Source organism: Rattus norvegicus, chromosome 4 (genome assembly GCF_021556685.1).
Source record: "Rattus norvegicus strain SHRSP/BbbUtx chromosome 4, alternate assembly SHRSP_T2T, whole genome shotgun sequence".
Lineage (NCBI taxonomy): Eukaryota > Metazoa > Chordata > Mammalia > Rodentia > Muridae > Rattus > Rattus norvegicus.
This window is the reverse complement of record NC_141537.1, coordinates 157,472,186-157,543,490: the sequence shown is the minus strand read 5'-3', so window position 1 is coordinate 157,543,490 and position 71,305 is coordinate 157,472,186. Positions and strand designations below refer to the sequence as shown.

Sequence of the window (71,305 nt, the reverse complement as noted above, 5' to 3'; positions counted from 1 at the left end):
GGTTTCTCCATCAATGTTAATTGAGAGTTTTGCTGGATACAGTAACCTGGGCTGGCATTTGTGTTCTCTTAGGGTCTGTATGACATCAGTCCAGGATCTTCTGGCCTTCATAGTTTCTGGCGAGAAGTCTGGTGTGATTCTGATAGGTCTCCCTTTATATGTTACTTGACCTTTTTCCCTTACTGCTTTTAATATTCTTTCTTTATTTTGTGCATTTGGTGTTTTGACAATTATGTGACGGGAGGTGTTTCTTTTCTGGTCCAATCTATTTGGAGTTCTGTAGGCTTCTTGTATGTCTATGGGTATCTCTTTTTTTAGGTTAGGGAAGTTTTCTTCTATGATTTTGTTGAAGATATTTACTGGTCCTTTGAGCTGGGAGTCTTCACTCTCTTCTATACCTATTATCCTTAGGTTTGATCTTCTCATTGAGTCCTGGATTTCCTGTATGTTTTGGACCAGTAGCTTTTTCCGCTTTACATTATCTTTGACAGTTGAGTCAATGATTTCTATGGAATCTTCTGCTCCTGAGATTCTCTCTTCCATCTCTTGTATTCTGTTGGTGAAGCTTGTATCTACAGCTCCTTGTCTCTTCTTTTGGTTTTCTATATCCAGGGTTGTTTCCATGTGTTCTTTCTTGATTGCTTCTATTTCCATTTTTAATTCCTTCAACTGTTTGATTGTGTTTTCCTGGAATTCTTTCAGGGATTTTTGTGTCTCCTCTCTATGGGCTTCTACTTGTTTACTTATGTTTTCCTGGAATTCTTTCAGGGATTTTTGCGATTCTTTCAGGCATTTTTGCGATTCCTCTCTGTAGGCTTCTACTTGTTCTCTAAGGGAGTTCTTCATGTCTTTCTTGAAGTCCTCCAGCATCATGATCAAAAATGATTTTGAAACTAGATCTTGCTTTTCTGGTGTGTTTGGATATTCCATGTTTGTTTTGATGGGAGAATTGGGCTCCGATGGTGCCATGTAGTCTTGGTTTCTGTTGCTTGGGTTCCTGCGCTTGCCTCTCGCCATCAGATTATCTCTAGTGTTACTTTGTTCTGCTATTTCTGACAGTGGCTAGACTGTCCTATAAGCCTGTGTGTCAGGAGTGCTGTAGACCTGTTTTCCTCTCTTTCAGTCAGTTATGGGGACAGAGTGTTCTGCTTTCGGGCGTGTAGTTTTTCCTCTGTACAGGTCTTCAGTTGTTCCTGTGGGCCTGTGTCTTGAGTTCACCAGGCAGCTTTCTTGCAGCAGAAAAGTTGGTCTTACCTGTGGTCCCGAGGCTCGAGTTCGCTCGTGGGGTGCTGCCCACGGGCTCTCTGCAGCGGCAGCAACCAGGAAGACCTGTGCCGCCCCTTCCGGGAGCTTCAGTGCACCAGGGTTCCAGATGGCCTTTGGTGTTTTCCTCTGGCGTCCGAGGTGTATGTACAGAGAGCAGTCTCTTCTGGTTTCCCAGGCTTGTCTGCCTCTCTGAAGGTTCAGCTCTCCCTCCCACGGGATTTGGGTGCAGAGACGTTTTAATACATTTTAATTAAAATATAATTACTTCTCTTTCCTCCGTTTCCTTCTTCTAGTTCTTCCAAAGACCCCCTTTTTTTTTTTTAAGATTTATTTATTTATTTTATGTACAGCATTCTGCCTGCATATGTGACTGCAGGCCAGAAGAGGGCATCAGATCTTATTACAGATGGCTGTGAGCCACCGTGTGGTTGCTGGGAATTGAACTCATGACCTCTGGAAGAGCAGTCAGTGCTCTTAACCACTGAGCCATCTCTCCAGTCCCCAAAGACCCTTTCATCTAGCTTTCTCCATGTCCCCCACTCAAATTGCTGGCCTCTTTTTCTTTTTTTTCTTTTTTTCGGAGCTGGGGACCAAACCCAGGGCCTTGAGCTTGCTAGGCAAGTGCTCTACCACTGAGCTAAATCCTCAACCCTGGCCTCTTTTTCTTTAATTGTAATTGTTACATAGATTTGCATAGATACACTACAACCTGCGGGTTCTATATTTATGTTTGTATGTAGATGACTTCAAGGATGATCACTTTGATTGCGATAGCTTCTTAATGGGCTCATATTGGGGAGAGGTTAATTCTTCCTCTCCCAGAAGTTATTTATTGCCTGTAGTTCTTTGCTTAGGGGTGGGACTATGTGTGACTCCCCCCCCCCCCAAACCCGTTAGCATATTGAGATCACCACTGTTTAGATCTTGTTTACGTGACCATTTCTATGATAGAGTGTTTCATGCCAGACTTCCTGGTATTCCAGATGTTATGGTTTTCACAGTCCCCTCTTTTTTATACAGTTATAGATGTAGGAGCTGTGATGTAGAGGTGTCCATTGTGGCTGGGCCCCTCACCACTTGCTTATCTTTGCACTGTGTTTTGTCATGATTTTCTGTGATGGTCTATAGTGAGAATTTTGGAATTTTGGTTTCTTAAAAACAACAACAACAACAACAACAACAACAACAACAACAACAAGACAGAAAAATTATAAGAACGTATTTTCATTTTAACCCCCGGTGTGGGATTTGGGGCTGCTTCAGATTGTCCACAGCAGCTGACTGTGATTTGCTTTGGGCTCTAGCAGGGGTGTAATTTTTGCCAGCTGCAGATATTTGGAATTGTGAGAACTTTTCAGAGGGTACATGAAGAGAGGCACGGTTGGTTGTTGGTTGTTAGTTGTTGGGGGGTTGTTTGTTGTTTGTTGGTTATTTGGGGGGTTGTTTGTTGGGGGGTTGGTTGTTGGTTGTTGGGGGGTTGGTTGTTGGTTGTTGGTTGTTATGGGGTTGATTGTTGGTTGTTGTGGGGTTGGTTGTTGGTTATTGGGGGTTGGTTGTTGGTTGTTGTGGGGTTTGTTGTTGGTTGTTGATTGTTGGTTGTTGTGGGGTTTGTTGTTGGTTGTTGGTTGTTGGTTGTTGGGGGGTTGGTTGCAGTTTGTTAGTAGTTGTGCTCAAAGAAGAAACAAGAAGAAGGGAAGTTAGATTTCAGAGGTCCCTTTCCTTTCCTCTTTCCCCTCTCTCCCTTTTTTTCTATCTATATTAGGAGGTTGAAGGAGTGGAAGAGAGGTGGAGAAGGGTGGAGGAAAGAAGAACCCCCAAAGTCACAAACCCTAGCTCCGATGGTCTCCATTTGCTGTAAACTAAAGTTTAGTTGATTTATGCGGAGACCACTTATCTGCGGGCATAAGGGTATGATTTAGAATGCAGTCGGGAATTATGCTGACCTTGCCAAATGGTAGTAAATTTTCTAAGATCCTACCAGCCCTGGGAAGTTAGATTTCTAGTACTAGGTATAATTTCCCTCCTGTTGAGTGGACTTTAACTCTAATTAGACAGCTGGTGGTTACCACCAACATATGAGGGGCATTTACTGTACTGGATTTCTTGCTATGTTGGTCATTGTAATTTATAGGTATCACAGTTGGGTAGGATTATCAATTGCTTCCCTTCCCTGGCACCTTGTATAGTATTTCTGTACTATAGAAGCCATACTGCAGGAATGAGGCTTTCAGGCTAATCTAGCTCATGTAGTCTGAGCCCTGTATCCTAAGTCTGCTGTGTCTTCAGCAATAGGAGCTTACCTTTGACCTCTGAGAGGCAACGAAGGGAAACAGCCGTAGTCGATAATGTTTTGAGAGTCACTTGGACTGCCCTGACCAACCATTTTAGAGACATCTTGTGCTTTCCACTGGGGCTTTTGTTAGTCTGCCATTCTTGTGTGAAGAATGGTGAGTTCAAGTGGCATAACTGTTTATATATATATATACATATATATATATAAATTTTTATATATAAAATATATAAATATATATTTATATATATAGTGATCTATCTATCTCTCTATCCATAACTTTCATATATATAATGTGATCAATCTATCTATAACATGCATACTTATATATACATATATATAATGTGAGCTATCTATCTATAACACACACACACACGGTCTATCTATCTATCCATCCATCTATCTATGTGTGTGCATTATGTATAATTTTAGGTACATATTAAATAACAACATTATGTGAAGGATTATCAAAAACCCTTGTCCCTCCCCCTACTGTCTCCTTCTGTGCTGACCTCTTTCCTCTCCACTCAGTTGAAACTTCTGTCCCATTTTTCCATTTCTTACATCATATCACCCGTATCTTGCTATTCCAGTTCCAAGCAGCCCCTCCCCACCACATGGTCCTCTTATGGTTGCCTGGATTCTGCTGTCCGCCATGTGTATGCTCACTCCTGAGGATTTGGAGCTAGGGACCACAGATGAAAGAGAAACGCAGCATTTGTCTTTCTGAGTCTGGGTTACCTTGCTCAATATGGTCTTTTCTAGGCCTGTTCATTTACCTTCAGCTTTCTGCTTCCGCTTCTTTACCGTTGAATGGCTCATGCACCACATTGTCATTAACCACTCTTCCGTCCGAGGACATTTCGGTTGTCTCCACTTCCTAGCTGTTGTGAACAGAGCAGCAGTGGACATGCCAGAGCAAGGATCTGTGGGGTAGGGGCGTTGAGTCATTTGGGCGTGTGCCAAGGAGTGGTGTCGCTAGGTGGTCTGGTTGTTGGTTTGTTTGTTTATTTGTAGATGTATACTGGTTGTGTAAACCTGGTTGGCCTGGACCTCACTATGTAGACCAGGCTGGCTCTGGCCCACCTGCCTCTGCCTCCCCACCACACTTTTTAAAAGGTACTTACAGGATTCTTCACTTAAATCCTCACTCCAACCTTATGAGGAAGTATCTTGTTTTACAGATGCATACGTTAAACCAGATATGTGGGACGTAAAACCATGCTAGGAAGTTTGGTAAGGTAGAGCAGGTCGAGACCTGGAGACTCGGTGGGCACACACCTGAGCTGTAGGTAACTCCCTGCTCCCTGCCAGACTCCTGACTTGGAACGTGAGCCACGCTTCTCACATAAAAGAGATGTGACCACAGTCATGTAGGCCCAGAACAGAGTTCTTCACGCTGAGGTACCTAGAGACTGGTAGGGCTTAGCCAGTAAGCTTCCCTTTCCAGACACTCCTCCCTGCAGAAGGTATTTAATCTCAGGTCCCCCCTGAGAAGTGGTAGAGTATGTTATGCATCCACCATGAACAACCAATAAACAGTTTAGAACCACGGACTAGGGGTTGGGGATTTAGCTCAGTGGTAGAGTGGCAAGCGCAAGGCCCTGGGTTCGGTCCCCAGCTCCAAAAAAAAAAAAAAAAAAAAAAAAAAGAACCACGGACTATCTCTTTCATCAAGCCCTGGTGCGGAGCCATGAGGAAGGTTTTCACCTACAGAGCTGAAGCTTAATTCTCCCACAGACGACCTCTCTGCTCTCCCAAGGACAACCTCCACCAAGCCTGCCTCCACCTAGCTAAGGATATGCCGCTAGGACAAGCCAGAGCTCCCCACCCCCCAACTCCCCAGGCCCAGGGTTAGATGCTGTCCCCAGTCTCTGCCCCCGACAATGTTTTCGGTTCTTCCATGACTCCGGTGCCTGGACGTCCAAGAGTCTGACAACCCCACGGCCGGGCCTCATTGCAGGCCCGGGGACCCCCACACCAGCTCAAACTTTCCCACATCTCATACAGCTGCTTTCCCACCCGCAGAGCAGTGTCCCAGTGGCATCATGGGATAAGCGCAGTCAAACTCCCCAAGTTCCAACTCCCCAACTTGGAGCAGACACAGACAGAGGCAGGTGTACATGAGTGCCTTTGTATAAATTAGTAGTCATTATTGTTGATGTTGTTAAAGTGTTTTTGCTCACTCTTGTTTTTAGACAGGGTCTTTATATGTAGCCCGGGGGGTGCTGGGAGTTTGAGATCTTCCTTCCTTTCCCTCTTGAGCACAGAGATTACAGTCATGCATCTCGGAGTTGACTCACATTAGAAATTAATACATTCAGGAAAAAAAGCCCTGAATTTTGTAATGATAAAAATAGTTTAATATTGAAGAATAAAACAAACAAAATAACAACCGTACAGAAACTGACCAAAATCTTGTATATTTCCTTCAAACTTAAAGTTGTTTCTTGAAAAAAATAAAAATAAAAATAAAATTTCCTCTTATCATTTAATTCTACAAGTAGATGTTTTCTTCAGTTTTGGGGTTTATATTCTGGGCCTTCAGACGACAAACAAACACTTCTACTGCTGAGCGACATCCCCGGGCACATAAATAAACTTCTTAGTAGTTGCATATTATTTAGTTTCATAGATTACTGTTTAACCAATGGTATTAAATGTTGGGTGTTTGACTTATTTCTGACTTAGCTTAATCAATCACCCAGCTCATATTTAATGAGCAAACAGCCACGCTTCTCACCTTCTTTCCACCTCTCTCTTTGGAAAGGTTCCCTGGGCTTTAGGAGGCAAGGGTGACATAGATGTCCCCGTGACTGGGTATTCTGTCACTTACTCAGCCTCAGCATTTGAAGAGTTAGGAGCCTCTGCATGGATCTCTGTCTCTTGCAACGAGAAGCTTCTCTGACTAGGGTTGAAACAGCTCAGGTTGTAAACATAAATATTGGGGCTGGAGAGATGGCTCAGAGGTTAAGAGCGCTGACTGCTCTTCCAGAGGTCCTGAGTTCAATTCCCAGCAACCACATGGGGGCTCACAACCACCTGTAATGAGATCTGGTGCTCTCTTCTGGCCTGCAGGCATGCATGCAGGGAGAACGTTGTAAATAATAAATAGTCTTTTTAAAAAATTAAAAAAACATAAATATTTAGAAGGCAGTTTGACAGCACTACTATTTAGCAAATCATTATCATCAGATTCTCCCCTAGGACCTATACATTCCCCAGCCTTGGGTTTTGATAATGTTTTAGGTACCAGACCTCAATATCCTCCTGGAGGAAGTCCTCAGGTCCAGTCAAGAAAGCAGTTACCCCTTCCAACAGTTTTGCCATTCGTGCACGGTTGTATAGCGTGTTCCTCAGGTTTGTAACTTTTCCTCCAAATGGAAACATTTCTTCCAAGAGATACCAGAGGACCGAGGGAGCCTCAGGAGGTAAGCAGAAGGTCACATGCACTAAATAACGCAAGCTTGGAAGATTCTTTAGGGCCCATGTCAACAGTGAAGAAAGAGAGTAGAGAGTTGCTGTGGTGGAGACTCTGACCACCCAGACTAAGGTCAGAAAGAGACCTCCGGATTGGGTAGGTAGAGAGTTCCAGGGCTGTAGTTTTAGGAGTCTCACTTACGTTGGGGTAGCTTTTCTGATGACGCCACCGCCTTTGAATCATCCCTACTCCTTGTAAGGGACCCCTTTCCCACGTTCCTGTTAGTAACCCCAATAAACAAACCCTTGTTGGTTCACCATATTGGATTTCAGTGCCAGTAGTTACTTTAGTTTTCCACAGGCTCTCTTTCTGGGGTGAGCCAATGTGTATGTGTGTCGTGACTCCCCAGGAAAATCTGTCACATACTATGAACCTGTTAGCATATCTTGCCTGCTAGTTCAGCATGCAGGGTTCAGTGCTGGGTAAAACCAATGATCAATTTCCCTCAGCAGTCTGCAGAGAGCCTTCCAGCACTGTGCAAACTCGCCAGCAGGGGGAGCCTGCTTGCCAGCAGGGGGTGCCTGCTCGGCTCAAGATCATTTTCTTGGTATCTTGGCTAACTGTGTGGTGTCTTCTTTACTAATAGAGTCTTATCCCTTTAGTTATGGTAAGCATCCAAGAGCAGTGGTAACAACATATTGTCTTAGGTGTCTCTGAAGCCCTACTGACCCATAACTCATAGGAAAGCAACTCATGCCTGCCATCCAAATTTCCATTTAAGAACTCAAGTCTTCTGAAGGCAACATTGCTCACCCGCACAGGGCACATCTGTTCAAACTCCTTTAAAAGAATGTTTTTAATTAGCTTACCAACTACTGGGGTTTTATAAGCCTCAATATGCATCCTGAGTTTTTGTCTCTTCCTCCCAGCCCTCCTTTCTCTATCCGGTCTCACGTTTAGCTCTCCTCACCTGCCTTGTTGGTTACTTCAAGTTCCACTTCAGAAATCTTGCTTCCAAGCCATTGTCCGAAGTAGTGTTGGGCTGCAGAGAGGGGAGTGTGTTGGAAATAAGGATCCTGCGTGAGTAGGTTGGGTGACCAGCCTTCGGTGGGAGTGGAAGCAGAGTGGACTCTCCCCAGTGCGGCTTCTGGGCCCATTCCAAGGGCTTTGCATGGTTGAGTGTCTACATCACAGAACAGACTTCAAGTTTCCTGATGTAGATAGAAGCTGTCCAGCAGGTGGGAGCAGTGTTGGGAACGGGAGTGGTCCTGCGACCCCTTGACCCTTCGCTACGACTGTGTTAGCAGATTCTGCTCTGGTTTCGCCTTCAAACACATCCTTTCTGAGCTCCACTTCTGCTCTGCCATTATGCATGTGTCTAGCTTACCATCTCGAAGTGGATTTTAATTTTGATATTTACCGATGCCTGTCAAACTGATAACATTGAATGTACTTTAGAGGTTAAGTACGCATTTGGTCGCTGCAACTTTCACTTTTACTAATTTAGCATGTGTGGGAACGAGGCAAGAAGGAGTACAAAGGTGACGGGCATGATAGAGCTTAGCTGAATGCCAGCACTGGAGAAGCTGAGGCAGGAGGATTGCAGATTCAAAAGAGTGCTTGGGCTACATTGTGAGCCTGTCTCAAAAAATAAAATAAAATAAGATAAAATAATAAAATAAAATAGTACTCTACTTGAGTTCAGTTGTTTGCACGTTATTCTATTTATTTTATTCTCTTTTTTTCCTTGCTCCCTTCCACAGTAATTGATTTTTGAACAATTTATTGGTTACTGCCCTCATTACCATTAAACACACCAGGGTGTATTTCCTAAGAACAATTTTTTTTGTAATAATAATATGAGTATCAAAATCAGGAGCTGTAAAATGAACTCAATATTATTATTATTATTATCTAATCTCCACTGTCATGCACAATTTCACTGTTTGTTCCAATAAACATTCCTCACGACTGCTTCCCAGGCCCCAGCTAAAGGAGCCAAGTAAGAGACAGGTTGCAATTAGTTACCTTGTTTGACCTTTGAACTTTGAGAACATTGGTCATTATAGAATGTCCCACTTTTTTTTCTTAATGTGACAGTTGTAAAGATTTGTTTTCTAGTAAGATGATCAACTATTAAAAGATAAATGATTCTCTATATACTGAAACAGTGATTCTACGATTGTCCAGACCTCAAAGGCTGAGGAAACACCTCGAAATGTAAAGGAAATACTTTCTCACCACAAGTCAGAGACGCACACTCCTTGGTCAGGGTGTGGCTTCTGTCACAGAAATTTGTAGCACATGGGAGGGCAGAGAAATTGCTTTTGAAGGGCATAGAATATTGTTAAGAATAAATGGATGTCTCCTTATGGGGCCTTTTTTGTGGTTTTGATTTGCCCACATCATTTTAGAAGATTTTTTTCATGTGTATAAGTGTTTTGCCTGTATTATGTAGGTGCTGTGTTTGCACCTGGTGCCCAAGGAGGCCAGAAGAGGGCGCTGTGGACCCTAGAACCAGAGTTACAGGCAGTTGTAAGGCATGGATGTGGGTGTTAGAAATCAAAACCCGGTCCTCTGTAAGAGCAGCAGGTACTCCTAACCACTTTACCACTTCTCTAACCTGACTGCTCCCTCCTTTCCTTTTTTAACTTTCAAAAACATGATAGTCTGTGTTTGTTTTGTGTCTTCTTTAAGGTAAGATCTCAGTATGTAGCTGGCCTGGAACTCAAATAAATCTGCCTGACTCTGCCTCCTGAGTGCTGGGATTAAATGTATGGGCAACCAACCATCATTAGGAGACCCCAAGAGCAGGGAAGGAGGCTTCCTTTCTGCCCTGGATTAGGCACAAACCACACTCAAACACCCGTTTTCACAGAGAAATCCTTTATTACGCCAGGAAGCAAAGTTAAAGTGGCTGCTTTCTGACTCAGACAGGAAAACAGCAGCAAATGACCTTCCAGCTGAAAGAAGAGAAAGGGGGAAGGGCAGTGTTAGGATGGGCTAGGACGCAGTGGTATATTTTGATTGGACATGTTAATTAAGTCAACCAAAGGGGGCTTTCTCCCCCATCTTTATTAAATTGGGTATTTCTTATTTACATTTCAAATGTTATTCCCTTTCCCAATTTCCAGGCCAACATCCACCAACCCCTCCCCTTCTATGTAGGTCCTCCCCTCCCCACCCTCCCCCCATTATCACCCTCCCCCCAAGAATCCCATTCACTGGGGGTTCAGTCTTGGCAGGACCAAGGGCTTCCCCAAAAGGGGCTTTTGATTGCTGGACTTCTGTACTTTGAGAACTGGGCCTTGGTGGTCAGTCTCAGGAGGAGGAATTCGCCAAATAATAGAACTTGCTGGCTAGTTCAGGAATATAATCTAACAAGTTAGGGTTTTGTTGTTTTGGGTTTTTTGTTTTGTTGTGTTTTTTGCAAGGAAGAGAGAATGGGGGAGAAGGGCAAGGCTTACTAGATAGAGCTGTGCTGGCCAGAGTCTCCTCAACCATGCCTGGCCTAGATCTTGTACTTTAAGTCAAACTGAAATGTCCATCCAGATCCTAATGTATCTTTGGTTAACTCTAAATACATCACTTTCTTGCTATGGAAGTAGATCTTAGGGTTTTTAACAAACTTCAGTTACCCTGCACTTACCACAACACCCTTTACCAAGCTCAAGGGTTGCGGACTGTTTACAACATGCTGGAACCGTTGTCTAATCGCGTCAGACAATTGTGTGAGAACAATTTTTGACCTTGCTGACTTAGTTTGGGTTCTGTTGCTGTGATAAAACACCCTATGTAAACCAACCTAGGAGAGAAAGGTTTAACCGAGAAGGTAAAATAAACACGATTCCTGGTTCCAGTCCATCACTGCAGTGAAGTCAGGGCAGCGGGAGCTAGAAGCAGCCAGCGAAGTCAGGGCAACAGGAGCTAGAAGCAGCCTGTCACGCCCAGAGTCAAGATAAAAGACAAAATGCATGTGCACATGTGTGTGCTTGGCTCACTCTCCACACTTGCACAGTCTCTCGATTAGAGAGTGGGGTCACCCATGGGGCAGATCATCCCTTTCTGTCTATTAAGGCAGTTGCACAGACATGCTCACAGGTCAACCCGATCTAGACTGTCCTCCATGGAGACCACCTTCCCAGGGGATTCTGAACTGCATCAGACTGACCAAACTTTACATCTTTGTCTAAAATACAATTTATATCTGTTTCTAGGGGTCTTTACTGGGTTCGTTCTCTTTGCCAGTTAAAGAATTAAAAGCCAGGGGTGGGGTGGGGGGACCTCAACCGTATAGGTAGAAACAACAGATGAAAAGCATTTATTTTTAAAAATGAATTTATTTTCATCTTCTGTGTATTAGTGTTTTGCCTGAACATAGCATGTGTAAGGGTGTGGGACCCCTGGAACTGGAGTTACAGACAGAGGTGAGGTGCCCTGTGGTTGGGGGGAATTGAACCTGGCTCCTCTGGAGGGGCAGCCAGTGCCTTTAACCACTGAGCCAACTGCCCCCAACCCCCACCCCTGAATACTTTTATTTAAGGTAAAGAAGCACACAACACTGGGTTGGAGGATGGCCCAGAGATTAAGAATGCTTGCACTGGGCAATGGTGACACACACTTTTAATCCCAGCTCTTAAGAGGCAGAGGCAGGTGGATCTCTGAGTCTGAGGCTGACCGGGTCTACAGAACTAGTTCCAGGATGGCTAGGGCTACACAGACAAACACTGTTTACAGGGGAAAAAGAGAAAGAAAAGAATGAGAAGTTATCTCTGAGGACGAAATGATTGGTTCTGAGACTGAGACTTGGAGAAGTTGAGCCCCCAGCCTGGTTCAGGGTGTGGGGGTGGAGGGGGCTGGTGGAGTGAGGGGTGGGGGTGAGGAGTGGGGTGAGGTAGTGGTGGGGGAAGAGTTCCTTTTTCCAGTCTTTCTTTCTGCAGACAATGACATGAGCCAATTCAAGCCAAACTGAAGTATAATTCCGGACTGACCAGTTCAAACCAGGAAAGCTGATAAGACCACAACTTTGGGGGATCAGGTTGAGGTCAGGCCTTGAGTTTATCCAGCTAGTCTTTCCTGGTTAGCTGGCAGGGGCCCCTCCTGTCAGGGAGTTTGTTTGCCCCCTCCCCCCCGTCAAGGCCTGATATAACGTCTTGTTTTTCCTGTCTTTCTCATTAGATGTTTCTCCATTGCTTTATTTCATTTTTAAAGTCCTGAAAACACCGTTTATTGGGTCAACTACCCAGTAGCATTTTAAATGACTACTCAGGAAATTGCATTGTAGGATTCGGTTATCATCCCCAAATATAAATCATATTCATAATGTAATGAAACATATCAGGATTATCTCTAAATTCCAAGATGTCCTTGAACAAAAACTGCACTTTAAAATGTTTAGTACACATACATACTAATGCATACATGCGGCACACATTAAAATCCAGGTGTATAATACTCTGTAACCTTAAAAGTAGACTTATTACTTAGACTACTTTCGAGACATAAGATGAGAGGGACAGGTCACATAAGACCCTTACAAGCACAACCATAGCAGGTAATCAAACCAAATAACATGTGACAGGACACTGGCAGAGCAACGGGTGAAGGTTCTGGAATCCTCTACCAGACATTTGCAAGTAAGTGTATAAGGGAGTTTAGACAAGGCCGAGGAGGCTTGCCTCTTGGGCACCCTTTTTGTTTGTTTATTGCTTTTAGCTGAGAGTTGCCATACAGGTCGTGTGGTGGTGTGGTGGTGTGGTGGTGTGGTGGTGTGGTGGTGTGGTGGTGTGGTGGTGTGGTGGTGTGGTGGTATGGTGGTGTGGTGGTGTGGTGGTGTGGTGGTGTGGTGGTGTGGTGGTGTGGGAGTGGGTGTGGGGTTCTGTGGCTCTTGAACTGGAGGAGAGAGGACTCTAGTTGCAGAGAGGAGAGAGAAATTGCGTGGGGGTGGAGGAGGAGGGGGAGGGGGAGAGAGGGAGGGGGAGAGAGGGAGGGGGAGGGGGGAGGTTGAGGAAGGCTAACGGTGTCACCGAAAGCATTTTGCAGGTTAAATGAGGTAGCTTGGGACTTTGGGACTTGACCATGTTTTAAATTGAACACTTTTAAAACGCAACCGTGTCTGGATAGGCTTGGGTCATAACCTGACTCCAAGAGGTGGAGCTGTGAAGCAGGGTTGCGGCTCTTTAGATTAAGACATACTGAGCCAGCGGGGATTTCTGCATAGGCCGGGATTGGACTCAGATCAGCTGTGAGGGGGGTGGGGAAGGGGGGAGGCTGAGAAGGTGGCTCTTTGCTTTTCTTCCTTAGGGCCAGGAGGGGACACTTCGAGTGGAGGCGTGGTCCATTTCCTCTTTGGGAAACAGTGCTAGAGTGCGGTGTAGGAGGTTGGGTGGGGATAGGGTTGGGGGTAGGGGTGGTGAGCTGGCAAGGGGGCTGCGAGGGGCTAGGGGTGCTGTGCGGACAAGGAGGGGAGGGCGGGACTCAGCAGAGCTGGGCCAGGAAGAAAGAATGAGAAACAGGGAGGGATAGGAGGAAGCGCATTGAGACAGCCTGTGTGTTAGAGCTCGCCCTTTCAGTATTTGATCAGCGCTGGGAGACTGGCTCGGGAAGAAAGCTGTCCTCGGCTGGCAGCCCTTATAACACCCACAGAGAAAAGCTGCAGTTAGGTGTTCTCCAGCTACCTCGTTTTTGTTTTTTGTTTTTTGTTTTTTGTTTTTTTGTTTTTTTTGTTTTTTGTTTCCCTGCTGAGGGACAGGACTGAGCACTGGCAAGGAAGAGTGAGAGGAGACAGGGAGGGCAAGAATTAGAATTGTGTCTGTGAAAGGAAGAGACAAGCGGACAGGCCAGCTAGAGGAATGTGGATGAGGTGGGACACGAAGTATGGGCTACCCCTCCGGGTTTGCCTTTGTTCTGGATGAAGCTGTCAAAGTTTGGGGTTGTTTTGCGATACCATTATGAAGTCTGGTGGTCAACTTGGCAGATGGGTGTTGGGTCCAAGAGAAATCAGAGACAAAGGCTGAAAGAGTTACCTAGTAGCATACCAAAGCACATGCGGGCTTCCAGGCTCACAGAATACCTGTGACATCTCACAGCTCTGCTCACCCTGTCCCCTGTGGAGGGTACCCGCAGGCTTCACAGTGAATTAAAAAAAAAAAAAAAAAAAGAAGAATCAGCTTGATTGGGTATTGGTGTTGGGCCAAGACTTTGAGAGTCCGACCGTCAGTTCATTTATTTTAGCCATATTTAAGCACAGCCCAATTTTGGAAACAAGTTTTCTGATAACAGTTAACTCAGCCCAGTGAGTGGGGAGTAGACAAAGCTTAAGACGTGTTTACATTGAAGCTCTTTCCAAAGCACTTAGGGATTTGTTCACAGGATGGGTTCTTGTTGACTTAGAAACAGTGTTCAAGGGAGAGTGACTGAGGTAAACATAAGGCCTGTGGGAGTCAGCATCTGGCCTGACAGTCAGCGGTGCTCTTTCTTAAACAGACATAATGGGGAACCCAATTCTTCACCACCCTTCTCCTCTTATCCCCTCTTCCATAAATGTCCTAGAATGCTCAAGATTTAGAGGCAAAAGACCCGGGATAAGGAAAAGAAAAACTTTGGGAGACGGGGCAGAGCCTGCCTAACTAGACCACAAAGGACCGGCATTCCAAGAGGACAGTTAAATATCCCCTTCCTTTGAAGGATGCCTGAGGCTAACTTTCCTGGGTTCTTCAGAGCTTATCTGTGTGCACAAGCAAATTTTGCCCTCTACACTCTACCCTAAACTCCAGTTCATGGGCTTCCCCTCCCAAAGCTTGTCATTCCCATATAACCCTGCCGTTTTGGCAATGCACCCCCTCGGCTGTCTCTTGGTCTCTCTTGGCTCTCTTTGGCCTCCTCGCCCTTTATTCTCTTTCTCTCTCGGCTTACCAACATTCTCTCATGGCCCAGTTCAGGTTACCAGCCATGTTTAGTCTACTATTTTCTCACCGGTCTCTGGATTTTTCCAGATGCCTCTGGCTGTATTCTCCTTCATATCTACAATAAAAACCTTCCTCTCAACCACACCTTGGAGTGGTCATGTCCTTTCTCACCATATACGAGGGGAAAGCCAGAATTAGTGATCTCATAGCACTCGATTTTATCCCAGACATGTGACCAATGTCACAAGAAGGTGACTGGGCGAGAATTGAGCATCCTTAAATTCGGTTAGTTTAGGGCAGCCTGTCTGACCCTAAACCACACGAAGCATCTGACTGGGTGATAAGTTTTACTCAGTCAGGACATGTGTCCTGATAGCCTGAAAGACAGGTGCAGCCAGAGGCCAGTGTGGGTGTGGAAAAGCAGTAGCAAAGGCATGGGGGTCCCTGTGGGGTGATCTGTTCCTCGATGCACACACCCAAGTTTTAACACCATTTTCTGAGTTCTTAGAATCCAGGGTTCAAGAGGGACACTGATGAAGTGGCTTGTCCTTTGGGGTAAGAAATTTACTGGAGAGATTATTGTTATGAAATACAATTCAGCAACAGGTAGGGGTATCTGGTCGGCCCATGCCAATGTGTCTCCTTGAGAAATCATGCCACAGGAATTTCTTTGGGGGAAGGGAGGGGAGTGAGGGCTTGGTGAAGGGGTAGAGGCAGCCTGGAGCAGAGCCATGAGGGGAGAGAAAGGGCACAGAGGAAGACAGAAAGGACAGAAAGAGAGAAAAAGAGGCTTTTTATACATTACCTGCACCACCCACATACGGTGGCAGGTAATGGCCACAAGTGATGACTTAAGCCATATGTTCCAGGTTTCTGGGAGGAGCCTAGTGGCGTCGCCTGTAAGCTAATTGTGTGTGTGTATGTGTGTGTGTGTGTGTGTGTGTGTGTGTGTGTGTGTGTGTGTGTCTGTGTGTGTGTGTGTTGGTGCATTCAAAACATGATGTATATGTTGAGGTCAGAGGACAGCTTGTGGGAGTTGGTTCTCTTCCTCCACTGGGTGGGTTTGCCTTTTCTTTTTTTCCCCTTTTCTTTTTTTTTTTTTTGGAGCTGGGGACCGAACCCAGGGCCTTGCGCTTGCTAGGCAAGGGCTCTACCACTGAGCTAAATCCCCAACCCCGGGTTTGCCTTTTCTTACTGAGCCATCTTGCTGGTCCTTTTGGGGGAAATCCTTAGCTCCATGGGATGGTACATAGGTGGGGTCTCTGAGTTCAGTCCAATGAGGTCAAAATGAGGGTTCCCTCTTAAAAGCTTCGGAGAGAAGGGGTAGGTCCTATGGCAAGTAGGTGATTTGTATTGCTAGGTAGCAGGCTGAGGGGGAAAGTTCAGCCCCATACTTACCATGTGTCCATCACAGAGATGTGCCCCTCCCACCAGCCGATTGCCTAGCATGCTCATAAAGTGCTTTTCTGGAGAGAAGACCACGTGATTCCAAGCTCTTGGAATCCAAGTAGGACTCATTGCTGGTGCCATCTTGAAACGCTTCTTTCGTGTTTTCTTCTCATAGTTTTACACCTGGAAGTCTGTACCATTTGGAGTTGGCTGTTTTTGCACAAGCAGCCTTCTCTTTCATTTCTAGCTTTAAAAAAATGGTAGTTTTCTATATGCTAAAAATGGAATTTTCTGGAAAAAAAAGCCAAGGGGGGGGGGAATCTCACTTGAAGGGCAATCTGAGATGACAACCAAGGCCCTGATGGCATATTTTGCCTTTACCCTACTCTCCCTTGATAAAAACCCATTACATTACATTTCCTAAAGCTAACCACCTATTTTGGCCACTTCCTCTTCCTGAGGCTGATTACCAAGGTCCAGCTATCAAAGTATTGAAGTCCAGCAATCAAAAGCTCCCCTTTGGCTGCCCTAATTAAACATTTCATCCTACCTAACCCAGTTTTCCCTTTTTCTGTTTATAACCTGCCATTTGCCTAGGGTCATGTCTGTTTTCTCTTTATCCAGAGGTAGTCCTTTGCCCTTCAGGAGCATATGTCCCTTCCCCCTCTCCCTTGCCTTCTTTCTCTTCTCTATTGTCTCCTCTGACCTGTCTTTGTCCCTCTGGAGCAAATAAATCTTGGTCTTGGTGTGTCCTGTGCCAACTCTGGTCCTTTCACCATTCGCAATAAAGAATAAAATAAAATAAACAAAGAAATAAGCAGAACCCCTAGGCCTACATTTAATCTGGATGTTAAGGACTTCTGCAATGAAAGCTACATAGAGTAAAAGAAAGAAATCATGGAAGACACTCAAGGATGGAGAGCTCCCATGGTTATAGATCAGCAATGTTAGTTACTGTGTCCACGTTATCAGAAGCCGGTTTTAGCTGTCTGGGCCTTCTTTTTTGTTGATTTTGCTTAATCTTTCAAATGAGCTTAGCTTTCTCTCATTGTTCCTATGTTCTGTGTTTACTTCTGATCGCCATCATTGCCTTTCTTCTAACACTGGACTTTGTTTCTTCTTCTTCAAGGTGAAATTAGACTCTGTGTGCTTCAAATCTTTTGTCTTTTAAGGGGTGGTAGAGACCCTCTTGCTTTGTGACTCAGACCGACCTTGAGTTTAAAATGATCCTCCTCTTTCTGCCTCTTGAATGCTGGGACTATAGCGTATACTACAATGCTCCGTTCTTTAAAAAACTCATTATGGGATGGAGAAATGGCTTTGAGGTTAGGAGGGTTGCTTGTTCTTCCAGAGGACCTGGGTTCCAGCGCTCACACAACAGTTCACAACTGTCTGTAACTTCAGTCCCAGGGGACCCGAGGGCACTACAGACACACATTCACACATACTACTTGGTTTCATCCTGACCTGTAGCTAGAGTCTTCTTTATCTGTCGTGTGAGAGCTTTACCAACCTTAATGTCATTAACGAGCCAATTTTTAGTTTTTGTTAAATTTCCTACTATTATTAAAATTTGACTTGGGGTTACTTTTTAATTCTGGCCACTCTTCTGTTTCCTCTGGTTTTAATTTGCAGCTGTCTTTCTATCATTGACTTTTAAAGTCAGATTGTACTAATCTGTCTCCTATTCATCGAGAGCTGCAATAGCCCCCCCTAAGCATCAGATTGGCTGTTTAACAAACTCTCACATCCTACTTCACTTATTTTGTCTTATTATTTCTTTTATTTTAATGGCTTATGAGTCATTTAGAAGTGGATTTTAATTTCCAAACACTTTAACAATTGCTGAGATTTTTTTTTTCCTTGTTGATTTCTTTGATGCATGTGATACCCTATAGTGGGCATGTGAGATGGCTCAGACGGTGACGTTCTTTCTGTGTAAGCTCCAGTGACCTGGGCTTGATACCCAGAATGACCACAGTGCAGCATATGTGTGCTCCCAACCTCCCCCAACCCCCCACACCATTAATAAAGATGAAAATGTGCTAGCATTTCAAATTTATTAAAATGTATATTATAGCTCAATATACCATCTGTTTTTTATGAACTTTGTGTTTTTTCAGACTTGGAAAAATAACCCCCTGTATGCTCTACTTGTTCAATGTAATTCCAGGGTAAATTTAATTAGATCAAGGTGGGCAGTGGTGTGGTTGAAATGTTTTATATTATTATTGAGTTTTTCGAAGCTCAAGGACAATTTTGTTATGGACTAAAGGAAACCCCCCAGGGCAGGCAGGCTGTAAATTTCAACTGCTGCCTGGAGAGAGAGAGACTTGGAAAGAGGTAGGGAAAAAAGCCACATTGATTAAACTGGCTCTGAGGTCAGACAGTCTCCACAAAGTGAGGAGTGAGCGAACAGAGCCCTAGAGAGCATGAGGAAGCCCAGAATGCTCACTGTTAGGGAAGGAAAGGTGAAAGGAAGTTATTCTTGTCTGAGCAACGTGGAGAAGAACTAACTGAGCCTGGAAAGACACACAGAAGGGAGGTAAAGGCAAGGGTTTATCATCACAAGCCCTAGGCAGAGACTCAGCAAAAAAAAAAAAAAAAAAAAAAAAAAAAAAAAAAAAAAAAACATGTCCATTAGAGCATCCATCTACTGGGCCTCTAAGCTGGACTGTGCTGACCTCAGGATATTTTCAGGGTTTTAGATAGCTATTGAAATGGCTAAGATGACAGCAAAATCTCTCCCACATTGCTTCTCGAGAAAGAAAAGAGATAAACCCATTATTCATTTTGTAGGTTAAGCTGCCTCTCTTGGTTCCAGAAGGGCTCTGGGGTATAAAATTGAGCCAAAGTCCGAAGTCTTACATCTGGGCAGTAGTTTTTTTATCAAGAAGAAAATTGTTAGTGAGAAATAATTTCCTAAAATAACCTACTGATTGTTATTATTATTTTTATTACTACTACTACTACTACTACTACTACTACTACTACTACTATTTTGCCTAGTACCTTTGTCAGTTCTTGAGGAAAGAAATTAATTTTTTTTTTACATGATTATGTATTTGTTGATTTCACTTTAATTCAGTAAGCTTTTGCTTCTAATGTTTTGAAATTCTGAATTGGGCAAACATGTTCACTTGTAGTTGTTAATAGGCTCAGTACCATGACTAACTAACGTAATCATGAAAGGTATCTTTGTATAGGTCTATTTTGTTTTATGTTAATCTGACCATTTGTTACAGGCTTAGTAATGACTCCCCTTACCTTATAAGGCAAAAGGGACTCTGTAGTTGTGATCGACTCTGTGTGTGTGTGTGTGTGTGTGTGTGTGTGTGTGTGTGTGTGTGATCACTACATACCTAGTCTGGCTTGGAACTTGTGATCCTCCAACTTCGGCTTTCTAAGTGCTAAGATTATAGGCCTGATTCCAGGAAGAGACAGAGACCTGGGATAAGGGTGGCACCCAAGATCAAAGCGGGTATCCTTAGCTGAGACTCACAGCATTGGGGATAAGAAACCTGAAGAGGCCCCCTCCTGTGGCCAGCCAAGCAGGAACCCCAATGGAGCAATAGGCACACCAACACTCACAAAACTTTCAACCCCAACAGCCACCAAACTAGATAAGATGGATGAAGCAAAAGAAGTGCAGGCTGACAGGAACTGGATGTAGATCTCTCCTGAGAGACACAGCCAGAATACAGCAAACACATAGGCAAATGCCAGCAGCAAACCACTGAACTGAGAATAGGTCCCCCATTGAAGGAATCAGAGAAAGGACTGAAAGAGCTTGAAGGGGCTCGAGACCTCATATGAACAACAATGCCAAGCAACCAGAGCTTCCAGGGACTAAGCCACTACCCAAAGACTATACATGGACTGACCCTGGACTCTGACATCATAGGTAGCAATGAATATCCTAGTAAGAGCACCAGTGGAAGGGGAAGCCCTTGGTCCTGCCAAGACTGAACCCCCAGTGAACGTGACTGTTGGGGGGAGGGTGGTAATGGGGGGAGGATGGGGGAGGGGAAGCCCATATAGAAGGGGAGGGGCAGGGGTCAGGGGGATGTTGACCCAGAAACTGGGAAGGGAAACAATAATCGAAATGTAAATAAGAAATACTCAAGTTAATAAAGATTAAAAAAAAAAAAAGAAATGCAGGAATGGGGAATGGACCAGAAACTGAGGGAATGGCCAAGCAATAACCAACCCAACTTAAGACCCATTCCATGGGGCTGGGGATTTAGCTCAGTGGTAGAGCGCTTACCTAGGAAGCGCAAGGCCCTGGGTTCGGTCCCCAGCTCTGAAAAAAAAAGAACCAAAAAAAAAAAAAAAGACCCATTCCATGGGCAAGTACCAATCCCTGACACTGTTAATGATGCTCTGTTGTGCTTGCAGACAGGAGTCTAGCAAGGATGCCCTCTGAGGGGTTCCATCCAGCAGGTGACTCAGATAGATGCAGACACCTACAGCTAAACTGAATGGGGCTTGGGGACTCTTATGGAAGAATAGGAGGAAGGATTGTGGCCCCTAAGGTGGTAGGAACTCCACAGGAAGACCAACAGAGTGAGTCAACTAACCTGGACCTTCGGGGCTCTCAAAGGCTGAATCCCAACCGGAGAACATACAGGGGTTGGACCTAGGCTTCCCTGCACATAGGTAGCAGATCTGCAGCTTGGTCTTCATGTGGGTCCCAGAAAGTTGGAGTAGGGGTTAACCCAAAAGCTGTTGGTGGGTTATGTTCTGTTGTGTTCTCAGTGGGAAAGGTTGCACTTAGCCTCACAGAGTCTTGATGTGCCAGGGTTGGGGGATACCCAGAGAGGCCCCCAATCAGAGAAGAATGTGAGGAGAAGGATTGTGGGAGGGGAAGACCACTGAGTGGGATGTTAAAATGAATAAGTAAAAAAACAAAACAAAACAAAACAATCTCGATATGAGGGATTATGCTGGATTGCCCTTGTGCTTCCAGCAGGGGGAGCCAGTGACAGGGTCAGAAGACAGAGTTGCAACATTGGAAGCAGAAGGTGAAATGGGACTTTGAAGGCGGTGGACACAGGCAACCTCAAGGTTCTAGGACAACAATGAAGGACGTTGATTGGTTCCAGAGGGAAAGACCTCCTGCCAACTCAGTGACTGAAGGCTTCTGACCCTGGGAGCGTTAAGAAAAGTTTATGTTGTTTTGTGGCTCTTAAGTGTGTGATAGATGGTTTGTTACACTAATGATACTCTCTTTTCAGGCTTCTCTGTTTATCATTCACTGGCTTATATAGTCCTTTTGCGTGTAAGTGTGAGTGTGGAGTGTGTGTGGTGTATGTGTGTGCAGGGGTATGTGCACATGGAGGCCAGAGGAGGATGCTGAGTGCCTACCGTATCACACTTCTCCTTGGAGAGGGAGGGTCCCTTTCTCTCTGAATCTGGAGCTTGGATGGTGTCCAGCAAACCCCAGCGACTCTCCTGTCTCCACTCAGCACAGTATTGGGCACTGTAGATGTGCGCTCTTATACCTGACATTTTACATAGATGCTTTAGCTTTGAACTCATCACCTCACACGTGTGACAAGTGCTCTTACCAGCCCCGTGTAGATTTTTTTATAATTTATTTTTTTCATCTGGTGACTGTCCCGAGTTGTTCATCTCTATCCCCTATAACTTTAATTTTTTTCGAAACCTATTTTTAATGATGGTTCTTAAACGCTTTAACTTCTCTTGTAGCCCACCACACCAGAGGTAGTCGAAAGGAAAGGATACGGGGGAAGTGGACCTGTTTAGAAAGGTTCCCATCCGTGTTGTGTGGAAATCAGCAGTTCAGTTCACAGGTCAGCAGCGGCAGCTCGATCCACACTTCATGGATAACACCAGCAGTCCAGCTTGGTAGAGTCAGATTAGAAACAGCAGTGACCCAGCAGAGACAGCCCTGCCTCAGCCTTGGCTCCTCAGCAGGAGGAATGCAGAGTGACACCAGGAGAAGTTCTCATCTGTGCCTCTTTCAGGGAAGACTGGAGACCCACAACCGTACCAGCAAGCCAAGCTCCGCCCTGCCATTCATTGAGTCTTATTTATACCCTCCAGACATCACGTGTCCTTCACGTGTCTGAGCTCAGCTGACATCACTCTGCCAATCAGCCCAAGCTTTCGGAAGCTGCAAGTGAGTGCAGCACATCACCAGAAGTTTTTTTTTTTTTGTTTTGTTTTGTTTTTTTTTTTTTTTTTGGTACATTTTTCTCCATGGAGTCCCAACAAATGCAACTCACCTACACAGTACTGGGACGAATACAGCAGGTCGTTGGTCGTTAGCAAAGCATCCTTCATCACTGGTCCTTTCACATGCTTGCTTTAGCAGAACATCCTCTCCCTTGTGCCTGCTTCAGCGAACCGTTCCTTCACGAGTCTGCCTTAGCCTTTCGCCTTTGTCCATTTCAGCTAAATGTTCCTTCATGTGTTTGCCCCGGCAAAACCACCAACTGATTTCCCAAAGAACCCTTAAGTTTCTACTTCAACCCCCACTCCCTTGCTCGTGTGTGTGTGTGTGTGTGTGTGTGTGTGTATTTGTGCGTGTAGAGGTCAGAGGTTAATGTTGGGTGTCTTCTGCAATTGTTCAACCTTGTTATTGTTATTGTTATTGTTGTTGTTGTGATTATTATTATTTTGAGACAGAGTCTCTCACTGACCCTGTAGCTCATCAATTTGGCTGGCTGGCCCATGAGCCACAGGGATCTCCTGTCTGTATTATCCCAGCGTAGGGATCGCAGGTGCATGGCCACATGCGTGGCTTTTTATGTGGGTGCTGGAGACATGAACTCGGGTCCTTGTGCTTGCCAGGCAGGTACTTTACTGATAACTCACCTCCTTAGCCTCTCAATTTACTTATATTTTTTGATATTATCTTATGGCTTCTTCACTGAGCTTTCCTTCCGAATGTTCCGACTTGCTATTAGCCATATTCCGTTATTTTTAAAAATCATGACTATTATTCTGTAGTCTGTAAAACCACTATAAACTTACCCCCGACCAGCTTACAGATAAATGAGACTCAGACAATGGCTACTTTATTTGGCCTTGACAATTACTGGGGTGTCACCCCTAATCTACTCTCCTCACTGCCACCCTGGCTGCCACCCCAGGGTGTACCCCAGATACTTGAGGTCTCTCCTGGCCATGTGCTCACTGTCCGTATGTGTCCCCTCATGGTGACTTCCTCTCTCCTTTTCTTCCTCTTCCTCTTCTTGTCTCCCTCCCCAAACCAGGCCACCCCAAGCCCACCCCCTCCAGTAACTGGCCATAGCCAATTTTGTTTAGCCAATAGTTTTATATTGAGGAACCAGATTGCACAACAAAAGCTTGTAAACAGGAGAAGCCGCTTGCAGGCCTAGACCTTCAGATATAGAATTAAGCATTGCAACAACAGACCAAACCTCAACATTACTCCAGAATATCTGGCTGATTCTTTTTTTATAGTTGCCATTTCTCTGATGAAATTCTTCAGCCTTTTATTCATTCTGATCCTACTTTTTTTTTTAAAAGATGTATTTATTTATTTATTTTACTTATATGAGTACACTGTAGCTGTCTTCAGACACACCAGAAGAGGGCATCGGATTACAGATGCTCTTAACTGCTGAGTCATCTGTCCAGACCCTGATCCTACTTTTTAACAAGTGTTCAAACATATTTTTCTAAATGACTACAGTTCTTGCTTGCTGACTCTGGTCTCTATCTCATGGATGCTTCTTGCTGCTTAACCGTTTTCCCCCCAGAGTGTGGTTTAGAGGTGTTACGTCTTAGTGTCGGTTTGACCAGGGTGGACTCTGATGGTTAATGCTGCTTATCAACTTGACAGGATATATAGAGCAGCAGATCTCCCCACAGGGCTCGCATATCAGATATCCTGCACCTCAAATATTCACATTACGATTCGTAGCAAGCAAAATTACAGTTATGAAGTAGCAATGAAATAATTTTATGGTTAGGGGTCACCACAACATGAAGGGTATTAAAGGGTCGCAGCTTTAGGAAGGTTGAGAACTTTGCCCTAGAATCACCTAGGAGACACATCTCTGTGTGTGTGTCTGTGAAGGGTTTTCTAAACTGAGTTACTGAGATGGGAGGGTCCACCCAAATGTGGGTAGCATTGTCTATGAAGTATGGCCCTAGACTTACTAAGAAGGAAAACATGGGCAGAGCACCAGCTTCCTCTCTCCCTGTGCCCTGACTTGCACGTTCAATGAGCCCAGCTGTCTCAAGCTCCTGTCACCAGAACTTTCTACCATGACGGATGGATCACTTTCCTCTTATCTGTAAGCCTAAATGATGCCACCTCTGTGAGCCTAACCCCCCTGTGAGCCTAATTGATCACCCCCCCATGAGCCTAATTGGGGACCCCCCTCTGTGAGCCTAACTGTCCCCCCTCTGTGAGTCTAACTGACACCCCCCCCAGCCTAACTAACCCCCTCTGTGAGCCTAACTGTCCCCTCTTTGTGAGACTAACTAATCCCCCTCTGTGAGCCTAATTGTCCCCCCTCTGTGAGCCTAACTGACCCCCTCCCCCCTCTGTGAGCATAACTGTCCCCCCTCCCCCCACACTAAATATGCTTTTGTCAGCGATTTGACATGGCAATAAGGATATCAACTAATGTGCTGTGCATCCAGGCTAGCCTTGAACTCATGATCCTCCTGCCTCAGCCTTCTCAGTGGTGGAATTAAAAGCAAGCATCATCACACCAGTCACAGCATATGATGGAATTTCCTTCCCTTTTAACGCTGACTAATATTTTGCTACAAGTATAACTAATTTTGATATTAAGTTCCTTTTAATGGTGTTAGTATTGGTTTTCATGTCTGTGGCTAAGTCACCTGTGGACCTTTTCGGTGTTTTTCTAGGGATGTGGTGTGTGTGTGTGTGTGTATGTGTGTGTGTGTGTATGTGTGAGTGAGTGTGTGTATGTGTGAGTGTGTATGAGTGTGTGAGTGTGTGTGAGTGTGTGTGTGAGTGTGTATGAGTGTGTGAGTGAGTGTGTGTATGTGTGTATATGTATGTGTGTGAGTGTGTGTATGTGTGTGTGTGAGTGTGTGTGTATGGGTGTGTATGTGTATGTGTGTGTGTGAGTGTATGTATGTGTGAGTGTGTATGTGTGTGTATATGTGTGTGTGTGAGTGTGTATATGTGTGTGAGTGTGTGTGAGTGTGTATGTGTGAGTGTGTGTGTGAATGTGTATGTGTGTGTTTATGTGTGTGTGAGTGTGTGTATGTGTGAGTGTGTGTGTGAATGTGTATGTGTGTGTTTATGTGTGTGTGTGTATGTGTGAGTGTGTGTGTACGTGTATGTGAGTGTGTGTATGTGTGAGTGTGTGTGTACGTGTGTGTGAGTGTGTATGCGTGTGTATGTGTATATTTGTGTGTGTGAGTGTGTATGTGTGAGTGTATGTGTGAGTGTGTGTGTGAGTGTGTATGTGTGTGTATGTGTATATTTGTGAGTGTGTATGTGTGAGTGTATGTGTGAGTGTGTGTGTGAGTGTGTATGTGTGTGTATGTGTATATTTGTGTGTGTGTATGTATATGTGTGTGTGGGTGTATGTGTGGTGTGTGTGTGTGTGTGTGTGTGTGTGTGTGTGTGTGTTAGTACGCATAACAAGCACTATACTACCTCTGTTGACAGTTGCTGGCAGTGCAGGAGACTGTGCTGTAGAGATGAAGCTCTGTCTCAAGCCGGAGAATCCTAGATTTTAGTCACAGACCTGTGGTGGATTCCCCCAAGGTCTTTCAGGTACCTCCCAGTGCAAAGCTCTTATCAGTAACTGGACCATATAACTCCCAGCCACAGTAACAGTTCAGAATGCCAGCCTCTGACTCCTGCTTGGTGAGAGTGACTGCTACCCCGTTTATCCGATTCCTTCTCCCTGGGGAAGCCAGTGTGGAGAGTCCTGTTCACTTTACTCTCTCCTTTCTCAAAGATCACAGCCCTTTATGTTTTCTTACTTGAGTTTTTATTAGCCCTTCTCCTACCAGAAATAAACTGCTGGCACTTTAGAACTTGTTTTTCTTTGTAATTGTGTTCACATAGAAAGATAAAGCAATGAGAAAAGGTCAAGGTGTTCCGGGTAAGACAGTGAATGCTATGGCACACTCACAAAATACATGGGAGTCTGTCTCTTCCGTGAAATAGGCCCATGCAGCCACAATCCGTCACCCTAGCTTTTACTGGTACTCAAAAGGTCCACAGTATGAAGAAATCAGCATTAATTGGTGTCTGTCTTTTTTAGAAGGGAAAGAGGCTCTGTGATGAAGTCTAGGAACTATTCACATTTATTGCAGAGTCCATATACAAACTTCTGGGCCTGAGCACCATGATTCCCACAGAGCAAGATGAGCCTGCCAGTCAGCATGTATCTAGCAAGCATCTTCCGGGTGTGCTGACTTCAAAGGACAATTTGATTATCCATTTCTATAGCGGCCCTAGAACCTGCATCATTTCCTGACACATTTGCTTCTGTTTTGGTCAAGTCTCCTTGCTGCTACTTTACAGGATGGGCTGTTCCTCACGGGTGCTGATCTCACCCTGCTTACTGTCGTCACTCCCTGCTGAGTGTGAAGGGCGTTGGGTGGAGATGGCCGACAACTCTATCTACTCAACATTAGAGCTGCCTGCTGCACCTCGAGTCCAAGATGACTCCAGATGGAAGGTCAAAGGTGAGTTAGGCACGTCAGCACTGAAGACTGTGCGGAGGATGAGGAGAGGGGAATTACTGGGAGGAGAGGGTGCAGAATCCAGGACACTGTGAAGGCATACTTCAGGTTCAGTTTGCCACGCCGATCCGAGACATGGACTTTCGGTGTGGAGCGCTGCTGCAATGTCTCAGATGATTCTTCTCTAGGCTCCCACTCCTGGGATCCCAGCTCATGCCCCGCAAAGGCAATGCTATATTTTTTGTTATTTTTTCCTTTTATTCTCAAGGATTCTGTACATGCAGACAAGCGTGCCATTATTTATTGACCCTGACCTAAAGTCAGAGCTTCGTGAGAGGATTTTTCTGTAGTCAGGCTTTGATGGCGGCCATCCACCACGTACCTCTGTTTCTCTAACCACGGAGTGAAAAAAGCAACAGTTTTATTAAGGGCTAGTGGTAAGAGTTGTTGAGATGAGAAATGGATTCACGCATGTAGATTTGTTTCCTGTTTCTTCTCTCTTTCTTGGGGTGCGACTCAGTGAAAGGCATTGGATGCTAAAGACTGCTGGCTAGAGATCTGTGGACTCAGAGATCATCCACGACACCTACAAACCCCCCCTTTTTATGCAGATTCTGTCTGAGACAGGGGTCGATGTAAATGCCAAAATTAATCTTTGGTTTTACACGTTGAGCAGGTGACTCCAAGAGACACTATCTCTTTTATAGTTTTTAAGATTTTCTCTGTTTTTTTACCACCCTTTTCTCCCTCCTTTTTGTTAAAATTTTTATGCACCTTTTGAAAACATTGCCATGTTTTCTAAATCATGGGCATTTAGATTTATTTCTGTTTCTATAAACTATATAGAGCTACACATCACTGTATGTGTGATTTTTTCCTTTATTGTATCTGCTCTAATTCGTGAGGGATAGAAGTGTTAAGTCAAAGGGAATGTGTATTTTGAAGTATAGAACTTAATTAATAATATGATATGTTATTTATTTATTTATTAAATATATTTTAAGTAAAGAACCTAATAATTAATAGTTGGAACTAATATATACATAAAATAAAATAAGTAAAATTTTTGTTTTACTTTAAGTTGGATGGTGGCTACCCAAATACAACTATAATCTGATAACATTTTCTTTCATTTGGCACACAAATAAATGAGGGCTTTTAATTTCATTAAGAAGTCATTTATGCAGCTGGGCTTGGTGGTGCTCACTCAGGAAGCAGAGGCAGGCAGATCTCTGAGTTCAAAGCTAACCCGGTCTACAGAGCATGTTCCAGGGCAGCTAGGGTTACACAGAGATACCCTGTCTGGGGTGGTGGGGGGTAGGCATAAATGATAAAAAAGTCATCTATGCTACAAATCTGATATACTTTTTAATTTTTAATTTTAGTTTTATTTTTTGAGATAGGGTCTCTCTATGTAGTGCTGGCTACACCCTGTAGATAAGGCTGGCCTCAAACTCAAAGGGATCCACCTGTCTCTGCCTCCCCAGTGCTGGGGTTAAAGGTGAAGTTTTTTGTTGTTGTCTTATTTCATTAGAATCCCAAGACACTTGGGATTCATGAGTGAAAGCATTTGCCACGTTGAACTCTTACTATAAAATTACTTTAAGAAATTGAGACTCTTTCATCGATGGGAATGTGTTAAGAACAATTTACCTAAAACTTGAGCAGGTACATGGGACTACAGTAGGAAAATTAAAGTCTCTCTCTCTGAGACAGAATCTCATGTAGCCCAAGCTGACCCCGAATTTGCTGGGGTGACTTTGGATCACGGATCCCTCTGGTTTTAGGCTCCAAATGCCACCACTACAGGTCTGGGCTACCACATCCAGCTCCAAAATAATTGATTTATTTCAAGATAAACCGAAGGAATGCAAAAGAATCTTTACAGTTTTTCTTTACACGTGCTTCCCATGCCATCAAATGATAAGACACCTATGATTTTTTTAAACAAATATCTGAGAAGAATACTTTCATTTTTAAACTGGAAATACAGTATTCTTAGACGAAGTAGCCACGTAAGTAATAAGACACAGTGCTCAACCCTCAAAAACAAGGGCAACCTAAACTTATGGTACATCGAATAGTTTCTTGCAAAACAAGGTGAATTTTATCAAGTTCTTCTGAAAAGAAGAAGAACTTGGTTTTGTTTATTAAAACTTCGTTTTACTTTATTTCAGCTTAAATTTTATACTTGATCGTAGCCAAAAGACCGAGAAGCCATCAGTTTAAAATTTTATTTATTTAAAAATTGAGTGCCAGAGTCAAATTATAATAATAAATAAAAATTTAAAAAAAGCAAAAGAACCTCTCCTTTTGCTTCTGCTCCTAACCACCCATTTCCTCTTTAAAAGGGAAAACACTATCAAATGCCCAGATGGACTTCCACATTTGATCTTGGCCTAAAGGCTGAGAAGTGCTTTTGGATAGACATCAGTGATATCAGGAAGCCTTTGTTCTGAGGAATATGCCTTTCTTTTAATTATATATTTAAAAATCACTTCCTATTGACTTTAAAAGAATCCCTCTTCAGAAGCTATATATTTCATGGCTATAAATATATCCTGCTGATTTTTGGAGGTTTTTTTTTTTTTTTTTTTTTTGGTTGATAGGTGTAGACAGGTGACCATCATTCAGACATTACTGCCACAGGTAACTTTATGTGTGTATCTCACACATGTGTGCCTGTCTAGAAAAATGTTACTCGAGGAGAAATTGCTGGGCCAAAAGGCAAAATGCTTTTCAATTCTGGTAAATCATTCCAAATTGTCCTTCGATCTCTAACAGGTGGAGCTTGCTTATCTACTCGATAGCTCTCTGTCCTAGTGAGAGTACAGAAGCCACAGTTGCAAAGCCAAGGTTTCCCTTTAACTGGAGAACAAGTGCTCACCCTAATCAGGAGAGGAACCTGTGTGGCCTGGGTTCCTGTCCCTCCAGGCAGAAGTGCTTCAAGATACAGAGGTTCTTGCCTGAGCCTCTGCTCACGGCTCAAGGCTTTTGCTTTGGGTTGTGTCTCTGCAGCTGTCTTACACCGACCCTGTGTTTCCTACCTTGTGATGGTGGCTTTGGGGCTTTTGACTGTGATTCTCATGAGTCTACTGTTGTACCAACGGACTCTGTGCTGTGGTGAGTGCTAACTTCACCTCCAAATTAACCTTTCCCTTTATATTATAAAGCAAGACGACTGTTAGTGGCAGGGTTTTACAGACTCTAGTAGAGCATTCATAGGATTCAGTCACACTCTGCACTTTGTACTCAGACCCTAACTTCCAGCAGAGAAACTCCCAGGAAGTTGGAACTTTTCTGATCCAGGCTGATTTTGCCACAGTTGTCTGGAAAAGGCATGAGGCCACCAAATGCAATTTGACACCTCAGTCTGAAAACTTCAACCCTGGTGCTGTGCACACATACACAGCCTTCCCTCAGGAAGTTACCTAAACTTAGTGAGACTCAGGAAGCTTTTCTTTTTTTTTTTTTTTGGTTCTTTTTTTCGGAGCTGGGGACCAAACCCAGGGCCTTGTGCTTCCTAGGCAAGTGCTCTACCACTGAGCTAAATCCCCAACCCCTCAGGAAGCTTTTCTTAACTTCCAGTTCCCAATCTAGAATATGTATGTGTACGACAGATGTTCATGTATGTACGTGTGTCCTTTGGTGGGATGACTTATGGTGATTTTATGCAAATGAGTCCCATGGAAGGAAAAAAACCCCAATTGTGGAAACTTATTTGAAGTCCCCAAGATGCTTACACAATGGCCATTCATTTCAAGCACTTTAAAGGAAGGAGGATTGTATTTTCTAGAGGAAAATGTGCTTTTCTGTCAGAAAAAAAAATGTTTAAGTAGTAACTTTGTCTGAAGATGATTTTTTTAAAATTTCTATTGGTTCCAGAGACCACATCTGTTGGCACTTTCTGGCTGGCCTCCTTTTTCCTGTACACCTCATGCATGCTGTCTTGATGTCCTGAAGGGTTCTGAACACTGAATTCATGAACTCCGTGAACTCACTGGGGGCTATACAGACAGTACATAGACATGTACCATGACAGCCCATGCATCCGTTATGCGCTGTGTGTGTATCACATGGATACAGATCATTTTCAGTGTATATGTACTCCACAGGCTGAGCAGAATCCATGCCTGCCTAGTGGAAAGTACTTCAGAGTGATGAGTTGGACATGGTGAACCATTCAGTATTTGACAAGGGGAAGGGCAAGGTAGACACTGGAGAGGCCATGTTCTCCTGTATCTCCTTTTTACTTTCCAGGATCATTTGGTCCACAAAGATGCGAACTGCATCCTCTTTCCTTCTAGGCTCCAAGGGCTTTATGTGTTCCCAGTGCTCCAGGTGCCCCAACCTCTGGATGAGGAACGGGAGCCACTGTTACTACTTCTCAATGGAGAAAAGGGACTGGAACTCTAGTCTGAAGTTCTGTGCAGACAAAGGCTCGCATCTCCTTACATTTCCGGACAACCAGGGAGTGGTAAATGAAAACATATAGAAAATATAGAGCTATTTTTCCCTTCCTCTCTTCCTCTCACCTCCTCTATTCCTTCCCTCCTTTGAGATGACGTCTTCCTATATAGTCCAGGCTGGCTATGAACTTGTGGTTTTCCTGCCTCAGCCTTCTAGCTCTCTCTCTCTCTCTCTCTCTCTCTCTCTCTCTCTCTCTCTCTCTCTGTGTGTGTGTTTAAATATTCATTTATCTACTTTGTGTATGTATTTTTTTAACAATTGTTTATTTATGTGTGAATTTGGACATTTATTTATTTGTCTATGCACGTGTCTGCACGCACATGCCTTGGTGTGTTTATGGTATGTATATGTGCTTGTATTTGCCTCTGTGTGTGTGTGTGTGTGTGTGTGTGTGTGTGTGTGTGTGACAGAGGGGAGATGCTGGTAACCACTGCAGAGGAACTAGACGTAGAACACAAGCCGAGTTAAATGAGGGATGAAGTCCTGAAATACAGAGGTCCAGTTCTCTGAGGAAGTGGGTGGAACTTGGCAAGGACAGGCTCAGGGACAAAGGGACTACAGATAAGCACTTAAATGTCCTCTGCTGAGTGTTTTTTATTCACTGGATTTTAGTAAGTTCCAGATTGGAAACAACGTCTAGAAAGTTCTATTAGAAGAAGAGAACACAGGAGGTGGGGGTGAGGCTCTGTTTCCTACAGCCCCCTCAGCTCCTGTGCACCCAGAGTCTCTCCAATCTGTTTGAGGAGCTGACATCCTGGCACAAACTTGACCAACCTCAGTTACAATTCACACATAAGACAGTAAGAAATCTTAGATGATTTTTGGTTTTGATACTGCGGTTTTTTTTTTAATTTGATGGGAGAATAAAATCAAACCACAGAGAATAGTTCATTAATAATTGAGAGCTAGGGGTTTTGTAGCATGGGTTGGTTTCAAACTCATGATGTCCTGGGCTCAGCTTTCCATTCAGACTAATCTCCTGGGATTCAAGGAGTTCACCACAGTCCTGGATTGACACTGCCTATTTTGAGTAAAGATGAGCTATTTAGTTTATTTTCTCTCAAAAGAACACTTATGCGCTTGAAATTCAGGAAGGATCTAAATTCCAAATCCTTCCTCAGAAATGTGCTTTTCCTTTATTCTTTCTCTAAGCCAAGTGGCAAGATATACTACATAGCCTTGTTTTCTGGAACTTACTATAGCAGCTTTGAGCACCTGATTGAAGTCATTAGCAAAAGTGAGGAACTAGCTGGAAACATTTGCCCCTAAACTCTGACAGAGCAGCAGTGAGTCACAACACGAGACAGTGCAACAGAGAATCAAGTATAGCAGCGCCATAAACTACCTCATGTGCACAGGAGACATGCGCCCAGGAGAGCCAGAAGAGCTAAGACAAGGAGTATCTGGGAGTTGAGGCCGTCTTTGTGCCCGGAGGATTCTTGAAGGATTTTGTGTTTTCTTTCTTTGTGTTTCCTGGATCATGTGCCCACTGTGGAGAGTACTCTGTTGAGTTAAGTCCACTACTTTTCCAAAGTCAAGACTTTTTTGTTTGTTTTTTTTTAAACCAAGAGCACTTGGTTACAGTCAGAGTTGGAGGGTGCCAAGTGCCCCTGCTACATTTATTTAATAAACCCCTGCTACATTTAATAAAGCTACTGATAAGTAATTTCCCACATTCCTGTGAATTCTTACTTGATTTTTTTTTTTTTTTCACTTTTGGTCAATGTCTCTCAAGTCAAAACAACCTGTACAGATTGGTAGAGTCCATTGCCCCTGTGTACTCTTTTGTTCTCAGGCAAGACTTATTTTATTATGGTATGAGCAGTACACCTAGCTTCATGTGTGTCTGGAAAGACCATATTTAAAAACAAAATTATGGATGTGGTGACCCATACTGGTAATTCCTCCACTCTGTAGCCTGAAGTCAGAGAAGCTTATGCTCTGGGACAACACAGCCTACAAACCGAGACTCTGACCACCAATACAAGTCTATTAAAACTGAAAAAATTCAGGTCACAAAATAGTTCATTGAGGAAAGGTGCTTGCCACTAAACCAGACAGCCTGAGTTCAATCCTGGAACCTCCACACATGCGAGCTGTGGTGAGCCCCACTTAATCTAACATTTTTTTGGTTCATTTTGGTTTTTGCGGTGTTCCCCTTTTTTGGAATCCAAGCAAACATTGCCTGCTCCAGAAGTGTCAATCTCTTTGGGAGATAAAGAGTTCTGAGCTAACACCTTTAGGCATACATTTATGTTTCTTCTATTTGACACATGTACACGTGCCCACATACCCTAATCAAACAATCAGGAGGAGAGAGAAAAATAATTTTATTTGTGTTTGAAGGCCTTGTTCATGTGGGATGATATTCAAGAGAAATTTTTGAACATCTGGGTTCACCTTGAGTAGGAGGACTAGTCATGTGGCTTAGCATCGTATGGGACTTGAGCATAATAAACCAGCACAAGAAGAGGTGCTCTTTCCTGCCCTGCAAGATGCCTTCCCACTTCAGTGCCTTATTAGCTCTGGTCCTCCTTTGGAGAGGATGAGAAAACGCAATGAAGATGTTCCTTCTCTCTTGTGGTTATGGAGACAGTACCACAGCCTTGTATGTACTAGGTAATCAATCGCTTCACCACTGAACTTCACAGCTCCAGCCCAAAAAGTGAAAGGTTTTCTTAAAAAGCCAGGAGAGGCACCCACATGTCTCCTTCAATATAAGCAACCATTTTAGACAGTGGGCCCACAAATGCCAACTTGAGCACTGGCCTATCACTTTGTCCAATCTCTTCTTTCTCCTTCATTCTCCCATGCTACCTCAGCGTGCAGTCAGTACTCACAAGAGGCAGAGGGTATGGAGATTTGTACTTAGGATAGCATGAGCCTGATGCCAAAGTTTATTCTTCCACAAATACTACATATGAGTAAGGTATTTCCTATATTTCTTCAAGGTGTTGAGACTCTTGTAAGCAAGAGTTCTTGCCATTATAGTGGGAAATTTTAGATGAGACAGCCAACTAAAGACATAAATAAATATGGTAATTAGTGCTTTAGAGAAAATGCACAGTTTGATGGGACAGTGACTGGACATTGCTCTACATGGACCCTTCAGAAGGAAGGCCAAGGCCTATACAATGACGGTCATAGAAAATCCAGGGTGCAGTACAGGCTGTGCAAAGTTCTAATGCAAGAATGCTCTTGGCCTGTTACAAAAAGGAGAAAAGAGGGCAGATGGGGCTAGAAGTTGGTGAACGAGTGATTGGCAGTGCCCAGATTATGCAAGCCTTTGTACGTGTAGATTTTTAGATTTTAAAACCTGAAACCTAGTGAAGATAGGATAGAGGTGCTTCTGGCCTTAGTAGAGAGCACAGAAGAGTTTCCAACTGTTTGCTGTCCCTGGGCATGCAGAGAGAACTTAGGCCTTTGACTCTCTTCGTGCTGGGAAGGATGCAGTCAGGCAAGGGAGAGCTGTCTACAGCTGAGCCCTCACATTCTTTCTCCTCAGGTGGCCTCTTCTAGGACCAGAATAAAAATGACCCCCAATTGAGACATTTAGGAGCATCATCATAATAGAATTGGTATTTCACTGGACCTTCTTAATTTCTGAATAAAAGACAATTTCCTCTAAGGAAATGATTCCACAAACACCAATCTAAAATACCATAAAAAGGTAATTCAAGTAGTTTAGTCCAAATTCAATTAATTAAGCTGTCACTGGAAGATATTGAAAATGTAATTATTCATTACATGAATGTTACCTTAACAACAAAAATCCATCTTTGTGGATTTATTCTTTTTTCTGGTTAATGCGGTGAGCTGTTCCCTGAGGGCATAAACATCTTCACTGGACTGTACTACTACTGTACAGAGCAAAGCATCGTTCGTCCCATCCCAAGGGGTACACACAGGGGTGCACTTAGTTTAAGTCGGCCTAAAGGCCCATTGAAAATGAGAGCCTTATGGGGGACACAGAGCATATCACTGAGTGAGTGTAGCTGCGGCTGGTGGTGTGGATAATGAGTGAGGTGAATGCTCCTGCAGCAGGGTCGAGCTTCTTTCTGCTGAGTACCTATCAGGCTCCATCTAATCAGAAAGGAAGTGGCAGTCCAGACGGATCTGACCCAATATCTTATCTGTTATGTTGTGAGCTGTACTTATAAACTGAAGGTCAGTTCTGCGAGGCAGCTCCTCATAATAGATAGACCTTAGTTAGAACCAGGAGCCCCATTAGAATTAGAAGGGAAAGAGGGCTTAGTTAACTGAAGTGGTTGTTTGCCTCAATTTCCTTCATTTCTGTAAGATCCCCTAGAGCGAATGGCTTAAACAGTAGGCACAGTTTTGGAGATTGGGATGTCTAAAGTCAAGGTTGCTGCTTAGAGCCTCTTTCAGCTCATCTGAGTGTCTTGCCTTGGATCCTCCCTGTAGAGAGAGCTGTAGCTCTGGTCCCTTCTTATTTTAAGGCTGTAGCATTGTTTCATGGGGGTACCTTCTTATGACCTCACCTAAGCCTGAACAACTTGAGGCTATCCACTTTCAGATGACTTCAGAGGTTATAGTTTCAACAGATGAATTTTGGCTTAAATAAACATCCAGTCCTCACCCGGGTCTGAGAGAGACAGAGATAGACAGAGACACAGAGAGACATAGACAGAGACAGACAGAGAGACACAGAGAAAGGATAAGGATGATATGTGATTCACTCAAGGGGTCCCGGGTGTCTTTGTTATCTTTATTCACTGTCTTCAATCTTTCTCTTAGAACCTGTTCCAGGAGTATGTGGGCGAGGACTTTTACTGGATTGGCTTGAGGGACATCGATGGCTGGAGGTGGGAAGATGGCCCAGCTCTCAGCTTAAGGTAAAGTGTTTGAGGAGTGAGGCAGTGAAAGAAGAGGAAGAAGGAAGGAAAAACCCAGGGAAACAGAAGGAAAAGGACAGACAGCAAAGGGTGAAAAGGAGAGGTAGTGGGATGGGTGTGGGTGTGGATTGGTGGGTGGATGAGGGTGGTTGGGAGTGGGGGATGCTTCCCCAGCATGAGAGGACAGTAGCAGGGACCTTCCTGATTGGGTGACTCCTGGCAGGGCAGAGGGCTGCCTGTATGGCTTTGACTAGCAATCAGGCCATTTCTGCTACAATGACTGACTAGCAACCAGGTTCTTTATTTATACAAGGTTCACAGGACAGACAGACCAATGATTATCCAAGTGGTACAGAATGTGTTTGACTTTTCATTACATGTTCAGGGTTACGAGTTCAGTTGCAATTAGAATATACAAACAAAAGGTGAATCTCTTCCTCCTCTCCCTCCTCCTCTTCTTCCTCCTCTTCCTCTTCCTTCTCCTTCAACTCTTCCTCCAACTCCTTCTTTGACCTATAACTCCAATGTAGAGAATCTAAAGAATGTCTTCACTAAAGCAAACACATTTAATACATGGCTTCCTGCTTTTAGGATGGAGGATTTGAAAGCCCTTCAAACAAACAGAAACGATGTGAACTGGTCCTTTTATGAGCAGCAAACATTAATACCGAACTTCTATTGCTATCTCATCATGTACTCTATAAAGTAGTTATTTTAGTCAAACTATCTTACTTTCTGAGTTTTATTCCTTCAGGGGTGTACCCAGTATGAACCCTTAACTTTAAACTACTTTTACAAAGATCTCGAAGTCTATAATGAGAAGAGATCTTGAACCTGTAGCCCATCCCCTGGTCAGTCAGAGTTAGCTAATTGCCTCTGTTTACCCTGCATCAATGATGCTGTGTGCATTAGCGCAGGGACAGATACCCCTCGCAGACCCCTGGAGAAATGGCCTCCTCTGTGCTAATCTGTGCTTAAGATCTCCAAGGCATAAAGAAGGCCCCAATAGTGCCAGATAAAGTGAATTTTAGCATTTTCCTAAAAAGACTCAGACATAATTTTCTCTGGAAAAGACATAAACTGAATCACAATGCCAAAATCCCCCAAGAGTACAACACTCAGAGACCAAAAGCCAAAATTAGAGACAGGACAGCAATGTGAGCAAGCCACCCTCTCAGCTTTCCTGGAACTGTACTGGCTTCAGGACCCTCTGTTTCTAGTGGGTTTGGCTGTGCCACAGAAGATAAAGGAACAAAGACAGGAAAGAAAAACGGTGATCATAGGAAAGGACAAAAATGTGGTGACATGTTCAAGGGGACAATAAACAGCTTATTCTCTGACTGCTTTGGTGCAGGGGCGATCTGAGGAGACTAGATTCATTCCACTTCTTTTCGTTCATGCCTTTTAAGTCTTCTACCTTACAGGTTACCGAAAGTGACCAATGCCTCTGCTTTCTTACAGCATTCTCTCTAACAGCGTGGTACAGAAGTGTGGCACCATCCACAGGTGTGGCCTCCACGCCTCCAGTTGTGAGGTTGCTTTGCAGTGGATCTGTGAGAAGGTCCTGCCCTGAAGGATTCCACTGTGTCCCAAGCCTCAGATCTGCCACATGTCTTCAAAAAGAGGGAATGGGCATGGGGAACCTCTGTTCACAAAGGTGTCTTTAGCAAATGCCAAACCTGTTATGATATGCCATTAGACAGGCGTTAGCATTCCTTCCTGGGAGCTGGCATTTTTCAACTGGGCTTTCTCAGTCATGTTAGCCATTTAAAGCCTAAATCTGGGCAAATGAAATAGATAAAATTTATTTTGATGGCTCTTACTGCACAAACTCACCCTGGCTTTCTCATCCCATACTCTGCCATATCTATCAAAGATATGTGCAAAACTATTCATCTGCAGAAGAACCCCCACCACGGTCAATAACACATTACATAGACATCGAATAGAGACAGAAAAGCAAACACCTCCTGTTCTCACTCCTGCTTGGAAGCTGAAGTAGCTCAAGCCTGAGGTGTAGGGAGAAGTGCAGTGGTTACCAGAGTCCAGGAGACTGAAGGGATGGTAGAGGTTGGTTAATGGTTTGGCTGGTGTGGGGTGACCATCATGATTAATGATTGTTGTATGTTTGCCAATATGTTGTGAACTTCCGGATAGCGAGGTGGAAGGACCGTGGGTGTTACCAAATGCCTGCAGGAGAGATGTGCTGAGAACCCTGACTGGATGATTTCCACACACATTGAAATATCACACTGTGCCCCATAAATGTGTACAATCATTATCTATCCCTAATTTCCCTAAAAATTAAAGAAGTCCCAATTAAAATAAAAAATACCTTTCTGCTACATGTCTATTTTATATCTGGAATTAATCTGAAGAAGTGTGTGCATGTAGCATTGGTGAGACCCTTTCCTGTGCACTGTTATGAAGAACATAAACTATGCCAGCTAATGGTACCTGCCTCCCCCCACCCCACTGCGTATCGTGTGCTAACAGTGGCTTGTGGTGTGTGGAGTTTTATGCTGAAACACTGCTTGCTGCGAGAAGGCATGGCTCTACAGTGTGGGAAGCAGATGACGACAGGATGAAGCTTTCTACTGATTCAGCTGTTCACACTTACCCAGTGACCTGCCCTTAATGTAGTTTCTTCAGATACTCCTGCCTGGGTGTGGTTGAAGGAGCCAGTGTGTGACAACAGATTCTGTTCTACTGGGTGAGTGTGTGATTGTCTTTAGTCTGAGACTGGGCTTCTACAGAGGAAACTTTACAGAGGTCATTTATGGGGCTGACTCCTGCCCCGATGCCTCAGAAGTGAGGAGAGACCTCACTATTTCTTCTTAGTAGACTTTGGGCACAGGCGAGGAGAGAGCGTATCCTTTGGGTCTACACACAACACAACAGAAGGAAATCTCTGTCTTTTGAGGATGCTGACTGCCATGTTACCCTTCACAGTCATTCTTCTACCTGTCTATCTCAGCATCTAAGAAAATGCTGACACTTAGCAAACGCTTAATAGACAGACTGGTGAATAAAATAAGAGGAGTTATTTTATTTTATATACATAAAATTTACCATATGTTTAAGTGATATAAATATATAAATTAATTTATATTATATTAAATTAATTATATATCAATATATCAAATCAGCTATACATTCAATCAAATATATATTAAACATTTATATAAATAAATATAACTGTAAAATGATACATTAAATTAAATATAAAATAATATATTGTTATATATTTGTATATTTTATATATAAATAAGTTACAAACATTTATTCTAGTAATTTCTGCCAGCCCATGAGATAGAGGGATTAAAGGCAACAAAAGCAGTGTATTGTGGCCCTCCCAGCCCACCTAAGTAAGCAGGTAAATATCTCAAAGGCAACAGCTAGTTCAATTCGAATTTTCTGTCTATAGAAGGAGGTAACAGGGAATCACACCCCTGCCCATCTCTCAGCTTTGCTCCTTGGTGGGGAACACTCATAATTTACGGTGTGGTGGTATTTGTCCTACTTTGTTGGGGTAATTATGGTGACTCCACTTGGGCCATGGCTTGGCTGCTAGAAGGTGTGCAGTTTCAGTTTCTACTCAAACAGACTTGGAGGGGGACAGCAGGCCTGTAGCAGTCACCAAGCAGACAGGATGTGTGCAGCTTCCTTTACAAAGAGTTTAGCAGATGTGTAAGAATTTCAGAGGGTTATCACCAGTACAGAGTGTTATCTTTTACCTCCTTGTCCTCTGGAAGTGTTAGTATAGAAAATACTCATCTCCAGCGGGGAATGGTGGTCATATACTCCTGTAGTCCCAGCATGTGGGAGGGGAAGGACAGAGGATCAGGAGTTTAAGGCTAACCTCAGTTATGTAGCAAGTTCAGACCAACCTGAACTACAACAGACCCTATCTCAAAACAAAATAAAACAAAACAAAACAGAAACAAACAACAAAGAAAACAAAACAGCCCACCAACAGCCAGTAAAAGCCCACCCCCTCAGCATTTGCTGTCCCTCACACTTGGTATTGACTCAGTTTCTCCTTCTTTCCTGGGTGAGAGTTTGGAAAACCTGAAGCCAACTCCTGCAGGATAAGCTTAAATCTTGTGGTCGATCACTTTGACGCACAGTATGTGTGCCTATCCAGCACACACCATATCTGGGACTAAACGTTTCCTTTGTTTGCACTGGATTTTCATTTATTTAATTTGACCCTGAACACATGGCCCAGTGTGTGTGGAAATCAGCTCAACCGGTGGAGCTGTTTGCCCCTCCCACCATGTGGGCACAGAGTGAGACTGGGTGGCAGGCACCTCTACTTGCAGGGCATCCTCTCCAGCTTGGGATAACACCTTTACTTCAGTTACCACGAGAATATTCATAAGGTTAACAACATCAAGACAGGGAGACACCTCTCTAGAGGATGTCTGAGGGTAGTTTAAATGGAAATAAAACACTATGTTCTTTAGACAGTAGCAGAAAACAAGGCCTTTGTCTCGTGGTTGTTCTTATTATTCTCTTTTGCTTTAATAAGAACACATCCTTTTCGGACCTCGAGTACAGAGATGGGCAGAGTGCAACTCCCCAGTGTTCATGAGCGTCTTTGTTAGGTCATACGAGCATCTCATCTCTGTTTCTCCCTCTCTCTGGTGACTACAGCTCTTAACCTTTCCTCTGGGGATGTTCCTTCTGTCTTCCTCTATCTTTGGTCCTTGGTCTTAATGGTTTCCAAAACGTACTCACTGTTGTATCTTGTTTCCATAGTTCTATGTGTTTGAGGCCTGTCCACTCACGCTGGTGTACATAATCTGTTGGTTGTATCCATTGTCTGTTTTTAACTTTCATTCCTCTCCGAAGCATTATATCCCCACCTGCAGTTTCCCCACCCTTCACTCCTCCCAGTCCATCCCCTCCCTCCTCTCTCCTCCAGATCAACTCTTACCTTTGCTTTCTCTTCAAAGAAAATAAAACAAAACAAGCAGCCTCCCCAGGGCTATCCAGCAGAGGTGGCCTAACAATGTACAATAAGATTAGGTACTAACCTTCATATTACAGCTGATGTGGCAACCCAGTAGGAGGAAAAATGACATGAGAGAAGGCAAAAGAGTCAGAGACACCTCCCATCCCCACTGTTGGGAGTCCCTTAAAAAACACCAAGCTATACAACCTTAAGGCATATATAGAGGACCTAGTTCAGACCCACACAGGGTCCCTGTTTGTCCATTTAGTTCCTCTGACTCCCTCTAATCCATGGTTGGTTCTGGGTGTTCTCCTGGTGTCCTTGATCCCTCTCTAATCCTTCCTGTCCCTCTTCTGCGGGGTACCCTGGCTCCACCTAGTGTTTGACTCTGGGTCTCTGCATCTGTTCCCATCCTTGCTTGGTGGATCCATTGTCTTTTTTTTTTTTTTATTAACTTGAGTATTTCTTATATACATTTTGAGTGTTATTCCCTTTCCCGGTTTCCAGGCAAACATCCCCTCCCCTTATTTATGGGTGTTCCCCTCCCCATCCTCCCCCCCTTGCCGCCCTCCCCCCAACAGTCTAGTTCACTGGGGGTTCAGTCTTTGCAGGACCCAGGGCTTCCCCTTCCACTGGTGCTCTTACTAGGATATTCATTGCTACCTATGAGGTCAGAGTCCAGGGTCAGTCCATGTATAGTCTTTAGGTAGTGGCTTAGTCCCTGGAAGCTCTGGTTGCTTGGCATTGTTGTACATATGGGATCTCAAGCCCCTTCAAACTCTTCCAGTTCTTTCTCTGATTCCTTCAACGGGGGTCCTATTCTCAGTTCAGTGGTTTGCTGCTGACATTCGCCTCTGTATTTGCTGTATTCTGGCTGTGTCTCTCGGGAGAGATCTACATCCGGCTCCTGTCGGCCTGCACTTCTTTGCTTCATCCATCTTGTCTAATTGGATGGCTGTATATGCATGGGCCACATGTGGGGCAGGCTCTGAATGGGTGTTCCTTCTGTGTCTGTTTTAATCTTTGCCTCTCTCTTCCCTGCCAAGGGTATTCTTGTTCCCCTTTTAAAGAAGGAGTGAAGCATTCACATTTTGATCATCCGTCTTGAGTTTCATTTGTTCTAGGCATCTAGGGTAATTCAAGCATTTGGGCTCATAGCCACTTATCAATGAGTGCATACCATGTATGTCTTTCTGTGATTGGGTTACCTCACTCAGGATGATATTTTCCAGTTCCATCCATTTGCCTACGAATTTCATAAAGTCGTTGTTTTTGATAGCTGAGTAATATTCCATTGTGTAGATGTACCACATTTTCTGTATCCATTCCTCTGTTGAAGGGCATCTGGGTTCTTTCCAGCTTCTGGCTATTATAAATAAGGCTGTGATGAACATAGTGGAGCACATGTCTTTTTTTATATGTTGGGGCATCTTGTGGGTATTTGCCCAAGAGAGGTATAGCTAGGATCCATTGTCTTAATGGTATATCTCTAGTTTACCTCTGACTCCCCGTAATTTTTTAAAGATATGATGAATATTTTTACATAACCTATTTTCCAGTTTTCTCTGTCTAGGAAGTGGCCCTACAATCTACCCTATTGTGTAGATTTGAGACTAGAGTGTTGGAATTGGCAACAACTTAAGCAACTGGGAGAAGAGGCAGCTTCTCAGAGGGACAGGCAGCAGACCCTGGGCTTGTGCACAGAGAGAACAAATGAACACTGGCATTTCAGCAAACAGTCCTCAAACTTCTTGTCACCAGTGAATTAAACAGGAACCAGAAGACCTTGGGGAAAGAGTAGCAAGTGCAGACACAGGCCATAATCTAAAGGATAAACCGGTGTTGTTGAATACTAGATGATAGCTGTTCTTCCTGCACCAGAGCTAAGAGACACTGAAAGACAAACTCCTGGCAGTAAGTGTGGTCAGCTAGCTCCTGTCCCCAACACCCAGCCCCAGTTTCGAGGCACACACAGCAGACCTCAAGGTTAAAGTGATGGTAACAGCAGGAAGGTAATAATTTCTTCTCTGTTGGTCTGAGGAAGCCTGAGTTTCATGCCCTAGGTACAAGCCACCTGGGGCAGAATGTTTTCATTCACAAAATGTCAATGGGCAAACTCAAGGCACCCAGTTTCTACTTTCTTCAGCTTGTCTGTCAAGTCTCTTTCTGCAAGTCTGGTTTCATGAAGCTCCTTAATATTTCTCCTGTCTCTCTTTGGTTCATGGTCTAAGAAGATGCTGGAGGAGAGGTGTCCCCGACCTCGGGTCACCTTACCTATGGATCAACATTCCTTTAGTCCTTTGGTATCAGAAGAACTTATCTCTCATATTCTTGCATTTGGATTTCTTCACTCCATCGGTCACTTTTCCTGTTTATGCTAACAAGAAATGCCATCACTCGGTGCCCCTCCCCCATGCTTACCTGTGGTACCAAGCTGTTGTCTAATTGTATTAATTACTGTGATGGCTTTCTAGTTACAACCAACCTTTGACACCAGTTTGAATGCCAGGTCTGGTGGTGCAGATCTGTTATCTCAGCTCTTTGACACACTGAGGCAGGAGGATTGAAAGTTCAAGAAGAATCTTGGGCTACAAATTGAGTTCCAGACTGGTCTGCTGCCTTAGACTTTGTTTCAGTGTAAAAGTAAAAGAATGCTCGGTGGGAGTGAACTAGACTGGTGGGGGGAGGGCGGCAATGGGGGGAGGGTTGGGAGGGGAACACCCATAAGGAAGGGGAGGGGGGAGGGGGATGTTTGCCCGGATACCGGGAAAGGGAATAACACTCGAAATGTATATAAGAAATACTCAAGTTAAAAAAAAAAAAAAAAGAATGCTCGGTGGGTACAGCACTGCCTGACATGGGAGAAGACTGAGGTTCAATTCCACGGGCTGCTAAAAACAAAATAAATATACAACTGAAACCAAACCAAACAATATACATCCAACACCCCCCCCCCAAAAAAAAACAAAACAAAACCCAAGCAGAACCAAACCAAAAACCAGTTTGATTGAGGTTCATTTGATATTCAATAATTGGAACACATTTAAAGGGCAAAAATCTGGCTCATAGGTAGAACCAAATTACATATATGTAGCATGGAATGGGCACCACCACCAAGATATCAAGTATGTGGATGACTCACTGTTAAGGCCTAGGTAAAATATTTAGGCATAGGTAAAATGTTAAGCCTAGGTAACTGTTACCTGTCTGGTCTGCCATTTTGTTCTGTAACTAATAATATAAGAAAGTTTCCTCATATGTTGTTTCTGCTGTCACTAGGAAACTTTCTCATGCCTAAGTTGATTACATATTCTGTTATGTTCTGTGCCCTTGGAAATCAATCACGACAGAAGTCAGTAGAACTGCTTTCTACAGTTGTTACCCACAACGAGACTGGACCAGAACCAACCACCCAACAGTACTACCTGCAGCTGTGTATGGTGTAAGCTACTCCTGGGATGGACCCCAACATGAGAGATACCTCACCCCGATATAAGAAGATTTCCAATTTGAGTAGTGGTCTTGTAAAGTTTAAGTTCCTAAGACCTCTCTGGGAACTGACATCCTCCTTGGCAGAAAAAGACTTGTACATGGGTAATTGACACCCTAGTTGACAGGTTGACATGAATGTTGGTTAAGGCTAATGCCCTGCCACAGCTGAGTGTCCCAACCAACAGGAGCAGGGTACTGTACAACAAAGACATGTTCCTAAGGAAAGCCCCATCCCTAAATCCTGATTGGTGGAATAACTTGGCAGCTATATCTGTGAATTTTAGGCTTAAAAACCCTGTAGGATCTTAACTCAGGGTCACGGTTCAGTTCCCAAATCTGGGCCGGGCCCTGATAGATCAGTCCTGTGTGTTTGCTCAATGAACTATCCAACTATTCCTGTCTGACTATGATCAGTGTTTGTCTGGTTTGTGAGGCGACTCCTGGACCCCAACACTCACAGGAGTATTTTTAGAAGATGAGTGAGGCAGACATCTTGAGGAGCAAACTTTTGATGTACCTTCAAAGTGTCTTTAAAAGAAAATGTAGTTAAAAAAATTTGAGCATGCCAGAGGGATCCCTGTCCATCGGTTTAATCATTTAATATGTTCTCATCACCCTGAGCTGAGCACACTACAAAGCTTGCCTACTACTATTCTTTCTAAAATTATGACCTTAACCTGAGCATGCTCAAGATTGTAGTCTTTAACCTTGCAACTGAGCATGTCAAAAATGAGTATGCGTGGGCGGTTCCTGAGTAAAATCCCACACACTCTCCTGGCTGCAGTTGGAACGGCTGTCTCTTGCACGTCTCAAGCACGCCTTTCTTTCCATTCACCAAGATGGGAAGCCACTGTGTTCAAAAACAGTCCTCCTGGCTTCAACAAGTTCTCATCCCCTCCCCTCCACCTCCCACATGAAAGCCGCTCCCCTACTAAATCTGGGCATACTTTATCTGGCACTTTAATTTAGGTTGCATACTTTTAAGGGTAGGGTCTCATTTTGGGGTTCGGACTTGCCTTGAATTCTTGATCTTCCTGTCTTAGCCTTCTGAGGGCTTCGACTGTGGGCATGGTTAGGCTGCATCATTTAAAGCTGTAGTATATAGAATTTAAAAGAATTATACAAAGTGCATTTTTCCTGTATTCTTTTACTTAAAATGTCTGACACTCATCCATATTATACATATGCAGAGACCCAGAGTCAAACAGTAGGTGGAACCAGGGTAACCCCACAGAAGAGGGAGAGGAAGGATTAGAGAGGGATCAAGGACACCAGGAGAACACCCAGAACCAACCAGGGATCAGAGGGAATCAGATGAACTAAATGGACCAACAGGGACCCTGTGTGGGCCTGAACTAGGTCCTCTATATATGGCTTAGGGTTGTATAGCTTGGTGTTTTTAAGGGACTCCTAAAAATGGGGATGGGGGGTGTCTCTGACTCTTTTGTGTGCTCTCATGACTTTTTCCCTGCCCCTGGGTTGCCACATCCAGCCTTAATATGAAGGTTAGTACCTAATCTTATTGTATCTTCTTAGGTTTGTTTGGTGGATAGCCCTGGGAGGCCTGCTTGTTTTGTTTTATTTTGTTTGAAGAGAAATAAAAAGAAAGAGTTGATCTGGAGGAGGGAGGCGAGGGACTGTGAGGAATGAAGGGTGGGGAAACTGCAGGTGGGGATATAAAGGTAGAGAAAAGAATAAAAGTTAAAAAAAAAAAGACAATGGATACAGCCAACCATTAGATTATTTATACCAGCATGGGTAGACAGGCCTCAACCTCATAGAACTATGGAAACAACATACAACAGTAAAGTGTGTTTTGAAAACCAATGAGTTACATATAAGACCAAGGACCACTTCCTAAAAATGGAGGCAGTGTAGAGAGCGGCGCGGCGAAACAAAGATGGCGCCGACATCCAGCCTTGTCTGGATGTCGACAACTTACTGCGCATGTGCAGGCTTGTCCCTTGCTAGGGCTCCCTCTAGTGGTGAACAGCGGTACTGCACATGTGCGGTTTATGCACCAGGTGTCAGTTGACCGTTAATATGCTAATGAGGTGATTCATTCTCCGCCAATCCCTGGAGGACAAGTAGTGGGGTGATCCATGCCCCACCAATCCCTGAGAGATAATTAGCATACTGTTGTCTATATAAGCCGAGCGATTTTGCTGCTCGGGGTCCCTGTTCAAGAGAGCTGTAACACTGAGAAGAGCTGTAACACTAAGAAGAGCTGTAACACAGTAAAGGCTTGTTCGCAGAAGAATCCTGTTGCCACGCGTCGTTCTTACTGGCGGGACATTAGGCGCTCGACAAGTGGTGCTGAGACCCGGGAACCAACATCGCCGGTACCGAGGGGACCCTTCAGTGTGCTGAAGAGGATTCAGAACTGCGAGAAGGTAAATTAAAAGGTAAGCTTCGAGAGGCATGCCCCTTTTTGGAAGAGAGCATGTCAGAAACGGAGCAGAGTGAGAAATTAGGAGCGCGAAAAAAGAAAAAGGTTACTAAAACAAAAGTGAAAGAGATACAAAAGGCGGAAGAAACGCTGCCAGAGGAAAAAATAGGTATGCCCCGGAGGACAAAGTACAAGTCATCCGGAGAGGATACTTTGTATCCATTAAAAGAATTAGAAGCCTTAGAACTGGCTGGCAGTGACTCTGAGCAAGAGTTGTCAGAGTGGGAGGAGGAGGAATTAGAGGAAGAGGCAGACATATATGAGGAAGAAAGATATGGGCCTAGGTGGAGAGCCGCTGTGAAGAAACCTAAAGTTATGGATCCTTTCTGGGCAAGGCTGGTAATTTTGTTTCTTTTTTTCTTTGTGTGGGATAGAGAAGCCACAGATGGCAAGCTTAAGCCCAGACCAAAACCTCTTTGGCAAATGGTCCCTGCCTGCTTAGAGGATAAACGATGTGAGGAAGCCCTTAGAGCTGTTAGAACAGGTCAGAGGGTCCTTGGAGAGCAACAAGAAAGTATGTCAGAGGGAGAAAAGGTCTCGAAAGAAAAAAAAAAAAGAAAAGGAGATAAAAGGAACAGAGAGAAGGCAGAGATAAAAAATGAGGTCAGTGCAGCTTTTGTTGTGGCTCAAGTTGAGGCTATTGCTAGGTATGTGATTAGGCTCTGGAAACCTCACAGAGTCATACTGATCAGATTTGATAGAGGTAGACCACCTGAAAATTTATTCAGGAGAATCAAACAAAAAGATAAACTTGAGTGTGCCTACTTGGATTCCTGATCTCAAGGAGATTTAGCAAGTGACAAGGTGCTTCTCTTAAAAAAGCAGTTTCAATTGGCCCTTGGAGCCTTGCACCTATAGCTAAGATATGTGTAGCCACTTCAATTTTGTTTTCTGACTGGTTTTAAATGTATAAATATTCTCTACATGCCTTGGTTATGGACTATTGGCTTTTAAGTTATTGGATATGGTTTAAAAAAATGTAACATTGATAACAGAAAGTTGACATAAAACTGGTAAATTTGGATGGAGTCATGAGCCAATCTAGGGAAACAGGTCTAAATTGGGATGCCTTTGCTACAATTTTTTACTGAACATCCAGTGATTTTTCCAAAGGTCACTGCCTCAGAGCCTTTGTCTGGAGCGTTAAATATTTATACAGATGGCTCCAAAACAGGTGTAGGTGCCTATATGGTTGATTCTCAAGAACCAGTATTAATTCAATACAGTCCAGGCACCCCCTAAATTACAGAATATAAAATTGTATTGAAAGTTTTCAAAAGATTTCATGATTATTTTAATTTAATTTCTGACTCTGCTTATGTAGTTAATGCTGTGCGCTCACTTGAAATTGCAGGGCCAATTCGGTCGAGTAGTACCGTATGTCAAATTCTTTTAGAATTACAAAATTTGATTTGGGCCAGAAAAAATAAAATTTTTATACAACATATTCGAGCCCATACTAATTTGCCTGGTCCCATGACCAGTAATAACACCCTGGTGGATGCTAGTACTAGTAGAGAGTTTATTTTTCATGCCACTCCGGTTGATCTCGCTAGAGGATTTCATCAAAAGTTTCATGTACCTGCCTTTACTCTTCAACAAAATTTAAAATCTCTAGAGCTGCAGCTCGTCATGTGGTGCTAAGTTGCCAGAATTGTGTTTCACCACCCTCCTCATGTGGGGATTAACCCTCGTGGTCTGATCCCGCTGAAACTTTGGCAGATGGATTTCACACACATATCTCAATTTGGAAATTTAAAATATGCTCATGTTTCTGTTGATACCTGTTCCGGTATTATACACGCTACTCTGATGACTGGTGAAAAGGCTTGTAATGCCATAAGTCATTGCTTAGAGGCATGGGCAGCCTGGGGAAAGCCTGATAGTCTCAAGAAAGACAATGGGCCTGCCTACACTGCAAAGTTCTTTCAGGCATTTTGCCAGACAATACAGGTCGGTCATACTACAGGCTTACCATACAATCCCCAAGGTCAAGGAATTGTGGAAAGAGTACATCGTACCTTAAAAGAGCTTATACAAAAACAAAAAGAGGGAATTGCCAGCAGCCGAACACCAAAAGAACAACTTTCTTTAGCTCTTTCTACTCTAAATTTCTTAATTCTGGATGCACATGGCTGCTCTGCTGCGGATCACCATGCTACTACTACACCTATAACTAATACAGAAGTAAAGTGGAAAGATGTCTTAACTGATGAATGGCGTGGCCCAGATCCCGTGATTTCGAGATCTAGGGGAGCGATTTGTGTTTTTCCGCAGAATCAAGAAAATCCAATTTGGGTACCTGAGCGTTTGACTCAAAGATTGTCTTCTGTTCTTCCTGAAGATGAGACTATGAACCCTACTATTACTACTGGGAATGGTAATACAGGTTAATTCGCTCACCCTGTGGGCTATTGCCAGATCCTGGCCAGTACCCATGCCAGTTCATAGCAATTCTACTGTTTTGAGAATAAGACTGGCAAGCATAATCTCTGGCCTTGGTTCCAATGGATGCTGTCCAATGAGCAAGGGGCATATACATCCCTGACCCCCTTTGCTAGGTTGATGGGAGAGAACTTCGTGCTGTATAATGTTTCAGCTACCAGAAAAAGGTGATACCAGGTTGATCAATATTCAATATAATAACCTCTTGGTAAATAATACTGCCACTAGTACTTCAGTATGTGCTAGATCACCTTTTTTCTGATAAGCACTAATGTAAGCAGTGGTGCTTTAAATTGTAATAGCTCTGATGTAGTCTGCTATTTAGCTGAATGCTGGGATGGCACCAATGACACCGCAGTGATGGTTAAGATTCCCTCCTTTGTGCCAATCCCAGTGGAGGCAAACCCAGATAGCTTTCTTATTCTTAATTTGCTGAGAGCCAAAAGAGATTTTGGAATTATGGCAGCCATAATTTCAGCCATTGTGCTGTCTGCTGCCGCAGCTACCACAGCTGCAATCGCTATGACCAATCAAATACAGACGGCTGAGACTGTCAATCAGATTGTAGAAAGAACTGCAATGGCACTAGAGATACAAAAAGAATTTAATACCCATTTGGCATCTGGCCTTCTATTAGCCAATCAAAGGATAGATTTAGTTTAAGAACAAATTGAAGCACTGTATCATATGACACAGCTGTCTTGTGTTTCCTCCCTTAGAGGTTTATGCATTATTCCTTTGCGAGCTAACTTTTCTCAGAATTTTCAACAGAACAAAGAAATCTCGAATTATCCGAAAGGAAACTGGTCCATGAAAGCAGAGCAACTATCAAGACAATTGCTGATGCAGATTGCTGTCCTCAACAGCACTAGGCTGGACCCCATCACAGTTGAAGACTTTACCTCATGGATTACCAATGCTTTCTCCCTTTTCAAGGAGTGGGCGGGCATGTTTGTCCCGGGGAGCTATTGTCCTCCTGGGATGCAGAGTAGGTCTCTGGCTTATTGGCCGTTTAAAAAGAGAACATGCCAGACACAAAGTGGTTGTTTACCAGGCTATGACCACCATTAAAAAGGGTACTTCTCCCAACATATGGCTGGCCTCTTTGAAAGATCAAGAGTTCTCCCTAGATCGTTTTTGTCACAGTCATGTGGAGTCATTGTATCCAGGGACGGGCAACTTTCCTCGAACTCGGACCAACCTAAGACATGGGGCCCGGTGGCGATAGGGTGACCCAGCGACGGGTAACGCCGAGTCATCGTAAGGAACGACCTAAGACAGGAGCAATGACAAGATTGACGCGACACCCAGATCTAGACCAGTCATTTTATTAAACAAAAAAGGGGGAGATGTAGAGAGCGGCACGGCGAAACAAAGATGGCACCTTACTGCGCATGTGCAGGCAGTAACATCCCCAGAGGAAAGGTTAAGGGCTGTAGTCACAGAGAGAAGGAGAAACAGAGATGAGATGCTCATATGACCTAACAAAGACGCTCATGAACACTGGGGAGTTGCACTCTGCCCATCACTGTACTCGAGGTCCGAAAAGGATGTGTTCTTATTAAAGCAAAAGAGAATAATAAAAACAAACACAAGACAAAGGCCTTGTTTTCTGCTACTGTCTAAAGAACATAGTGTTTTATTTCCATTTAAACTACCCTCAGACATCCTCTAGAGAGGTGTCTCCCTGTCTTGATGTTGTTAACCTTATGAATATTCTCGTGGTAACTGAAGTAAAGGTGTTATCCCAAGCTGGAGAGGATGCCCTGCAAGTAGAGGTGCCTGCCACCCAGTCTCACTCTGTGCCCACATGGTGGGAGGGGCAAACAGCTCCACCGGTTGAGCTGATTTCCACACACACTGGGCCATGTGTTCAGGGTCAAATTAAATAAATGAAAATCCAGTGCAAACAAAGGAAACGTTTAGTCCCAGATATGGTGTGTGCTGGATAGACACACATACTGTGCATCAAAGCGATCGACCACAAGATTTAAGCTTATCCTGCAGGAGTTGGCTTCAGGTTTTCCAAACTCTCACCCAGGAAAGAAGGAGAAACTGAGTCAATACCAAGTGTGAGGGACAGCAAATGCTGAGGGGGTGGGCTTTTACTGGCTGTTGGTGGGCTGTTTTGTTTTCTTTGTTGTTTGTTTCTGTTTTGTTTTATTTTGTTTTGAGACAGGGTCTGTTGTAGTTCAGGTTGGTCTGAACTTACTACATAACTGAGGTTAGCCTTAAACTCCTGATCCTCTGTCCTTCCCCTCCCACATGCTGGGACTACAGGAGTATATGACCACCATTCCCTGCTGGAGATGAGTATTTTCTATACTAACACTTCTGCAAGACAAGGAGGTAAAAGATAACACTCTGTACTGGTGATAACCCTCTGAAATTCTTACACATCTGCTAAACTCTTTGTAAAGGAAGCTGCACACATCCTGTCTGCTTGGTGACTGCTACAGGCCTGCTGTCCCCCTCCAAGTCTGTTTGAGTAGAAACTGAAACTGCACACCTTCTAGCAGCCAAGCCATGGCCCAAGTGGAGTCACCATAATTACCCCAACAAAGTAGGACAAATACCACCACACCGTAAATTATGAGTGTTCCCCACCAAGGAGCAAAGCTGAGAGATGGGCAGGGGTGTGATTCCCTGTTACCTCCTTCTATAGACAGAAAATTCAAATTGAACTAGCTGTTGCCTTTGAGATATTTACCTGCTTACTTAGGTGGGCTGGGAGGGCCAAAATACACTGCTTTTGTTGCCATTAATCCCTCTATCTCATGGGCTGGCAGAAATAACTAGAATAAATGTTTGTAACTTATTTATGTATAAAATATATAACTATATAACAATATATTACTTTATATTTAATTTAATGTATCATTTTACACTTATTTTTTTCATTATTAACTTGAGTATTTCTTATTTACATTTCGATAGTTATTTCCTTTCCTGGTTTCCGGGCCAATATTCCCCTTCCCCTCCCCCTCCCCTTCAACAAGGGTGTTCCCCTCCCCATCCTTCCCCTATTACCGCCCTCCCCACAACAATCACGTTCACTGGGGGTTCAGTCTTAGCAGGACCAAGGGCTTCCCCTTCCACTGGTGCTCTTACTAGGATATTCATTGCTACCCATGAGGTCAGTGTCCAGGGTAAGTCCATGTATAGTCTTTAGGTAGTGGCTTAGTCCCTGGAAGCTCTGGTTGCTTGGCATTATTGTTCATATGGGGTCTGGAGCCCCTTCAAGCTCTTCCAGTTCTTTCTCTGATTCCTTCAACGGGGGTCCCGTTCTCAGTTCAATGGTTTGCGGCTGGCATTCACCTATGTATTAGCTGTATTCTGGCTGTGTCTCTCAGGAGAGATCTACATCCGTTCCTGTCAGCCTGCACTTCTTTGCTTCATCCATCTTGTCTAATTGGGTGGCTGTATATGCATGGGCCACATGTGGGGCAGGCTCTGAATGGGTGTTCCTTCTGTGTCTGTTTTAATCTTTGCCTCTCTATTCCCTGCCAAGGGTATTCTTGTTCCCCTTTTAAAGAAGGAGTGAAGCATTCACAACTTGATTATCTGTCTTGAGTTTCATGTGTTCTGTGCATCTAGGGCAATTCAAGCATTTGGGCTAATAGCCACTTATCAATGAGTGCATACCATGTGTGTTTTTCTGTGATTGGGTTACCTCACTCAGGATGATATTTTCCAGTTCCATCCATTTGCCTATGAATTTCATAAAGTCGTTGTAAAAATATAAAAATAAAAAAGTAATGATGGTCTTTTAACCCGCTAGGTCCGTACTGTGGTGTCCCAAGATATCTGCTAGGTATCTTGGCGGAAACACATCCCAGCCGCGCACTTTCCTATACTCAAACCTTCACATAAAAGAACAGACAACACAATAATCTTTGACCCAATTGACAAGATATAATTGCCCACTTAAACATAAAAAGCCCGGTACCATCCATCCCTTAGGAATATTGATAACAACGTGTAAATACACAGAGCAGAATCTTAACAGCACCTGCCATGGCTTCTCTCCTCTCTCCGACTCTGTCCTGTCTCTCCTCCTTCCTCTTCTCGTCCTTCAAACTTCTCTCCCGCCCATCCTTCCTTCTCCTCCAATGACAGGCCTCCTTCTATCCTGTACCTGCCCCTCACCTGTACTTTACAAATTCAATGGGGAAAAGGTTCTGATCAAGTCACCTGATTCCTGAGTATGTGACTAGGCAGCTGTCCTAGGGGCAGTGGAATTAGCATCAAAATACAGATAGCCTCAGGGCAAACAACAACATAAAGTCATTGTTTTTGATAGCTGAGTAATATTCCATTGTGTAGATGTACCACATTTTCTGTATCCATTCCTCTGTTGAAGGGCATCTGGGTTCTTTCCAGCTTCTGGCTATTATAAATAAGGCTGCTATGAACATAGTGGAGCATGTGTCTTTGTTATATGTTGGGGCATCTTTTGGGTATATGCCCAAGAGAGGTATAGCTGGATCCTCAGGTAGTTCAGTGTCCAATTTTCTGAGGAACCTCCAGACGGATTTCCAGAATGGTTGTACCAGTCTGCAATCCCACCAACAATGGAGGAGTGTTCCTCTTTCTCCACATCCTCGCCAGTATCTGCTGTCACCTGAGTTTTTGATCTTAGCCATTCTCACTGGTGTGAGGTGAAATCTCAGGGTTGTTTTGATTTGCATTTCCTTTATGACTAAAGATGTTGAACATTTCTTTAGGTGTTTCTCAGCCATTCGGCATTCTTCAGCTGTGAATTCTTTGTTTAGCTCTGAACTCCATTTTTTAATAGGGGTATTTGTCTCCCTGCGGTCTAACTTCTTGAGTTCTTTGTATATTTTGGATATAAGGCCTCTATCTGTTGTAGGATTGGTAAAGATCTTTTCCCAATCTGTTGGTTGCCATTTTGTCCTAACCACAGTGTCCTTTGCCTTATAGAAGCTTTGCAGTTTTATGAGATCCCATTTGTCGATTCTTGATCTTAGAGCATAAGCCATTGGTGTTTTGTTCAGGAAACACCAATGTTTTCTCCAGTGCCCACGTGTTCCAGATGCTTCCCCACTTTTTCTTCTATTAGTTTGAGTGTATGTGGTTTGATGTGGAGGTCCTTGATCCACTTGGACTTAAGCTTTGTACAGGGTGATAAGCATGGACCGATCTGCATTCTTCTACAGGCTGACCTCCAGTTGAACCAGCACCATTTGCTGAAAATGCTATCTTTTTTCCATTGGATGGTTTTGGCTCCTTTGTCAAAAATCAAGTGCCCATAGGTGTGTGGGTTCATTTCTGGGTCTTCAATTCTATTCCACTCGTCTATCTGTCTGTCTCTGTACCAATACCATGCAGTTTTTATCACTATTGCTCTGTAATACTGCTTGAGTTCATGGATAGTGATTCCCCCTGAAGTCCTTTTATTGTTGAGGATAGTTTTAGTTATCCTGGGTTTTTTGTTATTCCAGATGAATTTGCAAATTGTTCGGTCTAACTCTCTGAAGAATTGGATTGGTATTTTGATGGGGATTGCATTGATTCTGTAGATCGCTTTTGGTAAAATGGCCATTTTTACTATATTAATCCTGCCAATCCATGAGCATGGGAGATCTTTCCATCTTCTGAGGTCTTCTCCAGTTTCTTTCTTCAGAGGCTTGAAGTTCTTATTGTACAAATCTTTTACTTGCTTGGTTAAAGTCACACCGATTTATTTTATATTATTTGGGACTATTATGAAGGGTGTTGTTTCCCTAATTTCTTTCTCGGTTTGTTTCTCTTTTGTGTAGAGGATGGCTACTGATTTATTTGAGTTAATTTTATACCCAGCCACTTTGCTGAAGTTGCTTATCAGCTTTAGTAGTTCTCTGGTGGAACTTTTGGGATCACTTAAATATACTATCATATCATCTGCAAATAGTGATATTTTGACTTCTTCTTTTCCAATCTGTATCCCCTTGATCTCCGTTTGTTGTCTGATTGCTCTGGCTAGAACTTCAAGAACTATATTGACTAAGTAGGGAGAGAGTGTGCAGCCTTGTCTAGTCCCTGATTTTAGTGGGATTGCTTCAAGTTTCTCTCCAGTTAGTTTAATGTTAGCGACTGGTTTGCTGTATATGGCATTTACTATGTTTAGGTATGGGCCTTGAATTCCTATTCTTTCCAGGACTTTTATCATGAAGGGGTGTTGAATTTTGTCAAATGCTTTCTCAGCATCTAATGAAATGATCATGTGGTTTTGTTCATTCAGTTTGTTTATATAATGGATCACATTGATGGTTTTCTGTATAATAAACCATCCCTGCATGCCTGGGATGAAGCCTGATTGATCATGGTGGATGATTGTTTTGATGTGCTCTTGGATTCGGTTTGCCAGAATTTTATTGAGTATTTTTACGTCGATATTCATAAGGGAAATTGGTCTGAAGTTCTCTTTCTTTGTTGGGTCTTTGTGTGGTTTAGGTATAAGAGTACTTGTGGCTTCATAGAAGGAATTCGGTAGTGCTCCATCTGTTTCAATTTTGTGGAATAGTTTGGATAGTATTGGTATGAGGTCTTCTATGAAGGTCTGATAGAATTCTGCACTGAATCCATCTGGACCTGGCCTCTTTTTGGTTGGGAGACCTTTAACGACTGCTTCTATTTTGTTAGGAGTTATAAGATTGTTTAAATGGTTTATTTGTTCCTGATTTAACTTTGGTACCTGGTATCTGTCTAGGAAATTGTCCATTTCCTGCAGATTTTCAAGTTTTGTTGAATATAGGCTTTTGTAGTAGGATCTGATGATTTTTTGAATTTTCTCTGATTCTGTAGTCACGTCTCCCTTTTCATTTCTGATTTTTTTTCAATTTGGACACACTCTCTGTGTCCTCTCATTAGTCTGGCTAAGAGTTTATCTATCTTGTTGATTTTCTCAAAGAACCACCTTTTGGTTCTGTTGATTCTTTCTATGGTTCTTTTTGTTTCTACTTGGTTGATTTCAGCTCTGAGTTTGATTATTTCCTGCCTTCTACTCCTCCTGGGTGTATTTGCTTCTTTTTGTTGTAGAGCTTTTAGGTGTGCTGTCAAGCTGCTGACATATGGTCTCTTCTCTTTCTTTCTGCAGGCACTCAGAGCTATGAGCTTTCTTCTTAGCACAGCTTTCATTGTGTCCCATAAGTTTGGGTATGTTGTACCTTCATTTTCATTAAATTCTAAGAAGTCTCTAATTTCTTTCTTTATTTCTTCCTTGACCAGGTTATCATTGAGTAGAGCATTGTTCACCTTCCATGTATATGTGGTCGTTCTTCCCTTATTTTTATTGAAGACCACCTTTAGCCCGTGGTGGTCTGATAGGATACATGGGATCATTTGTATCTTTTGGTATCTTTTGAAGCCTGTTTTATGACCAATTATATGGTCAATTTTGGAGAAAGTAGCATGAGGTGCTGAGAAGAATGTATATCCTTTTACTTTAGGATAGAATGTTCTATAAATATCTGTTAAGTCCATTTGGTTCATGACTTCTCTTAGTCTGTCTATGTCTCTATTTAATTTGTTTCCATGATCTGTCCTATCTGTACTATTATTGTGTGAGGTGCAATCTGTGTTTTGAGCTTTAGTAAGGTTTCTTTTATGTATGTAGGTGCCCTTGTATTTGGAGCATAGATATTTAGGATTGAGAGTTCATCTTGGTGGATTTTTCCTTTGATGAATATAAAGTGTCCTTCTTTATCTTTTTTGATGACTTTTGGTCGAAAATCGATTTTATTTGATATTAGAATGGCTACTCCAGCTTGCTTCTTTAGACCATTTGCTTGGAAAGTTGTTTTACAGCCTTTCACTCTGAGGTAGTGTCTGTCTTTGTTTCTGAGGTGTGTTTCCTGTAGGCAGCAGAATGCAGGGTCCTCGTTGCGTATCCAGTTTGTTAATCTATGTCTTTTTATTTGGTAATTGAGTCCATTGATGTTGAGAGATATTAAAGAATAGTGATTGTTGCTTTCTGTTACATTTGTATTTGGATGTGAGATTATTTTTGTGTGCTTTTCTTCTCTTTGTTTTGTTGCCAAGACGATTAGTTTCTTGCTTTTTCTAGGGTTTAGCTTGCCTCCTTATGTTGGGCTTTACCATTTATTATCCTTTGTAGGGCTGAATTTGTAGAAAGATATTGTGTAAATTTGGTTTTGTCATGGAATATCTTGGTTTCTCCATCTATGTTAATTGAGAGTTTTGCTAGATACTGTAACCCTGGCTGGCATTTTTGTTCTCTTACGGTCTGTATGTTATCTGTCCAGGATCTTCTGGTTTTCATAATCTCTGGCGAGAAGTCTGGTATGATTCTGGTGGGTCTTCCTTTATATGTTACTTGACCTTTTTCCCTTACTGCTTTTAATATTCTCTCTTTATTTTGTGCATTTGGTGTTTTGACTATTATGTGACGGGAGGAGTTTCTTTTCTGGTCCAATCTACTTGGAGTTCTGTAGGCTTCTTGTATGTCTATGGGTATCTCTTTTTTTAGGTTAGGGAAATTTTCTTCTATGATTTTGTTGAAGATATTTACTGGTCCTTTGAGCTGGGAGTCTTCACTCTCTTCTATACCTATTATCCTTAGGTTTGATCTTCTCATTGAGTCCTGGATTTCCTGTATGTTTTGGACCAGTAGCTTTTTCCGTTTTACATTATCTTTGACAGTTGAGTCAATGATTTCTATGGAATCTTCTGCTCCTGAGATTCTCTGTTCTATCTCTTGTATTCTGTTGGTGATGCTTGTATCTATGGCTCCTTGTCTCTTCCTTTGGTTTTCTATATCCAGGGTTGTTTCCCTGTGTTCTTTTTTATTGCTTCTATTTCCATTTTTAATTCCTTCAATTGTTTGATTGTGTTTTCCTGGAATTCTTTCAGTGGTTTTTGTGATTCCTCTCTATAGGCTTCTACTTGTTTATTCATGTTTTCCTGCGTTTCTCTAAGGGAGTTCTTCATGTCTTTCTTGAAGTCCTTCAGCATCATGATCAAATATGATTTTAGATCTAGATCCTGCTTTTCTGGTGTGTTTGGATATTCAGTGTTTGCTTTGATGGGAGAATTGGGCTCTGATGATGCCACGTAGTCTTGTTTTCTGTTGCTTGGGTTCCTGTGTTTGCCTCTTGCCATCAGATAATCTCTGGTGTTACTTTCTTCTGCTATTTCTGACAGTGGCTAGACTGTCTTATAAGCCTGTGTGTCAGGAGTGCTGTAGACCTGTTTTCCTGTTTTCTTTTAGCCAGTTATGGGAACAGAGTGTTCTCCATTTTGGCGTGCAGTTTTTCCCTTCCACTGGTCTTCAGCTGTTCCTGTGGGCCTGTGTCCTGAGTTCATCAGGCAGGTTGCTTGGAGCAACAAAGTTGGTCTTACCTGTGGTCCCGCGGCTCAGGTTTGCTCATGGGGTGTTGCTTTTGAGCTCTCCGTGATGGTGGCAAGCAGGAGGGCCTGGGCCGCCTTTTCCGGGAGCCCCAGTGCACCGGGGTCCCAGATGGCTTTAGGGGTTTTCCTCTGGAGTCAGAAATGTGGGCAGAGTGTAGTCTCTTCTGGCTTCCCAGGCATGTCTGCCTCCCTGAAGGTTTAGCTCTCCCTCTCATGGGATTTGGGTGCAGAGAACTGTTGATCCAGTCCCTTCAGGTCCCGGCGGTGTCTAGAACACAGGGGACCTGCAGCTCCAGTGCCTCTATCTTCCAGTTCCCAGAGGCTGTATACAGTTTTCTCTTGGGCCAGGGATGTGGGCAGGGGTGTATAGCATTGGTGGTCTATCCCACTCTGCAGTCTCAGGAGTGCCCACCTGTCTGGGCGGTGAGCTCTCTCTCCCAAGGGGTTTGGGAGCAGTCTCATTTTACAGTTATATTTATTTATATAAATGTCTAGAATATATTTGATTGAATGTATAGCTGATTTGATATATTGATATAAAATTAATTTAATATAATATAAATTAATTTATATATTTATATCACTTAAACATATGGTAAATTTTATGTATATAAAATAAAATAACTCCTCTTATTTTATTCACCAGTCTGTCTATTAAGCGTTTGCTAAGTGTCAGCATTTTCTTAGATGCTGAGATAGACAGGTAGAAGAATGACTGTGAAGGGTAACATGGCAGTCAGCATCCTCAAAAGACAGAGATTTCCTTCTGTTGTGTTGTGTGTAGACCCAAAGGATACGCTCTCTCCTCGCCTGTGCCCAAAGTCTACTAAGAAGAAATAGTGAGGTCTCTCCTCACTTCTGAGGCATCGGGGCAGGAGTCAGCCCCATAAATGACCTCTGTAAAGTTTCCTCTGTAGAAGCCCAGTCTCAGACTAAAGACAATCACACACTCACCCAGTAGAACAGAATCTGTTGTCACACACTGGCTCCTTCAACCACACCCAGGCAGGAGTATCTGAAGAAACTTCATTAAGGGCAGGTCACTGGGTAAGTGTGAACAGCTGAATCAGTAGAAAGCTTCATCCTGTCGTCATCTGCTTCCCACACTGTAGAGCCATGCCTTCTCGCAGCAAGCAGTGTTTCAGCATAAAACTCCACACACCACAAGCCACTGTTAGCACACGATACGCAGTGGGGTGGGGGGAGGCAGGTACCATTAGCTGGCATAGTTTATGTTCTTCATAACAGTGCACAGGAAAGGGTCTCACCAATGCTACATGCACACACTTCTTCAGATTAATTCAGGATATAAAATAGACATGTAGCAGAAAGGTATTTTTTATTTTAATTGGGACTTCTTTAATTTTTAGGGAAATTAGGGATAGATAATGATTGTACACATTTATGGGGCACAGTGTGATATTTCAATGTGTGTGGAAATCATCCAGTCAGGGTTCTCAGCACATCTCTCCTGCAGGCATTTGGTAACACCCACAGTCCTTCCACCTCGCTATCCGGAAGTTCACAACATATTGGCAAACATACAACAATCATTGATCATGATGGTCACCCCACACCAGCCAAACCATTAACCAACCTCTACCATCCCATCAGTCTCCTGGACTCTGGTAACCACTGCACTTCTCCCTACACCTCAAGCTTGAGCTACTTCAGCTTCCAAGCAGGGGTGAGAACAGGAGGTGTTTGCTTTTCTGTCTCTACCCGATGTCTATGTAACGTGTTATTGACCGTGGTGGGGGTTCTTCTGCAGATGAATAGTTTTGCACATATCTTTGATAGAGATGGCAGAATATGGGATGAGAGAGCTAGGGTGAGTTTGTGCAGTAAGAGCCATCAAAATAAATTTTATCTATTTCATTTGCCCAGATTTAGGCTTTAAATGGCTAACATGACTGAGAAAGCCCAGTTGAAAAATGCCAGCTCCCAGGAAGGAATGCTAACGCCTGTGTAATGCCGTATCATAACAGGTTGGGCATTTGCTAAACACACCTTTGTGAACAGAGGTTCCCCATGCCAGTTCCCTCTTTTTGAAGACATGTGGCAGATCTGAGGCTTGGGACACAGTGGAATCCTTCAGGGCAGGACCTTCTCACAGATCCACTGCAAAGCAACCTCACAACTGGAGGCGTGGAGGCCACACCTGTGGATGGTGCCACACTTCTGTACCATGCTGTTAGAAAGAATGCTGTAAGAAAGCAGAGGCATTGGTCACTTTCGGTAACCTTTGAGGTAGAAGACTTAAAAGGCATGAACGAAAAGAAGTAGAATGAATCTAGTCTCCTCAGATCCCCCCTGCACCAAAGCAGTCAGAGAATAAGCTGTTTATTGTCCCCTCGAACATGTCGCCACATTTTTGTCCTTTCCTATGATCACCGGTTTTCTTTCCTGTCTTTGTTCCTTTATCTTCTGTGGCACAGCCAAACCCACTAGAAACAGAGGGTCCTGATGCCAGCACAGTTCCAGGAAAGCTGAGAGGGTGGCTTGCTCACATTGCTGTCCTGTCTCTAATTTTGGCTTTTGGTCTCTGAGTGTTGTACTCTTGGGGGATTTTGGCATTGTGATTCAGTTTATGTCTTTTCCAGAGAAAATTATGTCTGAGTCTTTTTAGGAAAATGCTAAAATTCACTTTATCTGGCACTACTGGGGCCTTCTTTATGCCTTGGAGATTCTTAAGCACCGATTAGCACAGAGGAGGCCATTTCTCCAGGGGTCTGCGAGGGGTATCTGTCCCTGCGCTAATGCACACAGCATCATTGATGCAGGGTAAACAGAGGCAATCAACTAACTCTGACTGACCAGGGGATGGGCTACAGGTTCAAGATCTCTTCTTATTATAGACTTCGAGATCTTTATAAATGTAAAGATAATGGTCATACTGGGTACACCCCTGAAGGAATAAAACTCAGAAAGTAAGATAGTTTGACTAAAATAACTACTTTATAGAGTACATGATGAGATAGCAATAGAAGTTAGGTATTAGTATTTGCTACTCACAAAAAGACCACTTCATATCGTTTCTGTTTGTTTGAAGGGCTTTCAAATCCTCCATCCTGTAAGCAGGAGGCCATTTATGAAATGTGTTTCCTTTAGATTCTCTACATTGGAATGGATGGAGAGGCAGGAGAAGGAGGAGTTGGAGAAGGAGGACGAGGGGTTGAAGGAGTCGGAGGAGGAGGAGGAGGAGTTAGAGGAGGAGGAGTTGGAGGATGATGATGATGATAATCTATTCTGTTTGTATATTCGAATTGTAACTGAACTGTAACCCTGGAAGTGTAATGAAAAGTCAAACGTATTCTCTTCCACTTGGATAATCATTGGTCTGTCTGTTCCGTGAACCTTGTATAAATAAAGAACCTGCTTGCAGAAATGGCCTGATTGCTAGTCAAAGCCATACAGGCAGCCCTCTGCCCTCCTGGGGGCCCCCAATCAGGAAGGACCCTCCTCACGTTCTGGGGAAGCATCTCCATACCCCTACCCACCCTACCCACACCTACATTGCAATCTCTCTTTTTCACTCTTTGCTGTCTGTCCTTTTCCTTCTGTTTCCCTGGGTTTTTCCTTCCTTCTTCCTCTTCTTTCACTGCCTCACTCCTCAAACACTTTACCTTAAGCTGAGAGCTGGGCCATCTTCCCTCCTCCAGTTATTCCTGTTCCTCAAGCCAATCCAGTAAAAGTCCTTTCCCAGGTACTTCTGCAACACGTTCTAAGAGAAAGATTGAAGACAGTGAATAAAGATAACAAAGACACCAGGACCCCTTGAGTGAATCACATATTATCCTTATCTTTTCTCTCTCTGTGTCTCTGTCTGTCTGTCTGTCTCTCTCAGATCCAGGTGAGCATTGGATGTTTTTGTACCCTACAATTCATCTGTTGAAACCCTAACTCCTGATGGCACCTGAAATTAGATAGCTTCGAGTTGATTAGGCTTAAATGAAGTCATAGATGGTACCCCATGATTTGATGCTAAGGACTTAAAATAAGAAGGGACCAGAGTTGCGGCTCTCTCTACAGTGAGGACCCAAGGCAAGACACTCAGATGAGCTGAAAGAGGCTCTAAGTAGCAACCTTGACTTTAGACATCCCAGTCTCCAAAACTGTGCCTGCTGTTAAAGCCATTCACTCTAGGGGTTCTTATTGAAATGAAGGAAGTTGAGGCAAACAACCACTTCAGTTAACTAAGCCCTCTTTCCCTCATAATTCTAATGGGGCTCCTGGTACTAACAAAGGAGCTGCCTCGCAGAACTGACCTTTAGTTTATAAGTACACCTCACACTATAACAGATAAGATATTGGGTCAGATCTGTCTGGACTGCCAATTCCTTTCTGATTAGATGGAGCCTGATAGGTACTCAGCAGAAAGAAGCTCGACCCTGCTGCAGGAGCATTCACCTCACTCATTATCCACACCACCAGCTGCAGTTACACTCACTCAGTGATATGCTCTGTGTCCCCCATAAGGCTCTCATTTTCAATGGGCCTTTAGGCCGACTTAAACTAAGTGTACCCCTGTGTGTACCCCTTGGGATGGGATGAACGATGCTTTGCTCTGTACAGTAGTAGTACAATCCAGTGAAGATGTTTATGCCCTCAGGGAGCTACCCACCGCATTAACCAGAACAAAGAATAAATCCACAAAGATGGATTTTTGTTGTTAAGGTTGTACATTCATGTAATGAATAATTACATTTTCAATATCTTCCAATGACAGCTTAATTGATTGAATTTGGACTGAATTACCTTTTGGATTTGAATGACCTTTTTATGGTATCATAGATTAGTGTTTGTTGAACCATTTCCTTCAGAGGAAATTGTCTTTTATTCAGAAATCATGAAGGCCCAGTGAAATACCAACTCTATTATTATGATGCTCCTAAATGTCTCAATTGGGGGTCATTTTTACTCTGATTCTGGAAGAGGTCACCTGAGGAGAAAGAATGTATGGTTTCTGCTGTAGACACCTTTCAGGTGTCTGAGTGCATCCTTCCCAGCACGAAGAGAGTCAAAGGCCTAAGTTCTCTCTGCATGTCCAGGGACAGCAGACAGTTGGAAACTCTTCTGTGCTCTCTACTAAGGCCAGAAGCACCTCTATCCTCTCTTCACTAGGTTTCAGGTTTTAAAATCTAAAAATCTACACGTACAAAGGCTTGCATAATCTGGGCACTGCCAATCACTTGTTCACCAACTTCTAGCCCCATCTGCCTTCTTTTCTCCTTTTTGTAACAGGCCAAGAGCATTCTTGCATTAGAACTTTGCACAGCCTGTACTGCGCCCTGGATTTTTGATGACCGTCATCCTATAGGCGTTGGCCTTGCTTCTGAAGGGTCCATGTAGAGCAATGTCCAGTCACTGTCCCATCAAACTGTGCATTTTCTCCAAAGCATGAATTACCATATTTATTTATGACTTTAGTTGGCTGTCTCATCTAAAATTTCCCACTATAATGGCAAGAACTCTTGCTTACAAGAGTCTCAACACCTTGAAGAAATATAGGAAATACCTTACTCATATGTAGTATTTGTGGAAGAATAAACTTTGGCATCAGGCTCATGCTATCCTAAGTACAAATCTCCATACCTTTTGCCTCTTGTAAGTACTGACTGTGCACACTGAGTAGCATGGGAGAATGAAGGAGAAAGAAGAGATTGGACAAAGTGATAGGCCAGTGCTCAAGTTGGCATTTGTGGGCCCACTGTCTAAAATGGTTGCTTATATTGAAGGAGACATGTAGGTGCCTCTCCTGGCTTTTTAAGAAAACCTTTCACTTCTTGGGCTGGAGCTGTGAAGTTCAGTGGTGAAGCGATTGATTACCTAGTACATACGAGGCTGTGGTACTGTCTCCATAACCACAAGAGAGAAGGAACATCTTCATTGCGTTTTCTCATCCTCTCCAAAGGAGGACCAGAGCTAGTAAGGCACTGAAGTGGGAAGGCATCTTGCAGGGCAGGAAAGAGCACCTCTTCTTGTGCTGGTTTATTATGCTCAAGTCCCATACGATGCTAAGCCACATGACTAGTCCTCCTACTCAAGGTGAACCCAGATGTTCAAAAATTTCTCTTGAATATCATCCCACATGAACAAGGCCTTCAAACACAAATAATATTATTTTTCTCTCTCCTCCTGATTGGTTTATTAGGGTATGTGGGCACATGTACATGTGTCAAATAGAAGAAACATAAATGTATGCCTAAAGGTGTTAGCTCAGAACTCTTTATCTCCCAAAGAGATTGACACTTCTGGAGTAGGCAATGTTTGCTTGGATTCCAGAAAAGGGGAACACCGCAAAAACCAAAATGAACCAAAAAAATGTTAGATTAAGTGGGGCTCACCACAGCTCGCATGTGTGGAGGTTCCAGGATTGAACTCAGGCTGTCTGGTTTGGTGGCAAGCACCTTTCCTCACTGAACTATTTTGTGACCTGAATTTTTTCAGTTTTTATAGACTTGTTTTGGTGGTCAGAATCTCGGTCTGTAGGCTGTGTTGTCCCAGAGCATAAGCTTCTCTGACTTCAGGCTGCAGAGTGGAGGAATTGCCAGTATGGGTCACCACATCCAGAATTTTGTTTTTAAATATGGTCTTTCCAGACACACATGAAGCTAGGTGTACTGCTCATACCATGATCAAATAAGTCTTGCCTTGAGAACAAAAGAATACACAGGGGCAATGGACTCTACCAATCTGTACACGTCGTTTTTATTTGAGAGACATTGACAAAAAGTGAAAAAAAAAGAAAAAAAATCAAGTAAGAATTCACAGGAATGTGGGAAATTACTTATCAGTAGCTTTATTAAATGTAGCAGGGGTTTATTAAATAAATGTAGCAGGGGCACTTGGCACCCTCCAACTCTGACTGGAACCAAGCGTTCTGGGTTTAAAAAACAAACAAAAAAGTCTTGACTTTGGAAAAGTAGTGGACTTAACTCAACAGAGTACTCTCCACAGTGGGCACATGATCCAGGAAACATAAAGAAAGAAAACACAAAATCCTTCAAGAATCCTCCGGGCACAAAGACAGCCCGACTCCCAGATACTCCTTGTCTTAGCTCTTCTGGCTGTCCTGGGCGCATGTCTCCTGTGCACATGAGGTAGTTTATGGCGCTGCTGTAGTTGATTCTCTGTTGCACTGTCTCGTGTTGTGACTCACTGCTGCTCTGTCAGAGTTTAGGGGCAAATGTTTCCAGCTAGTTCCTCACTTTTGCTAATGACTTCAGTCAGGTGCTCAAAGTTCCAGAAAACAAGGCTATGTAGTATATCTTGCCACTTGGCTTAGAGAAAGGATAAAGGAAAAGCACATCTCTGAAGGATTTGGAATTTAGATCCTTCCTGAATTTCAAGCGCATAAGTGTTCTTTTGAGAGAAAATAAACTAAATAGCTCATCTTTACTCAAAATAGGCAGTGTCAATCCAGAACTGTGGTGAACTACTTGAATCCCAGGAGATTAGTCTGAATGGATAGCTGAGCCCAGGACATCGTGAGTTTGAAACCAGCCCATGCTACAAAACCCCTAGCTCTCAATTATTAATGAACTACTCTCTGTGGTTTGATTTTATTCCTCCATCAAATTAAAAAAAAACCCTGCAATATCAAAACCAAAAATCATCTAAGATTTCTTACTTTCTTATGTGTGAATTGTATCCGAGGTTGGTCAATTTGTTCAGGATGTCAGCTCATCTTAGGGCTTGGAGAGACTCTGGGTGCACAGGAGCTGAGGGGGCTGTAGGAAACAGAGCTCCATTCCCACCCCATCCCCCACTATCCCCCCAGCCCCACCACCAAACCCACCCCTTCTTCTAATTGAACTTTCTAGACATTGTTTCCAATCTGGAACTTACTGAAATCCGATGAATGAAAAAACACTCAGCAGAGGACATTTAAGTGCTTATCTGTAGTCCCTTTGTCCCTGAGCCTGTCCTTGCCAAGTTCCACCCACTTCCTCACAGAACTGGACCTCTGTATTTCAGGACCTCATCCCTCATTTAACTAAGCTTGTGTTCTACATCTAGTTTCTCTGCATCATCTCCCCTCTGTCACACACACACACACACACACACACACACACACACACACACACACACAGGCAAGTACAAGCACAGGAACATGCACATATACACACCACAAGCACACTATGGCATGTGTGTGCATACATGTGCACACATAAATAAATATATGTGCAAATTCACACATAAATAAACAATCATTAAAAATTAAACACATACACAAATTAGATAAATGAATATTTAAACACAGACACGCATACAAAGTTTGAAGGCTGAGGCAGGAAAACCACAAGTTCATAGCCAGCCAGGACTATGTAGGAAGACGTCATCTCAAAGGAGGGAAGGAATAGAGGAGGTGAGAGGAAGAAAGAGTGGTTTGGTCCCAAGCTACGAAAAAAAAGAAAAAAAAAGAAAGAGGGAGGGAAAATAGCTCTATATTTTCTATATGTTTTCATTTACCACTCCCTGGTTGTCTGGAAATGTAAGGAGATGCGAGCCTTTGTCTGCACAGAACTTCAGACTAGAGTTCCAGTCCCTTTTCTCCATTGAGAAGTAGTAACAGTGGCTCCCGTTCCTCATCCAGAGGTTGGGGCACCTGGAGCACTGGGAACACATAAAGCCCTTGGAGCCTAGAAGGAAAGAGGATGCAGTTCGCATCTTTGTGGACCAAATGATCCTGGAAAGTAAAAAGGAGATACAGGAGAACATGGCCTCTCCAGTGTCTACCTTGCCCTTCCCCTTGTCAAATACTGAATGGTTCACCATGTCCAACTCATCACTCTGAAGTACTTTCCACTAGGCAGGCATGGATTCTGACCAAATGTCTGCTCAGCCTGTGGAGCACATATACACTGAAAATGATCTGTATCCATGTGATACACACACAGCGCATAACGGATGCATGGGCTGTCATGGTACATGTCTCTGTGCTGTCTATATAGCCCCAGTGAGTTCACGGAGTTCATGAATTCACGTGTTCAGAACCTTTCAGGACATCCAGCCTCAAGACAGCATGCATGAGGTGTACAGGAAAAGGAGGCCAGCCAGAAAGAGCCAACAGATGTCATCTCTGGAACCAATAGAAATTAGAAAAAAAATCATCTTCAGCCAAAGTCACTACTTAAACATAATTTTTTTTCTGACAGAAAAGCACATTTTCCTCTAGAAAATACAATCCTCCTTCCTTTAAAGTGCTTGAAATGTGTGGCCATTGTGTAAACATCTCAGGACTTCAAATAAGTTTTCATGATTGGGGTTTTTCCTTCCACGAGACTCATTTGCATAAAATCACCATAAGTCATCCCACCAAAGGACACACGTACATACATGAACAACTGTCGTACATGTACATATACTAGATTGGTAACTGGAAGTTAGGAAAAGCTTCCTGAGTCTCACTGAGGGAAGGCTGTGTAAGTGAGCATGGCACCAGGGTTGAAGTCTTCAGACTGAGGTGTCAAATTGCATTTGGTGGCCTCATGCCTTTTCCAGACAACTGTGGCAAAATCAGCCTGGATCAGAAAACTTCCACCTTCCTGGGCGTTTCTCTGCTGAAAGTTAGGGCCTGAATACAAAGTGCAGAGTGTGGCTGAATCCTATGAATGCTCTACTAGAGTCTGTAAAACCCTGCCACTAACAGTCGTCTTGCTTTATAATATAAAGGGAAAGGTTAATTTGGAGGTGAAGTTAGCACTCACCACAGCACAGAATCTGTTGGTACAACAGCAGACTCATGAGAATCACAGTCAAAAGCCCTGAAGGGAAGAAAAGTCTAAATAAATAGAAAGCTAAGAAATAAAGCAAGCTAGATTTAACTGAGATAATTAGATCGATCATAAGGGCTGAGCCTCTGTGAATGGATCAATGCTGGGGAAAGTTCAGTTTTAAATGTAATGGTGTCTTAAGCAATTAGCTCAAATCCCCTGTGAAAGACCATGTGAAGACAAAGGGTAGCAGGCAGATGTCTACCAAGGTGTGTGGAAGGTGCAGTTACACGCTCCCCAAAAGAGGGCGTGTTCTGAGCACACTGTGTCCCGAATACAAGAGAGCATTTATGTCTTTCCACAATATCTGAACTTACTGAAATAACAAAGTAACAAGGTGTGGAGGTGCAAAAGGCAGGAAATGGTCAGACATTCCTACTTTCCTGAGGTGAGCAGCTTTGTGTAATCATACAGTTTTAATTAGGAATTTTAGCACTCGATGTACATACTACATCTATCAACTTTCTTCTATCCTTTCTTCTCTCTCTCTCTCTCTCTCTCTCTCTCTCTCTCTCTCTCTCTCTCTTACTTTATTCCTTATCATTTGGGCTTCTTTGATTGCTAGCTATACATAGGTTTTATAATCACTTTAAGGGACTAAGAGGCCACAGAAGCCTTGAGGTTTCAGAAGCCAGATAACAGAAACACGAAGGAGTCAGCAGTGTTAACAGAAGAAACAGAAGCTGCAGGGAAGCTGAAGACACATCCTGGGTCTGAGGTCAGAGGTACAGACTTGAGTCCGAAGAGAAAGGACAGGAGAAAGGATAGATGGATAGACAGCAGGTCCCATGAAGGGGAATACAGGCAGATGCCACTTCCTTTGTCAATGGCAGGGATTAAACCAAGATGAAGCCCTTGGAGAGTCAGGAGTTCTCCATCTGTCCATCTTCAAAATACACTGAAAGACAAGGTAAAATCTTTGCAGGAAATCTCCCAGGGGGCAACACTACAATCTTCCTGCAATTTAGACCGTTTTGTCTTCGTGCAGGGCAGAGAGGCAGATCAGGGTTGATGCTTTGGACGAAAACACATGTGACAGAATGAATGAACAGGATGTAGAATAAAGAACTAAGCTCATTGAGGGACAAAAACAGTAACAGAAAAAGCAGCCCTCCTCCCACCGTCCATCTTCGTGTGGGTTGGCCTTGACTTCACAATTGCCAATTAAACAAGAAATTTATTTCCACACTTTAATATTAACCCAAGCTGAATGATTTGTTGGAGGGCAACATGACACCACCTTCCATGGCCATAAAAATAAATCCTTTTTGAGCATATTACTCTGCAACGATGGCTTTCTCAATGATACTGAACCCATCAACCACTGTCTTTTGAGATCTAGAGTTTCTCATGAGAAGTCAGATAGGGTAGTTGGGATGAACCCATAGATGTTCCTCATGTGTCCTGGGGTGCCTTGGAAACAGAGCACTTTTTTTTTGACTTTTTTTTTTTCCGGAGCTGGGGACCGAACCCAGGGCCTTGCGCTCGCTAGGCAAGCACTCTACCGCTGAGCTAAATCCCCAACCCCCTTTTTTTTTGACTTTTAGAGGACTTTATTTTTATTCTTTTTTTCTGAGCACTTTTTTACAGCATCTCCATGAAGGAGCACTGTTTTAAACCTATCTAAGTTTATGGTAAAGGCAGTTGAATGGCTGCATGCAGAGATGATGAGTCTATAAAAGCCAAGTCACAAAGCCGTTAAAGAACTCTTTCTAACTTCCCAAGTAGTACAAACCAGTTTCCCTCACCAGGGAAGCACAATGCTTCCAGTGTCTATCGTTATCTGGGTCTTTATTAATCATTACTGTTAAGGGTGAAAGGTTTTTTTACATGTGATATGACCTGTGCTATCTGATGTTTGCACCTTTTGTCCTCTTAGGCAGGCATTGTTTGAGAAGTTAGGAAACCTTTAGATATGTGGCCTGGCTGGAGGTAGAACGGATCTTTAAGAAACCTGGGAGATTGTCAGCACAGTGAAACCAGTTGCCTCAGACCCTGCTGCCAGTGAAGCAGCTGAGCCCACCCCCACGCTGGGCCTAGTCCTCTGAAAGCTGGTACAGCATAGCTTTGTGTGTCACCTTGACACAAGTTAGAGCCACCAGAGAGGAAGGAGCCTCAGTTGAGAAAATGGCTCCATGAGATCCAGCTGTGGGGCATTTTCTCAATTAGTGATCAATGAGGGAGGGCCCAGTCCATGGTGGGAGGAACCATCCCTGATCTGGTGGTCCTGGGTTTTACAATAAAGCTGCCTGAGAAAGCCATGAGGAGCAAGCCAGTTTGTAGCACCCTCACCCTCCATGGCCTCTGCATCACCTCTTGCCTCCAGATTTAGTTCCCATCCTGACTTCCTCCAACAATGGACTATGATGTGGAAGTGTAACACAAATAACCCTTTCCTCCCCAACTTGCTTTTTAGTCTTTCTTGTTTTGTCACAGGAATAGAAACCCTGACTAAGACAAAGTGGTCTCCACCTGTCTTGAAAAGAACTAGAGGATGATAACGGTATTTAGTGAGCTGTGATTGGCACG

The 71,305-nt window shown here is 43.4% G+C and overlaps 2 protein-coding genes across 4 annotated transcripts; one reads left to right on the top strand and one right to left on the bottom strand.

Annotated features, from left to right (window-relative positions):
- Positions 1 to 12,564: 12,564 nt before the first annotated feature.
- On the top strand, positions 12,565 to 38,626 carry Klrg1 (killer cell lectin like receptor G1). 3 transcript variants are annotated; one of them, XM_087659131.1, is made up of 6 exons: positions 12,565 to 12,613; positions 26,793 to 26,956; positions 29,972 to 30,076; positions 31,261 to 31,430; positions 36,182 to 36,279; positions 37,741 to 38,626. In XM_087659131.1, the coding sequence occupies exons 2-6, from the start codon at positions 26,794 to 26,796 to the stop codon at positions 37,850 to 37,852; spliced, it is 648 nt and encodes a 215-aa protein (XP_087515257.1). In that variant the 5' UTR covers positions 12,565 to 12,613; position 26,793; the 3' UTR covers positions 37,853 to 38,626.
- Positions 38,627 to 61,045: 22,419 nt separating this feature from the next.
- LOC147995052 (killer cell lectin-like receptor subfamily G member 1) lies at positions 61,046 to 69,904 on the bottom strand. Its single transcript, XM_087659550.1, has 5 exons — positions 69,898 to 69,904; positions 68,711 to 68,767; positions 67,473 to 67,642; positions 62,624 to 62,721; positions 61,046 to 61,203 (listed from the first exon to the last, which is right to left on the bottom strand). The coding sequence occupies exons 1-5, from the start codon at positions 69,902 to 69,904 to the stop codon at positions 61,092 to 61,094; spliced, it is 444 nt and encodes a 147-aa protein (XP_087515676.1). The 3' UTR covers positions 61,046 to 61,091.
- Between the last annotated feature and the right edge of the window lie 1,401 nt (positions 69,905 to 71,305).

What these genes read in the sequence shown, in the direction of transcription:
- LOC147995052 (XM_087659550.1), bottom strand. An exon ending in TTCCAGACAACCAGGGAGTG is followed by an intron (nt 62,722 to 67,472) that starts GTAAATGAAAAC and finishes TCTTTCTCTTAG; the next exon opens with AACGTGTTGCAGAAGTACCT. An exon ending in GGCCCAGCTCTCAGCTTAAG is followed by an intron (nt 61,204 to 62,623) that starts GTAAAGTGTTTG and finishes GCTTTCTTACAG; the next exon opens with CATTCTTTCTAACAGCATGG.
- Klrg1 (XM_087659131.1), top strand. Translation starts at nt 26,794, where the DNA reads ATGGGCTGTTCCTCACGGGTGCTGATCTCACCCTGCTTACTGTCGTCA. An exon ending in CTCCAGATGGAAGGTCAAAG is followed by an intron (nt 26,957 to 29,971) that starts GTGAGTTAGGCA and finishes GTGTCTCTGCAG; the next exon opens with CTGTCTTACACCGACCCTGT. An exon ending in TTCCGGACAACCAGGGAGTG is followed by an intron (nt 31,431 to 36,181) that starts GTAAATGAAAAC and finishes TCTTTCTCTTAG; the next exon opens with AACCTGTTCCAGGAGTATGT.